This window comes from Miniopterus natalensis, chromosome 10, assembly GCF_054644295.1.
Source record: "Miniopterus natalensis isolate mMinNat1 chromosome 10, mMinNat1.hap1, whole genome shotgun sequence".
NCBI lineage: Eukaryota > Metazoa > Chordata > Mammalia > Chiroptera > Miniopteridae > Miniopterus > Miniopterus natalensis.
The window spans coordinates 18,181,129-18,253,217 of record NC_142090.1 but is presented as its reverse complement, the minus strand read 5'-3'; the positions used below and the strand labels follow the sequence as shown (position 1 = coordinate 18,253,217).

Genomic DNA, 72,089 nt, shown 5'->3' with positions numbered 1-72,089 from the left:
ATTAATCCCAATTTATAGATGGGGCAACTGAGGCATAGGCAGGTTAAATAAAGTCTGACAGCTGGTGAGTTTAGAGCCCATCTCTAAATCACACTAGTCTCATAGTTAAGCTGGTCTTTAATAAGATTTAAAACTCTTTAAAGTTTTAGGAATTGTCTTCTACTCCTACTACCTAGCACAATAGGCAGAGGGCAGGGAAGAAATAAAAGGTTATTGACTTGACTTTTAGAAATAATATGGGAATTATGCTGTCACCTGTCTTTGTGGGTCTAATACAAACCCTTCATTTTATAACTGGTTTTATAAAAGAAGTTCACTATTGGTCATCCCATTCTGATTTATGGTGGACTATGTCTTCAAGAAAAATTGGTCTAGATATTATGTCTGTGGTTAGAACCAAAGCTTTGATTTGATCTTTCTGAAACACACTGGTAATACATTTTGATTTATTGATAGGTTTGGGGGTCTTTTATATGATTTTTTTTAAAACCAAGACCTAAAGTCTGCTTGCAAAACTAGTATGTCCTGGGGATAATTTTTGCCGTATGTGATATACACTCATTACTGAAAAGCTGAATGTAAACCGTCTCAAACTTTAACTGCACTTGGGCAGTGTGTTTCTGAAAGATGCCCTATACTGAATCTTTTATAAATGAAAAAAATCTCATGTGTTCCTTTCGTAAATCTGTATATATTTCACCTGCGTCAAATTGATGTTTGCAATCGGACGCCCTAGCAATCTAGTAATGTAACCAGGTGGCCTTATTTTAGCTTTATAATGTCAGTAAGATCTTTACCCGACAAAAGAACACCTCCTCAGACTGACAGAGAAGCTCTACAGTGTCTTCTACGAGGCTTTTCTTAGGGTCCCTTTAGAAATACAGCCAACATCATATTTGAGTTCCTGGCCAAGCCATTACAAAATTTCTTTAAAAAGCAAAGAGGTGGCTGGAATGGACTCACCCCTGACTCACTCACTTTCCCTGCCGCCTGTCCCCACGGCTGGGTCACCGAGAGCCTCCAGCTGTAAGCTCAGGAAGTGTCCAGAGCTGTGCTAACATCAGCATTAGCTGCAGCCCTCCTCTCTCTCTGGGCCATGAGATTGTCTCACTCAGAATCCAGCAGCCTCGCTACGGCTGAAGGGCTCTCGGGTGTCATCTTTATCTCCACCCCATCCCCGGGCTTCCTTTTCTTTCCTCCCAACTATATCTACCGTGCTGGAGGAAACTTGGGGCCTGCATACCTCCCCAGTTGGAACACAGCCTACCTCCCGGCCAAGGAACTTCTGCGCCAGCCTGACAAGGCCTGGCTAAGGACGCAGGGGCTGGCTTGCTCAAAACTGGCATTTCTTTGCCTTGGTGGTGAGACCTGAGGCTTGGGAATGAGCTTAAGAGAAAGGCTTGCCTTCCAGCCTGCCTTGATACCCGATGCACAGCTGCTTCTTGTGGCACCCGTGGAATCCTGCACTGGAAGGTTTGGGCACCAAAGTCACAAGTGCTCACTGGCAGACGTCTGTCACCTGTGCCCACGTTTCCCACAAGTTTTTTGAAGAGATGGCAAATTGCATTATGACAAAAGTTATATATATCAGGTATTCTGATCAGATACTACTAATATCTTATTTTCATTCATGATTCTAGGTCCCTAGCATTCTGGAAATTTTATTATTATTTATGCTATAAATAGAATTCATCTTTTGGGTTGAAATTGTACTCTCTGGCTTCTAAAATTTCTAGTTAAATGTTTCTAGTTAGTATAGACTATTGGATAGCTAAAAGCAGTTCATGTCTTCTGCTAGATTTATTTTTTAATTGCATTTATCTACCTGGATTAGTATTCTCAGTTGTTGTTATTGTCATTTAAGAGTGAAAAGTAAAAGGCAGAGATCCTGAGAGCTGAGACTGATGAATACTTGCCTGTATTTCTGTGGATTGATTCCAAAGGGGACTGACATTCATCATCAACAGCCTGAGGAGATAGTCTAGTTTTTACCAAGAAACTAAAGTAAGAAAATATCTCCGATGGTTCCATTGATCTGCTCACGCCATCCTCAGACTACTCGTTACTTCTTAATAATAGTTCATTTTCTCCTTTCTTAGGAAGAATTGATTTTTCAGTGCAGTCCTTATGATTCACAGAAGGAAGAATATGAAGATTTTTGCCTTTAGAAAATGAAAGTCCATGAAGAGAATGTGGAATTAAAATGAATCCTTATTTTTAATATGATATTCTTTGTGAAAAATCAATATGGCTGAAATTATAAAGGAGAACCTCCAAAGTGTACTGCAAATACAGCTAGCAAATCTAAATCAGAGAAAAAAATATTTCCGTTTATAACAATAAAGTTCTCTCCAAGCGAGAACAAGAAACATGAAGACTGCGGAGGAGTTTGGGGCTAAAAGGGTTGGCGGTGGCTTTCTGGTCTACCCCAGTGGGGGAGGCAGAGCAGCGGGGAAGCGGTGACAATACTGGCACTCGCTGTAGCAGCTAGCACTGGGGTGCTTCCTGTGTGCCAGGGCCTGTGCAAGGTCTCTACATGCTTTATTTAACATAATCCTCGGGGAAATCTCTAAGAGGTGAATAATTATTGTTATTATTACTCCCATTTTGCAGATGAGAAAAGTAAGGCTTCTAAAAATAGAGGTAATTTGCCTAAGGTCACATAATGAATAAGAGGTTCGGCACGGTTTGAACCCAGACATTGACCTAAACAACTGGACTCAGAATTTTAGGACTGAAGCAGTCCGTACATGATCTCTAATCCAACCCCTCATTTAGGAGAGGAAGGGGCTCAGGCCGAGAGTGCGGATGGTTCCTCCACGGTTGTACGGTTAGAGTCAGTGGAAGGAAGAGCAGGGGAGGAAATCAGGCCCCCTCCCTTCCAGACTGGTGTCCTTTACACTGTACAAACCCAGTGTAACAGCCCCTATCCCTTGCGGGATAGATTTCATATTCTAATTCCTAGAGTAAGAAGACAGATGCCACCGTGTGTAACACACCGTCAAGGACACACATTCATTGAAAGTGGGATTGGAGAGGCCCAGCAAGCAGGGTAGGGGGTTCTTCCCTCCACCCGCCCTCTTAGGTGGGCTCTGGAGGCAGAACCAGCCACACAGGGCAGTGCTGGCAGAACTCAGGAAACACAGGCGACAGCGGGGACAGGAATTTGAGTGGCCCGAAGAAAACTTCCATCAGTAACAGCTGAGAAGCTAAAACGTCCAGAGCTTTCAAGGACTGTGGGGTGCATAGGAAATATCCAGAAAGCAAACCCTTGAAAGCTAAGAACTGGAGGTAGAACATTGTGGGAAGGAGGCAAACTGGCCTAAGCGAAGGAAGGAAGTGCTGACCTCCCATCTCCAAAAGGAGGAACGTGACCACTACACAAGCAGAAATATAACACATTGTCCTGTCATCTTATTACAAAACTTTTCAAAAACATAGGAAAGTTAAAGTAATTGTATACCGTGCGCCTGTATACTTCCACCTAAGTTTGCAATTAACATTTTTACTACATTTGCATTATAACATACTGATTCTTCTCTCCATCCCTCTACCCATCCATCCAGCTGTCTTATTTTTGATGCATTTCCAAGTAAGTTGCAGACTTTAGTGCATTTTTCTCCTAAACACACCAGCATGCATCCCATCAACTAGGGTTCGGTATTTGTTTATGGGTCTCACTTTTTGCTATAAAGTTTCCATGCAGTGAAATGCACATATTTTAATTCATTTGCTGTATGTTGACAAGTGCACACACCTGTCTAACCCAACCCTACCAAGGTACAGAACTCTGTCATCACCCCAGAAAGTCCCCTCAGGTCCCCTCCCCAGTCAGTACCCATCCCCCATACCAGAGGCAGCCACTGCCCTGACGCTTTTCCCCACAGACCAATCATGCCTGCTCCAAACATTTTTGAAAATGGAATTATACTGGCCATGTTCTTTTATCTAAGGCTCCTTTTACTCAGCACAGTGTGTTTGAGATTCATACCTGTTTTCTGAGTAACAGGCTCATTGCTCTCTATTGCTGAGTGGTTTCCATTGTATGTTAATAAGCTTTAGCCACTAGAAAGGGTAAAACTCTAAAAACTTGCAATACCCAAAGTTGGTGAGCATCTGGAACAGGCAGAGCTCTGTGCCACTGTGCTTGTCCACTCTCCTCTTGAAAAAGTCTCAGATGTTTCCTGTGCTTAGCTATTAAAAATAAAGCTCATATGAACATACTTATACAAGTATTTGGGCAGCCACTTTCATTTCCCTCAGGTAAACACCTAGGAGTGAAATTTCTGGGTCATCGGGTGATATATGTTTAATTTTATAAGAAATTGCCAGATTTTTTCCAAAGCTATTGTAGCGCTTTGCACTCTCAGCATTAATAATCAGAGTTCTGCCTGTTCCAGATGCTCCCCAACTTTGGGTATTGCGAGTTTTTAGAGTTTTACCCTTTCTAGTGGCTAAAGCTTATTCACATAATTTTCCATCCATTTCCCTTCCCTATAATTTAGAGGGGAAATCATTCTTTCCACCTTCACCTTAATGCTCCTAATAGCAGTCATTGGGCACTTATTATGCGCCAGACATTGTGCTAAGCACACTGTATAGACCCCAGTGAATAGAAATTCATTTTTTATTATCATTTCACAGATGAAGCTACTGAGACTTAATAATTCCATCAAGATATCACTACTTGCCTGACTCCAAAGCCCATGGTTTGAACCTCTCCGCTGTACCACGTCCCAAAGCGAGGGCTAGGACAGACAAAGATTTCCCATTTGGAATTACCACCTGTCCTTTCTTCTGCATAACTAAATCTCCCCCATGAGACGAACGAGTCAAAGCCCAATAGGAATTTATAGAGCCACAGGTAACCCACCCGAGTGCCCACGAGAAACGCATCCAGTTCCAGGAGTCACTGTGCTATTCATTCTTCCAGTGGGCCAATTATCTCTTAGTGGGCCCCCTGCTAGGGTCCCTGAAGCTGTGCTGGGCTCATCATTCCAGGAAAACTAACAAATTTCACGGACCCTAAGATGCCACTCTTTTATTTACTGCTAAGAAACAAAAAACACTCCTTTCTTATCATTTGCAATTTTTATTTTATACTTGTTAAAAGAATCATTTTTATATTTAAAGGTGTCAATAACCTGTGCTCACCTGATCTTGACCTTTCCTAGCACCTTCGCGTTGACAGTATAATTTCAAGGCACATCAAAGAACACCTGAGTTTTACTAGATTGCCACTTCCCCTGAACTCATACTTTAACCTTTCTTCCTGAACGAAATCACATTACTGGAAGTTAAGGAGTTTCTACTCAGAGGTAGCAGGAAGTTTCTGATGAATGATGCCTTACCAATAGACCTGTGTCAGGCATGACAGGCCCTCAAGCTTCTCTCATTGCTTTAAAATTCTGAGAGATGTGACAAGTTTTGCCTGCAGGGGACTGGCTTGGCCTGCAATAGGGAGTGCTTTTGCACATATCTCAGCAAGAAAAATACCATACCTTCATCTTCATGAGGGGACTTCTTGTCTTAGGTACCTTAGAACACACTCGGTTTTGCTGTACTAGAAAGTATAGAATTACAATTATTCCTCCAACAGCAAATATCTGATTCATTCATATTAAATGTATGCTATATTGTTGTTTCTTTGCTTTTATTTATACATCACAACTTTTCCATGCTGAATCATAGAGTAATATTTTCGAAGACTATTACTAATCAGTAAATGTATTGGCTTAACCAAAAAAGATCTTCATAGAGAACTGAGATCGTGTTGGTTAGTTTAAGCCTATTTCTGAGCTCTGAGGAAGTGGCCACATTCTGAGCAACCTGATCTTTCTTCCAGACAAGACAGATTTTAGGACACTTCTACCTTTTCTTTTAAACTCTAAAGGTCTTGCTATAGACTGAATTCTCTAATGTAGCAGCATAAGCTTTCTAACGCACCTCTTCCAACAGGCCCAGAGTTACGTTTTTCTTTAAGTATTAAAATAATTATTTCTTACAAGCATCCACCCATAATATGTTGACCACGTACTTCCACGTGGAATTTATTGCCTTCTGAATCGTAATCAGGGAATCCCTTGGTACCTGTGAGGGATGGAACACCGCGCATCCTGAGCTGCCTCAGAGTCCAGAAAACGTTGCTCGCAAAGGTGGTCTGGCAAGGCCCACGTCTGAACAGCACACGAAGGCAGCAGCTGACCACCGGGCCTTTGCACATTCCCTTCCTCTCTGGCCACCTGCACCTCGCTTGGCCTCACAGGACTTGTCCGCACCTGTGCCTTCTGCGGCAGCGCGGCCTAGAAACCAACCCGCACGTGCCGGGGGGGGGGGCCCTGAGCAGAAGCTGCACAGTCTGCAGCCCCTTTTTCTCAGGCAGCAGCAAGCCGGCCGAGCCAGCTCCTGCTAGAACCACAAACTGTCATCCTGCGTTTGGGTGACAAGCAAGCATGGGAACCGCTCTAAACGGCACATGGCATCTCCTGACAGCTTTCGCACACCTTTCCACAGCCGTGGCTTGATACAGACCTGCAGGCTTTACAATACTACAAAGGAAAAGGCTTTGAAGGCAGGTTTAAATGTCTTTTAGCATACAATACCAACAATGCACATCGCTTGATTGATGGCAGGGCTGTTTAAAAAGCAATGATCATGTTTGTGATGCAACACCGGTGACACTAACTACATCACCGCTGCCACCAATGTCAGGGTGTAAAAAAAGCCTCCTCTAGAAATGGATCAACTATGAGGGACAGCCCTGATCTTAGGAAGTACCAGGCCTTATCTCCTCCAAGTCTACAAACTCTCTGAAAAGAGTGCATTCCGCTGTCATTTCAGGGATTGCTTTTATACATAAGTGAAAATTATCTTTAAAGTTTTCTCTTTCCTTTTATACACCTAAGACAGGAATAAATTTAATGTATAGGGTGTCCCAAAAAATGTATACACACTTTGAATAATTATTAACTCCAATGGGTTAAGCCTGAAAAGAAAGAAACATCAATTGAGATATCAGAAAAAAAAGTGTGTGTACATTTTGGGGGGGCACCCTGTAGATTGACACTTAAAGACTAACACCAATGTTCATTGCTGGAAATAATAGTGGGGCTTGATTAGACTTTCTTCTTCTATTGAGAATGCATTTTTTAACTTAAGGGACTACCTGAAATATGATTTCTGGTGGCAGCCTGGAAAAGTACTGATGACTTGCATTTCTGCAATAAAAAGATGAGAAATTTGCATCTACTAGTAGATATTTAAATATATTATCAATTACTCCAGGTTCCCAAGTAATTAAAGGGAAAAATATTGCCTAAAACAAATAAAAGATCAGCCTTGAAAACAGAAGTATAAATTGTACCCTAACTGATGAATTCAAGGTTTCATTTTGTTTTCCCCAATTGTCAACATTAGCCTTCTTTCCATCTTTAAAAATAGCATGTAATGTAGTCGAACTTTCTATGCCTCATTATGTTGTAAGAGTCTTTCACTTTTATTAACATGTTTTCCAGGAACACTGAGTGAAATGAGTTCCACAGATTCCACTTTATTTATAAGCAAGAAGTCGCATCAAAAGACAAAAAATTAGTGTTTGTGGCTAAAACTACAAGATATCAGATCCATGTCTCAATCTTTTGCTTATTCTATGAAACTACACTTTCTGTCCATTTATACTAATTCAATTATCTTCACTCATTTCTATTAACTTATTCAACCAAAACCAACTGAGTTTCTTTGATGGGGAGGCCAGAATAGCGACAGCCCAAATGCAAGCCATTTCTCTTTTTTCAGTTCCTTTATCACCTTTCAACTTACATGAGAACCCAGAGACTAAAAGAAAAAAAATTAAAGAAAGCAGGACATTTTTTAAAGTTCTATTATTTCAAAGCAACTGCTTCAGCCAGAAAATCAGTCCTTTCATAATGGATTTTCTCAAGTTACATATCTCTAGTTCTTCATTCGGTTCCTTTGATTTTTATGTACATGATATAGGGCTGATGTGGGCAACTACTGGAAATAGTATATTCCAGAGGATGATCACCCTATTACTAAGAGATATTTCCTGGGCAATTAATCAAGAGAAATAAATTTCTGACATTTTACTGAATTTAATGTGCTGTCTTACATTTTAAATAGTCAGCAAGTATCTCCATTCTGAAGTATGAACAGAAATATTTCTGAGGGCTGTGAAGTTTGTCTTGCCCTTACCACTCTTTCTTTCTGAACCTCAGCCCACATTTATTAAATATAGAATTTTTACTGACTTAAAAACAGCTATATAATAGCCAAAGTGTTTCCAGAAAATTAGCATTAGGCCATTATGTTTGATTTCTTATGCACAACGATAAATAATCAGATATCACAGAATAGTGAGAGTCAGGTAAGTAAAACAATAGCAAACTGCTTTTTAAAAAAATATATATGTTTCTATTGGTTTCAGAGAGAGGAAAGGAGGAGAGAGAAATATCAATGAGAGTCATTGATCGGCTGCCTCCTGCATGCCCCCTGGTGGGGATGGAGCCCGCAACCCGGGCCTGTGCCCTGACCGGGAATTGAACCGCCACCTCCTGGTTCCTAGGTCGATGCTCAACCACTGGGCCACGCCGGCCAGGCAGCAAACTGCTTTTAAGTGTCATTTTATCCTAGGAAATTTGGGTTTGCATATATCATTTTCAGATTTCTGCTAATGCTAAAGCAAAAACCTACAAAGGAGGATTAATTATATTATTTGCATGAAATCTAATTTCTACAAGCACTTTATAGTATTTGGATGAGAGAAAGTGTCAGAGAAAATTATCAAAGCAATCAAATAAATTGCTGATTCCATATCCCTTTTACTTAGAAACAATGAATGCTGTTAAAGAATGACATAAAAGTAAAATTGCAAATTTGAAGTTTGTAATTTGGGGAATATTTTTCACTCCGCTCAAAATTGATAAACTGGTCATTAAGCACTGCCAGTTAAAATCAAGGCTTTAATTTTCCCCCTCACAAACAAGCAATGAAGCTGCTTGAAAAGGAGTTCCATCAAGCGTCCAAGCACCATGTTGTTTACGATAAAACTGAGCCCTGGCCAGGTGACTCAGTTGATTGGAGCGTCGTCTCATACACCAAAAGGTTGTGGGTTCAATTCCTGGTCAGAGCACATACCCAGGTTGCAGGTTGGATCCCCTGATTGGGTCATGTACAGAAGGCAATCTATCAGTATTTCTCTCTCTCCCTTCCTCTCTCTCTAAAATCAATAAAAACATGTCCTTAGGTGAGGATTACAAATAATAATAATAAATAAAACTGAAATCTCACTTATGACAGGTCAAAGTAAAGGACCTTTAAAGAGTTATTATGTGTGCCTATAAATTTGGGGCTACAGTGAGCTGGGGCCTGACTCTTACTTGCCTTAGTTTCCCATTGCTACTGCAACAAAACCACAAATTTTGTGGCTTAAAAAAAATGCAAGTTTATTATCTTACCGTTCTGGAGGTCAGAAGTCTCAGGAGGCTAAATTCTAGGTGCCAGCAGGGCTGTTCCTTCTGGAGGCCCTGGAGGGGAACGGGCCTCCCTTCCTTTGCCAGCCTCTGGGGGCTGTGCGCATTCCCTGGGACATCACTCCAACCTCTCCTGCCTCTGTGATTACATTGGGTCCGCCTGGAGAATCCAAGATCCTCTCCCCGTTTTAAGATTTCTTTTACACGGTCCTTTTTGCCACGTAAAGTAACACATTCGTAGGTTCTAGGGGTTAGGTGTGGACATCTTTCAGGGGCGAGGGCTCCCTATTGGTCCAAGCGTACCTGAGGAGTGCCTGCTGCCCGGCGCTGGGGGGAGAGCCAGAGGAGGCACCCCACTGGGCAATCAGTGCTCCAAACCATGTTTTCGATTGAGCAGATGATGTGGGCAACGGAGGGAGAGAGAGGGGGTAGTGCCAGGGGCAGACAGGCCTCAGAGGAGAGGGGCCGAATGTAGCAAATTCAGGCACTGGGGAAAGCGCAGGCAAGAGCCAGGTCAGTGCTCTTCAGACTGAGGACTGGTTCTGGTCCACAGGCTGTTTGTTATCCATCTACGATGTTAACTATATACAGCAACGGAAAGTAAGCGTTTAGAAAATTTTATAGCAGTTTGACAGAGTAATTTTATGTCTGTAGAATGTGATCATTATAAGGTGTTCATATTTTGTATGTCTTTTTAAATTTCATTTTACCAGAAATTCATTTTTATTGGATATTTTCAAAACTATCAATTGGTCCATGGCAGATTGGAAAAAACTGAAAATTACTGTTTCCTTTCTTTCTCTTGCTTGAACACACACCACACAAAAAACTGGTTCTTCACCACAAAGAAACCCTGAGCTAAGGGCAGAGTGCATCGCTCATAGAAGGGAACTCCAGGTGAAAGGTCCTCTAGGAATATTGAAGGAGCCAGAGTGAGCTGCAAACACCTTCCAGGCCAGTGACTTCCACAACAGTTCCAGGCACTATCAGTCCATTAAGAACTTTCCAGGTCTCCTTACCCTCCTCTTATCTCATGTTCCAACCCCAGAGACTGGGCAAGTTAGGAGATAGGTAGGAGCACTCAGCCAGGAAAGGGGGAAGAAGCCTGTCCACACCCCTACAAATAGCCATCCTTTGGCCACCCTTGGGGCCTAGGAGTGCTCAACTGATGGCATAATAAATGGACCTGAAGAGGCTCCAGAAAGCAAAGCTGTTTAGATTGAGAATTCTGGGTCCCAGGCACCCAGAATGTAGTCTACATAAGAGGGCCCAGGGCCCACGTGGGCACAGTCCCTTGGCTCTCCACATGCTTCACCCTGGCAGAGCATGAGTGACCAAAGGAGGGCCATAGCAAGGCCCGTATAGCACAGCACCCAAAGGAGGGTCCCCTCTTAACTGGGTCTGCGAATAATCCTGAGATCAGATCCTTGGGCCATGCTGGAACTAACTTCTCAGTACACAATAGGAGGAACCGAAAATTAATTTATTCTATATGTTAAATCAATTGAGTTATACTACCAATACCAATTCAATGACATAATACTGAAGTGTGGAAGCCAAGCAAAAGGGCCATCAGGATATTACTAAACCAATAAACAAAATCAGTGTTTCCTGAAGTTTTATAAAAGCATATTATCGGGTTCTATTAAAAGAAATTTTTCTATAATGAATATTTTAAATACATATTTTTAAGGCAAACTTTTTTCTTTAATAGGGAACTTCTCAGAGCCTTTAATATAAGAATGTGGTCTATGAACCTCCAAATAGGCAAATAAAATAGGTGATATTTCCCAAACATGTATGTGGGGCGGGGGGCGCTTGCACATACATGCATAGTATGTCTCTTGGCACAAGAATTCTGAAAATACTATCAAATCAAATCAAATAACTCTATCAGAGTTGAGTCCCAGTGACCAAAACTACTTAAGGAACAAAGGAATTAAATGGATGATTATCAGGGGGTCTTCAGGGACCAGAACTGAAAAGCAAACAGTCTGGGCATAGAAACCACAGCAGAAACAGCCCAATGCTAATGCTACGAATACTGAAATAAATCCACCCCAAACATCTCTCCTTCCTTATGTAATAGGGAAATGCTCTCAAAGAATCAGTGACAGAACAAAACCATGGTGCAAAAGAACATGAGCCCAATTCTATCAAAAAAGAAGAAAAATACAACAAAATGTTAGCACTGTGTGTTTTTCTGGGTGATAAAGTAACAAGTAATTTGTATTTTATTTATGTACATGAATTACATTTGTAATTATAAAATTAAATGTTTTTAAAACTACCTTTGTCAAGTCTAAAAGAAAAACTGTTCTAATTCCAACATTTTGCGACAAAGTCCATGCTCACAATTTTCAAATAATTCCTGAGTTCATAACTTTGATAATGAGTTTTTCTAATTATTAGATGATCACTTAATTCTATATTAACTGGGGGCTTTTGAGGCAATAAATATTTTTAAAGCTCTTTCTTGCCTTTTAATTAAGTAACTAGGACATTATATAGAAATCACAATTCCAGTAAGTTATTGGTATTAGGGGTATAGCAAATCCCTGTGGTCGGTAATTAGTATATCACCACTAGTTGGCACAATTGTTTAGCTCCTGTAACATAGAACTCTAGGTACTGCTTGCATATAACTTCTGATAAGACCACTTCACAGATAACTTCACTCTTTCCAAACCTAATTAGCTCTTTATTAAAATAGCAACATAAATATTAATAAATGTATTCTTTATTAAAAAGGAGACAGAATTAACAATAACAAAAACCTCACAGTGCTATCCTAAATAAAACCAATCAAAAATGAAATAAAAACAGTAATTATAATCCACTGTTTTAAAACAGCAATAAATCAAGAGACTACATACCAAAACTTTTCAGATGGCAAATTTGTGCTCAGGGGTAAATTTATAGCCTATATCCTATTATTAAATAAGAAATAAAAAATAAATAAACTAAGTTATCAATGACAAAGAAACATTTAGAAAACAAAATAAACTTAAGAAAAGAATAAAGAAGTAATTAATAAAGAGTAAAAGTTACATTAATGTTGAAAATAGAAAAAAATGTAATTTATAAAATAGGTAAGTGTTGGTTTCTTTAAAAGATTGGAAAGTCTAATAAAAAAAAGAAAAATGCAACTAAAAGATTAGAAATGAGAAATAATTTATAACTACAAATATAGACAAAATATTCTAATTACATATAGGAATCTACTAATAAACTTTGAAAGTCTATGAAAATGCATGATTTTCTTATAAAAATATTATTTTTTAAATTTATACTCAACAATTATTAAGTAACCTGTCTAGGCCAAAATCTCAGAAGAAAATTTTAATGTTTTCAGAGATTTATCTTCTACACACCTACCTATAAAAACCGCTTGGGCCCTAAACAGTGCTAGGGGTAAGTTCTTCCAAACCTTCAAAGAATAGGCAGTTCCTATTATACTCCACACTAATCTAGAGGACAGGACACTTTTGGAATCTGATAAAAATAGAATATAAAAATGTAAAAACTCTAGTCCAATCTTATTAATGAATATAAATGCAATTATCCTAGATAAAATGTAAAAAGCTGAATTCAATATTATTGTACTGAAAGAGAAAAAACAAAACAAAACCCACCATGATGAAACAGGATGCATCTCATGAAGAAATAATCCAATATTGAAAAATCTATTAAAGTAACTTATTGTAATTATAGGTCAAGGGGGTAAAACTATATGATAATTTCTAGTTCCCCAGAATATGTTTAATATAATTCAACTACAACTTTCAATAAAATGCTTAGTATACTGGAACCAGGAAGCCATGCCCTTCTCCTGATAAAGACCTCTCCTGTCCAATAGGTAACATTAGAAGCTGATGAAATATTAATCATCCCTAAAGAGTCAGGAACAAGAGGAAAATAATACCATCATTTATTTAATATATGAGGTATTGTAAAGGAAGAGAGAAAAATTATCATTAATTACACTTCAAACAATGGTCTACCTAAAAAAGAATCAATTAGCAGGATTAATGAGAGTTCAGAAAAGTTGCCAAATGCAAAAATCAATAAGTTGCCCGGCCAGGCATGGCTCAATGGTTGAGCACCGACCTATGATCCAGGAGATCCTGGTTCTATTCCCAGTCAGGACACATGCCCGGGATGCGGGCTTGATCCCCAGTCGGGGGCCTAAAGGAGGTAGCCGATCAGTGACTCTCTCATCATTGATGTTTCCATCTCTCTCTCTCCCTCTCCCTTCATCTCTCTGAAATTAATAAAGATATATATTTTTTTAATTTTTCAAATAAAAAAATCAGTAAGTTGACCCTACAAGGAGCAATTATAAAACATAAGGAGAAAATAATCCCAATAAATATATGAAATACCTAATAATATTATTAATAACAAATATGCAGGACCTACAAAATTACTGAAGAATATAGAAGGAGCCTTCAATAACCTTGACATGTGACAAGTTCCTGAATGGAAAAATTAATATTACAAAGATTGCAATTCCAGCCCAATTAATCTATAATGTTAAAGCAAATCTAAACAAATTGCCTGTACAATTTCTTTTGAAACTTGACCAAAATATAACTAAAGTTTATCTTAAAATATAAATGCACAAATATAGGTGAAAATATTTTGAAAAAGAAGAGTAATGTTTAACCCATTAAAAAGGTAATCATGCAATAAAGCAAATTATAAAATGACAATATAAAATGACAGCATGGTTCAGGAGTAGAGGATACCAAAAAAAAAAAATTAAATCCAGAAACACTCCAAGTATATGTAAGAATTTAATATTTGATAAACATGAAATTTTCAAAACAGTGGAAGAGTTTTCAATAAATGATGATGCAACAACTAAATAAATATTTAGAGCCTTAATCACATCTATATCAAAAATAAATTTCATTTGGAGTAAAGATTTAAATCAAAAAAAATTTTTAAAGAAAACCCAGACAAATATTTACATAACATTGAGATGGAGGAGACTTTTTAAAACATATCACCAAAAGCAGAAATCAAGGAAGATAAATTTATCTAAATGAAAGATGTAACATTTCTGTATATCAAAGACATCATGAATTAAATTGGTACATATATGACAGGGGGCAAAATGTCTGCAGCATGTAGAATAAACAAATGGTTAGTGATTTTAATATATAAAGAGCTCTAACAAATCAGTAAAAAGTGAACCACAAAGGAAAAATCAGCAAATGTGTTACTTCATTCCTTCAGCAGGTATTTATTATGCACCTAATATGTGCCAAGTGTTGTTCTAGGGGCTGGGAATACACTGTTGAAGAACCTAGACATCCAGACACAGTCTCTTTCCTCATTCATTCCAGTATGGCAAACAGCACGCATGCGTGCACCCACAAACACACACACACACACACAGTGAATTTAATAAAGTTACAAATTGAGATAAGGGATTCGAGTAAAGAGCCGAGATCGCAAATGGGAGGAGAGAGGTTACTTTCGATCGATGCTCTGGGCAGGCCATTCTTCAGATGTTGTATTTAACCTGTTAACTAAAAGCCCAGGTTGTGGTGGGGAAGAGGGGAGCCGAGGAGAGCCGCTTAAGCAGAGATACAGCATTTCCTAAGCCCCTGAGGTGCAGGAAAGATCTGGGCATGTTGGGGGAGCCAGTGTGGCTGCATCGTGGGCAATAAACAGAGGAGCATAGATGGGGTTCGAGGTATAGGGAAGGGTCAGATTGTGCAGGGCTCTGTGATCACATAGGAGTTTAGATTTTACCTTATGAACAGCATTTTACTCAATTCAATTTATAAGTAAGGTCATTGTTGGCACTCTATCAAGAAGTGGGTCTTGGGTGAAGAGAGGGAGCAGAGAGACCAGGAAGGACTGGCTGTCGGGTAAGAAAAAAATATTCATGAGGATCAAGTGATGGTATTGAAAACAGAAAGACGCAGACAGGTTAGACCTATTGTGAGGATAAATCTGATAGCTTATGCTGGTCTATTTGATGTAGGAGAGAGGCCATGGAAAGAACCAGAGATGATGGCAGTGCCACTTACTGTAAGAGGGAGACAAGTTTGGGGTAAGAAGGAGGAATTAGATTTTTGGACACGTTAAGTCTGAAAGATCTGTATCATCCAAGGGAAGATATTGAGCAAGCAATTAGACACTGAGTCCAGAACTTACAGGAAAGGTCAAGGTGGGAAACAGAAATTTAAAAGTTATTAGCATAAAGATGTGCTTAAATCCATGGAAACTGATGAGATCATCCTGGGAAAGATCATAGAAAGAAATGAGAGGCCCAAATGGATGTAAGAAACCTCAACCTTTCAACGTTAGTCAGGACATGTGGCACAATCCTGAGGAGTGATCAGTGACGCGAGGAGACCAGGAGATAACAGTGCCTTAGATATGAAGAGAGAACATTTAAAGAAGCAGGCTGATCAAGGTGAGGGCAGGAAAACGCCCCTTTGGAGAGGGTAACATGGAAGTGACTGGTGACCTTAACACTGACACCTTCAGTGCTGGGGATGGGGAAGTCACATTGTGGATTTTAAAGTGAATAGAAGAGCCCAGCAAGAGTGGCTCCCTACCCATGAGCCAAGAGGTCACCGGTTCGATTCCAGGTCAGGGCGCAGGCCTGGGGTGTGGGCTGGATCCACATGGGGCATGCAGGAGGCAGCCGATGTTTCTCTCTCATCAATGTTTCCATCTCTCTCTCTGTCTCCCTCTCTCTCTCTCTCTGTAAAAGCAATAAAAACATATATTTAAAAAAAATAAAACAGAATAAAATGAATCTTAGAAAATAAAAACAATATGTAAGGATAATTCCATAAAGAAATTTGGTTATGAAGGACAGCCGAGAAATGGCTCGTTGATGGAAAAGAGGTTTGAGAACAAGGGAAGGTTTGGTTCAGATGATGAACGTCTGCGATCTAATAAGCAGGGTTCATTGGAGTCTGCATTCGGATAGGAACAAGTCATTCGAGACGACACTGATGATGCAGAAGAGAGAAAGGGGACAACCTAGGGAGAAAAGCTCTTGAAAGGCCAGAGGGGATGGGACCCAGAGCTCAAGAGGAGGAAGGCACTGGCCTTGGAAACTTCCTCCAGGGCCACAGAAAGATGGTTAGCAAGGCAGATGGATTGGGGCGGGGGCTCGTGCGGAAAAGATGAAGAAGTTTGTACGTAATGCCTTCTATTTTCCAGGGGAAATTTGAAGTAAACCAGGAGGAGGGGCCCAGAAAACTTTGAGAAGAGACTAAAAGGTGTACAAGTAGCTTCAGAAGTGGGAAACTGACGCTGCGGTAGGAACAGTAGCACCGATTTGAAGTTAGAAATAACGGACTGAAGGTAAACCTGTTTGGCTGCGTTGCGTGCTTTTCTTGAAGAAAATGTTCGGCTGTCCCAGCCCGGTGCGTGGAAGGCCAACGGCAAGGTTCATCCAGACTTGGGCTTTTCCGGGAAAGTAAACGGGAGGGAATTCAGGTTGGACACGGCTGAAACCGGCTTCAGGGAGAATGACTGTGATGATGGGCCATGGGATCGGGGCTGGAAAGGAAGGAAGGGCATCCAAAAGGGGGCTTATAAAGGGGGGGGGGGGGGGCTTAAGGAACAGCTGCCAGGGGATCCAGGACAGGACAGTGGTGACCAGGGCGCAGTGTCCGGCAGCGTGCTAGCGCCGGTCCCAGAAGCAGACACAAGGCCGAGTGCAACTTGCAAGGTTTATTGAGGTAACTGAGTGAGGGGTGACGGAAGGACTCAGAGGCGGGGAGGGGCCCTCACAGCGTAGCGCGAGTCCGACACCTGCGAAGGGCGCGGGGCGCTTCAGGCGCCGGCAGCGCAGCCCAGGAGTGTCGGCCAGGCCGCGGGAGGCCCCAGGCACCTCGGGGTCTCCGACGAGGCGGCACCGCGAGCACGCAGCGCGCTCGGTCTCGGCGGGAACGGGCCGGAGCAGCGCCCTCAGCTCTAACCCCGCGCGCCCGCCTCCCAGGGGCGCAGCAGAGGTGCGGGAGGGGCGAGGACTGGTGCCCAAGCGGGAAATGGCCCCTAGGGACCAAGTTCCAAGGAGGGGCCTGGGTGTCGGAGTTCAGGTCTAGCCGCAGTGACGCAACTGCCCCGTGCGGGTCACCGTCCCCGGGGATGGCGCGGCGAGAACGATCTTCTGGCGGACGGCAGGTGGGAGGCGGCGGGGCTAAGGGGGCCGGTCTCTGGGGAGCTAAGAGTGAAAGCAGCTGACTAGGTGGCTGATAAATTAGGTGGCGGAAGGAAAGGGCGTGGTATCGTCCGCGGGCAAGGCTCCCGCCGGGCTGAGGCCGCAGCGCGGGACTCACGCTCCGCGAGCGGCGGCTGGCGGGACCCGCCGCCCGCCCCAAGGCGCGCGCCCCGCCGAGGGGCGGCGGGCTCCGGGCGAACCCGGGCCTTCCCGGCGGGGGCCGCGGCCGGCGGGGGCCGCGGGCGCGGGGAGCTCGCGAGGCGGGAGGGCCGCGGGGCGCGGCGGGCGGCGGGCGAGGCGCCCGGGCCGGGAGCGGAGCGCGGGGCTGGCGTCGTCCCGCCGGGGCCGGGCGGCGGCGCTCAGGGCGGCGCGGGCTTGCGGAGGCCGCGGGCGGCGAGCTGGCGCTCCCGGGCGGCGCCCCCGCGGAGCTTGGCGCGGCAGCTGGCGGCGGCCTGGCGCGTGGTGACGGCGGCCACCGTCGGGCAGCGGCTCCCCGGGGCGGCGGCGCTGCGGGGCGACGGCTTCCCGAGGCTTCGGCCGGCGGGCGGCAGCGGTCCCCAGGGAGAAAGACAAAGACACGCCGGTTAGAAACGGGGCAACGCGCCGGCGCCTCCCAGCCAACCGAGGCCGCGAACCCCAACTCTGCGCGGTGCCATCTCCGCCCAACAGGTGGTCCTGCCGTCACTCGGACCCAGGACTCAGCCTGTGCGCTCAGAGGGAAACGGCGTCCAGGCGAAGTCGCATTCAGCATGTTTCAGCAACTTAGAAACATGGATCAGAACCCTTAACGCTCATACTGACCTAGAAATTCTAATTTCAGAATTTTCCCTTAAGTAATAATTATGCACACCAAATTTTCACACAAAGCACTCAGTGCAGTATCTGTATTGTTGATAAATAATGCCTGATCATATGGGGAAGTGTACTAGATGGCCTTAAAAAGCAGTTTCCTCCCCGCCTGGAGCGGGCCTGGATCCTTAGGTGCGCGCACGTGTGCGCATGCAGAACACGCCACGCGTGTGAAATGACGGGGAGAGGGGCCAAAACGTTACTGCTCATCTCCAGGTGACGAGGCCGCAGGTAAGCTTTATTTCCCAAATTGTAAACAATACGCGTATTTTATTTTTATAATAAAAGTACAGGTTAATTTAATAAAAGGAGTTTTACTCCAGTCTTACGTACTCATTCTTTCTCCCAATTCGAATTTAAATTGTTTCATATTTTGTAGCAAAGAGGTTGATCAGAAATTTTAAGAAGTAATGGTCTGCAGAAGTAGTTTATCTACCTCAAAGGTTCTAAGTAAATCACAATATTATAGAACAGTTTATCCCTTAACCACTACAGTCTTTTTTGGCGTTACACCTCATTTTACTCTATTAAACATTTCTACTTCGGGGGGGAAATGCCTTCTGGGCTTCTAACACATTTAATTCCATTTGTTATCTCCACAGACCTGGGAACACAAAGTTTGCTAAGATCAGAAAAAATTACCATATTTTAGAACAAATATTTTAGGTTATACCAACGTTTTAACAATGTATTCAGTAATTTTCTCTTTAACTTGAAAGAACTGAGGAGAAAAACTAAAATATTATAATGAACTAGAGCCTAAATTTAACATCTTGGTCTTCCAATCATAACAGATTAAAATTGGGGGGCAGTTATTAATACCTAGGGAGTCTACTTTGCTAAACCGAATTCCAGGAAAATACATAAGGATGAAAATAAAATTATACTAATATGACACAGGGGCAGGGTTCCAGGGCTTTATTAAATTGACAGAAGATCCATCATAAGTTGCAGTGACATTTTAAGCCAAAGCGACCTCAGAGTTGTCCGGCAGATGTAACTTAATGAGCAAATCTAAGCTCAGATGTTGATTGGAATGTGACTTAGTCCCACTATCCTACAAGTTTTCTTTCTTCTGAAGGTACTGGATAAAAATTATGTCTAAATGCCTACATACCTTTAGTAAAAAAATTACCAGAAATAAAACTTACAAAGAGGACAAATGCTCCTGAACAAAGAAAAAGCTGAATGAGCTTTTTATGAAGCATTAACTCTCCAAAAACCTTATCACCAAATGAATTAACATAACAGGATTAAATACCAGATTAAGATGGACAAGTATTCATGTCTGGTGCTATAGTCCAGCTTTCTATCCATACGGTGATTTCAATTTGACATTTTTGAGTGCCCATTGTCTCAGACACTGCTCAGACGTTAAACACACACACATACATAAACCCCCAACATCAAAACATGAGGTTCCTACCTTTGAGAGGCTCTATCTAGAAAATTCCCTCCATATTATTAAAATAACTCAGACCCAGGGGCTAACCTGAACCCCTAACCCATCCCATCCCAGTCCTGCCAAAGCTTTCCTTCCCATGGTCGTCTTTAGATGAGCTAATTTCCTCTCATCCCTTTGCTCAAATTCATCCCGGGCACCCCAGTGTATTCACACTAGCTAACTATCAGTTCTGAACCTTTCAGGCGACTCAAAAACCAGTCTGAGATTCTGATTAAAGAGGTGAACTCTGTCCTCCAGGAACGTGCACAGAAGTGCATACACCATATACTTTATTTCACTGCACTGGAAACTGATTTCCTGAACATAAGAAATAAAAACATTATTTACAAAGGATTATGCCTCCCTCACGTTATTTTTCATGAAAGAAAATTAACTTCCTGAAAAAAATTAATTAAAAATAAATCTAACTGCTCAGTAGCAAATTCCAATGAATTTTGACTCATTGAATTGGATGGTCTTGGACAGAGCAACACATACATCATCTCTGATAATCAAGTGCAACTTTTTTCTCCATGGCAACAAGTGCTGAAATCCTAGACTCAAAGGTACATGGAACAAAATCAGAATTCTACAGCACGCTTTGTCAGGTTACGATGGCTTGTATCCCGGAACCCTAAATTCCTCCAAGACTTTCAAGTTAGTCATATTATTTCCTCTGCCTTCAAGTTCAATTAACTACAGAACAACCATCATTCAGAACCACCTGAAATCAGCATATCCATTGCCCTACAAGTCTTCGCAGGCCCTTTTATAATCTCTTCCTTCCACTCCTCCCCCAGTGTTCATATTTTTTGCTTCTGTCAGGGAGCAGGGTAAATTTGATTCCTGATACTCTATCATGGCTGAAAGTGAAAATTGTGTTGTGGTTGAAATTTGCATTTCCTTGATGGTTAATAAAATTGAATAGTTTTTTGATGTAAAAAGAAAAAAGAAAAAGACTTTTGGAAAGGCAGCAAATTTCTGTCTGGTAGAGAAAAACATATCCTGTTCCTACTTGTTGGCAATACCTCTTGGAAATGTGGTGGCAGCTACTGATATGGAAAATAAAAAGGTACAATGATATGTGGATATCCTTTCCTCGTCAAAGCAGGAACACCATGGTACGTGCTTAACATCACAGGTACACATCTGCCCTCAAAGTGCTATCATTTTTTTCCTTTCATTTGAATACTTATTAAAGAGAGAGAGACAGGAGAGAATTTTAGAGATGTTGATACTCTTTCCAGTTTCCAAAAAGTATGCTAAAATGGAATTCTTTGATAACAGAGAGCACATGAAAACATGAAGCTTGATGCACTGAGATGCACCTATACTAGTTTCATCCAGTCGCTGCTAGACAGAAATGGCATAGCACCTCCCATTTTTGTTCAATTCTGGACTGAATTCATTTGATAGAAGCACTGCCTCAATTCTCTTTCATGGACCCTATTTAAGAATCTTTGTACCAAACTACTTGACTCTCCACTCCCCCAACACACATCACTTCCCACCCAATGCTTTTGTCCTTGGCATTTCACCCATCAAAAAAATGTCTTCTCCCTCCTTTCATCTATTCAAACGATGTATCTATCCCTCAAGACCCAGACCAAAGCCATTCTGATAAGCTTTCCCTGATTACTGGAGTCTGAAATGATTTACCCATTTTTCTAACTCCCACAATGTTTGCTATCTATGACTGTTCTGAGTGTGGTTCAGAGACCACCAGCTTCAAAAAAGTACCATAATCTGTATTTCTACAAACACCAGAAAGAGCTGTGGCAATTTTCCCACTATTTTCACAAATCTATTTTGCCACTTAAAAGAATAAATCATCCCCACATGCATGGTGAGGGGAAGGCTGACAAGGTTTATTGTTGCTGGAGTGATCCACTGACTCATCTCAATTATTCTTTTCTGTACTCATTTTCACACAAAAAGTTTTGATTTGTCAATTGTGTATTTGTCAGATCTGTAATGTCATTGTTGACTGCTGAATTTATCATCATTAAAGTCCACCGTGTTTTTCAATCATCGCCTCCCAGTTCCATGGCCATCCTACAGTCCTAAGGCTTCAGATGCTGCTCTCAATTTCTAAATAACTTTACACTCTATGAGAAAGAATTTAAGCAGAGCCTGAAGTGAAGGTAAGCATGATTAGATGGAAAGGACTACAACTGACATCACTTACTCAAATAAGACATAAAGTAATATACAGTGGTACCTCGGTTTTCAAATGTCTCCATTGATGAGCATTTTGGGTTACGAATGCCGTAAACCCGGAGAAAATGCTTTGGTTTCTGAACACGCCTCGGAAGTTGAACATGCCACACGGCCTCCACTGAGGGCAAGATCCCGAGGCCTAGCTGTTGGCTGCGGATCCCTCGGTTTTCGAACGTTTTGGAACTCAAACGGTTTTTTGGAGCGGATTACATTTGAAAACCGAGTTACCACTGTATATTCTAGGGCTGAGCAGTAACCGGAAGGTCATCTCTTCCATTAAATTCACATTACAGATAGGGGAACTGTGGGGAATGGAGTATTTTAAAGCAAGAAACTAAAATTTTGAAAAAATCAAAATCTCAAAAACGAAATAGTAGCAAAGTCATGCAGAGCCGAAAGTGTTGGCCTAATTAGCTCATAGATTCAATATTAAGGATAAATGACATTAAGAAGGAGTTAAAAGAATTAAAGAATAAAAAAACATAAAAACTGAGATCAGTCATCTATAGAAATGGCACAAAACACTGTCTTTGACATTACAAGTATCAAGATGACCTGAATTCAACACCAGTTACACTTATTAATATTAGTTATCATTTATTTACTGATATGCCAGGCATTTGGTTAAGTGTTTTACATACATTAATGCAACTTTATTAAACTCTAATAGAGGAAAAATGCACTAAAGGAGTAACTCCATAAGAAAAGAAAAGAAAAAGCAAAAACTGGCCATGTGTCTGCACCCTGGTCTAGTAGAAAGGATCCTCTAAAAATTGAAAAAGATCTGGTCTGAGTGGCAAGTACAGCATGGGGCAAAAGTAGGTTTACAGTTGTTCATACAGAACATAATACAATAATAAGAATATAATAATAAAGTCTGTTTCATATACTCACAACTATAAACCTACTTTTGTCCCCCGTGTATTCCTATGGGATAGATGAATGTGTCACTACCAAAGCTTGCTGATATTGGTCAGAGAGCTGACTCAGTGCTCATCAAGCACCCTTATGATTATAATTCAGTTTTCCATGTAGATTTGCCTACTGGGAGAAAATACATTGAACCATAAACATGAGAAGTGAGTGTGCCTGATACTCCTCATTGAAAATTTTAAAAACTGGCACTGTGGTATTTTCACACCAGTAATTATGAGGCTAGAGTGACACAGTCCTCTCAAACCCAGTCACCTTGCTAGATGAACCAACATCAGGGCCAGCCTTAGAAAGTAGTGGCCATGTCAAAGTTGCCTGTGAGTCTAGCCTGCCCTCTCGGTCTTTCTGTTCACCGTTTTCAAACTACAATGCTATGTGATATCAAACATACACACACACTCACATGTGCTTACACACATTCACAAAAGAACCATTTCATTAGAAATGGAAATGATGGGAAAAAGAGGAACAAAGCACATAGTGTTGTTTCTCCATGCTCCAGAGCACCACCTTGTGAATTTATAACTTAGTTTTTACAGCAGAGAAGGCTGAAGATGTTTTTAATGGCACAAATAAACAAATAAGTATCTGTTTCACTTATCAAAAGAATTAGTCACCTAAACAAAAAAGAAAAAGTCCAAGTAGAACTTGGACATATACACTTTTACTAAAGAAAAAATATCAAAACATTTTCCATGTCCACAAATACATGCAATAAGCAGTTACTTAGGGTGTTTTGTTTTTTCCTGTTTGGAATGTTTTGCTTGTCATTGTTTGGTTTCTGATAATATCTCCATAGGAGGGAGACCTATAAATACAGCAAGGTCCTAGCATGACTTATCCCAATTCTTAACAAGACTTTAGGTCACAGTCTTACACCAAGAATTCCAAAGTCAGAATGCGTAAGAACCAAGAGGACCTCATGTCAAGGGCTGCGGATAACAAACCAAAGCTGCACTAATGCTACGAACCTCCAGGATACAAACTTACTTGTTCTACTAATGAAGTTTAACTATTGTGACAGTATTATTTTAAAAATACTTTTAATCTGATTAACTTTTTTCCAATTAATAACGGAGTTACAATTGATACTATTTTTTCTTTTTCAAAGAGAATTACTCTGTAAATTATACCTTGAGAAGTACCGCCATCGTTAGAGAAAATGCTGGATTACTAAATAATTAATTAGCCCAAATATAAGTACTTAACCTCTATTAATCCTATCATGGACGTTTGGCATGGGGACTCTTTTTTTTTTTTTTTTTAATAATTTGTCTTTTGTGATAGTTTGTTCCAAAAGATCTAAAATCAAGCAGCTCTAATAGGCACCAATAACCTCTGAAAAATAAAGTAATAATTGCATTGATAGATAAGTTGGCCAAAATAAACCCAGAATGATCAAAATTTAGGATATATTTTCACACAGATGATTTTTACCAAGAACATTAAAAGATAGTTAAAAACTGTTTCAAGAAACAAAAATTTATTTCTACGCTTTTTTTTTTATATGAAGGTGGAGATTTTAAGATTTAGGAAATGAACATTTGTGGTTTGATATTTATAAAATCATTGCTTTTCACAGGTACTGAGATATTAAACTGTTTTGTACACACCACACAGGTTTTTACACAAGTCTAAAGGTAAATGATTTCCCCGAAAACTTCACCTGACATATCTTTATCAAATGGAAAATACCCCAATCAGCTATTTTTGATAACTACTAGTAATTATTATGGACATTTCACTTATGATCTTTTTAACGTCGATATTTATCATAAAATAAATCAATGACCATGATCTCTTTCTGGAAAAAATGTGAAATACATTACATTGTACATGTGGTGCTCAATATGCCAGAAACAAAGAACAATTAACACTTTATTTCTATTAGCAGAAACTGGATGCCTGAATGATAGGCAATATAGTAAAAAATGGAAAGTGCATGGGCCAAGGAATAAAAATATCTGGTTTCTACAATTTTCAGATATATTGTTAATACCACATAAAGTGCAAGGTCTACAGAAAGGTGTTTACAATGTGCTAGCATTTGCGTGAAGGGGAATTACATTTATAACAGATATATACGGGTATGTATACATTAAACAGCTCTGGAAAGCCCCTTACTCTGGGTAAGAGAATGAGAGAACTGGGAGATGGGGTAGGACAAGACTTACCTTTCACAGTACAGCTCTCTGTACTGTTTTATTTTTTACATGTACATGTTATGACCTACTAAAATAACTTCTAAGAGATAGATGTCATCTATTCCTGACTCCTTCATTAACTACACGTGTGACCTTGTGCAATCACTTACCTCAATTTTCTCAGTTTTAAAATTAGGTTATACTAAATCTCTAGAGTTGCCATCTACAATTCAACAGCATTATGGCTCAAAAGACGACATATACAAAATGCCAGGTAGCTAAATAAAAAAAGCTTTACTTTGCAGTGACACACATAACATATTATAATTATTTACATTTCCACCTGCTCTGTTCCTATCAGGCTATAAAAGCAACATAGTAAGAGAGCCTGGGAAGAAAATATGTTTATGAACTTGATAATGTTTGTCTTCTTTTTATTTTGTATCAAAAGTAAAAGTCTGGTTAACCCTCGTTTTTTATATATCCAAACTATTGCTTCTAAAACATGGACTCGCAAAACATGTTTTGATAAATGAATAAATATTACTAAAAGCAATTATAGAGAGGCAGAATTTTTGTGGTAGAGTTTAAAAATGAATCCTGAGATAGAAAAAAAGCTTAAAAATCTCCCGTATTCCATTAGTCCAAGAATCCCCAAAAATCATCCATAATGTTCATAAACACAAGAACCACAGTAGCTAAAAGTAGAGCAATAGAAGGTATAGACCAATAAAGAGAGGACATGAAGAGGACACTGAAAAGAAACCAAAATGACTGACACCTTGAGAAGAGAATTGAGACAGATAGGCCAGGGACCCCCTCATTCAAAACCCTACATGCTACAGAATAAAACTGTCAGTCTAGGGTCTCAAAGGGCTTTGAGTCTAACCATGGAGACACTGTAATGGGGACGCAGTAATAACAAAAAATGAAAGTGAAAAATAATAAGTGTTGTAAGTTCATCAGAGGAAGAGGTCACCATCGGCTGGAGCTATCAAGTACAGATTCATAGAGGAAACAGAACTTTAAAATCTGTGATAAGCAAAATGGCAATGATAGCATGGACAAAACAAAGTCAGCAAGGGGAGTCAGTTCTGGCAGTAGGATGATAAATTTAGTTTTAGTCATAGTTTGATTTTAAATAGTAACTTGGCACAAACGTTAGAAATATTTTTTAAATATTGGGTTGCCAAATATTCTTCATAGACTACTACTACAGAGGAGTGATGGCATGCTAATAATATATCAAAAGTGACCAAACAGGCTCAAATACAAGATCAATATGTATCTAGATGTAACTTTTAATTCAAGAGGTGCCGGTTTTACTTTTCCATTGATTAAGTCTGAGAATTAGGTCTGGTTAATGAAATAGAGTGCTATGGGTTCCACTGCACTAAAAAAATGTAATGTCTAAACAGAACAAAAAAAACCCTATCCTCTCTCTCTCAGTGATCTAGTGATCTTGTATGTAATATAAATTAAAGGTATTATAAAAATGTGTGTGGGCCCATGCACAGTGTGTGTGTGTGTGTGTGTGTGTGTGTGTGTGTGTGTGTGTGTGTGTGTGTGTGTGTGTGTGTGTGATTGGTAACACACTGATAAATACTGAAAGAAATTTCTAATCAAAATTTATCTGTAAAATGTTGGCATAGAATGAGAAAGAATATCAACAAATACAAAGGTTATTAAGCAAATAAAGTCCTCAATGCAGAAAGTATATATCCTAAAATTATATTCCACTGTTCATTTATGTTGTAACCCTTCAAATGCCTAACTACATATACTACCTTTATTCAATAATTTCTTAGTGATTTACTGAGGTACAAATGGGTATATAGATGCTTGCCAGGAAAAAAAACAACAATGTTTAAAAACAAATTTATTTTAAAAGGAAGATTTGAAACAGGTATCAGTTAAAAGTTTTATGATTTAAAATGATTCTGTGCTGCAGAAATGCACCTTGTGTTATTCTGACATGGATATGAGGTTTATGTTAATGCCTATTATTAATTTAAAGTTCAAAAAACAAGGAAACCATTTTCAAAGTAGAACAGAAAATTTTGAAGGTTTCTCCTCATTTTACTAGAGATTATAAGACTGTGACAAATTGTTGTTTTATTATAGCTATCCTCTTCTAGTTCAAATCTGTCAGTACTGCCATTACTGACTTCAGTTTTCAAGCATCATAATTTATCCATATACTCTATAGAAATTTGACAGTCTCCTTGGATTATCTTCCCTTTAAAAGGCAGATTTTAAGTTAATCAAAGTTGGATAGCTCAAATGGTATACAGACCTATGCTTTCAGTATTAAATCACAGGTTTGTATCCCAAACAGGGCTGACTTCTTAAAAATCATTCTGCATACCCTCCTAAGTATCCCTTGGCCTGGGCAGGGTAAATAAGCTGCTTCATTTCAGTTCCAAGGCTGACGAAAATCTCCACTTGAACGCTAGTGGTTATCTAGATGGCAAGATCTAAAGTTTTGTTTTTAGGTTCTCCCTTCAAAAAGGAAGTGAAAAGAAAGCAATTTCACTTCTGGGAAGTTACCCCAAGAAACCTGAAACACTAATTCAAAAGAATATACGCACCCATACATTCATTGCAGCATTATTTTACTATAGCGAAGATTTGGAAGCCGCCCAAGTGTCCATCAGTAGATGAGTGGATAAAAAATCTGGGGTACATTTACACCATGGAATACTGCTTGGCTATTAAAAAAAAAAGGAGATCTTACCCTTTGCAACAGCATGGAAACACCTGGAGAGTATTATACTAAGAGAAAAAAGCCAGTCAGAGAAAGACAAGTACCATATGATCTTACTCATATGCGGAGTCTAGTGAACAAAATGGTCAAGAAAAACAGACAGACTCAGAGAGCAAGCTGACAGCTGTCAGGGGGTGTGTGGAAGGGGTTGTTGGGGGGGTTGGGCAAAAAAAGAGAAAAACTCATGGAAACAGACGACAGGGTGGTGACTACCAGGGTGAGTGGGGTGTAGGGGTAGGTCAAAGAGGGTATTGAGGGGATAAATGGTGATGAACACACAACATAGTGTATAAACAATGTGCTGTAGAATTGTGCACCTGTAACCTGTATAATTTTGTAAACCAGTGTCACCCCAATAAATTCAATAAAAAGAAATTGGGAGAAACCAGTGAGGGTCACAGAAACACATATGACAATGCAGGACCTAATTTTTATTAACTATTATTTTAAATATGCACTAGTCCAAAAAGTACAGCTTGGCAAAGTAAAATTAGTATGTTTCAATCAACTGTTCAATGTTTAATAGCATATTTTTTCCTGTAGAATCTGGCTATAGATACAAAATTACTTAAGCTTATATAGATTATGTCAGATTCTATTAATTTACCCAGATGGCTTCCTCCTACTTTTCAGAAATAAGTTTCTGCCTTGATCAGAGGCATAGGGATTAAATCACAAGCAATTCCTGGACAGATCAAAGCTATGAGACTCAACAAATCTTGTGCAGTTCAAGAATACCAATAGATTGTTTTATCTTTAAAAATTAGGTATTTCCTTTTTAAAGAAATAATCTTTTAAAATAGGTATTACAGGTTTTATAAAAGCCCTCTAAATGCAACACATAGATTAGTCCACATCACCTATTACTATTATAACTATCCAGTACTTCTCAGAGTAATATCAAATACATGGTATATTACAGATTTTATACATGGCAGTGGGGGCAGGAGGTAGGAGGTAGGGTGGGGAAGGAAACAGAAAACCAGTGCTAGCCAAACATCATTTTCCAAACGAAAAACTGAAATAGGACGACACTGAACTAAATTACATAATAAACTGAAAGAATGTGAGAAGTGCAATATTATGTTGTTTCTATTTATTCTTCCTGGTAATCTCTTTGAAACCTATGTTGCAACAACCACATGTACGACGACTCCTAAATCTCTAGCCCCTGCGCCTCTCTCCTGACCCCTAGTCTATATATCCTACTCCTAAGCATCTCCAATTAAATGTCCCACAAGCACCTCACACTCAACACATCTAAACTTTAATTCAACATTTCCCCCTAGAAAGTGTTCCTCCTCTCGTTCCCTACCTTAAAGAATGCTACCACTCACCTGTCCAAACAGAATGCCCAAACCTGAGAATCATACTAAATTCCTCCTTCATCTCCACCGTCTGGAAAATTCCACTTCTGAAATAATTATAGTACAGTATCTGAATCTGTCTCCATAGTCTCACTGGAATTACCTAATTTAGGCCGCTATCACTTCTTACATTTCTGAAACTGGCTTCTATTTTATTTCCCCACCACAAATATTACCCTCTACCTCCACTCTGCTCCAATCTCAATGGTATCAAACGTCCCTGCTTAAAACCCTTCAACAGTTACCCTTCATCTTGAAAATATAATTCAAACTACTACTTGGTACATAAGATCTTTCTTGATTTGGCCATTGCCTTGTCTCATACTCCTTCCCTTGGTCTACATGTGGTCTCATGTCTCTGTACCTACCTGGGAAGTTTTTCTGCCTAGCTAACTCAAAACTAGACTCAAGGATGAATTTAGGAATCATGAAAAGCCTTCCCTGGGTTTCAGGGAAGGCTTTTCATAGTAACATTCCACTGCTGAGTATCCATATAATGTATATTCTTCCACCCTACTTGAGAGTAGGAAATGAATTTCTTATCTCTGTAACCCTAGCTCCTAATTCTGTCCTGACAGACTAGAAGCTCAACATGTCTACTGAATGGATGAAGCAAGTCAACCTAAGACAGTGAAATTTGAAGAATGCTAATGCAATTCTTAGACTTTTGACACCAGAGCAGGCTTAATAGGAGGAAAAAAGTATAATGTGATTACTGCTAATATGTTCCTTTTAACAATTTACTTCACCTTCTATTCAATAAGTTGAACATGAATTCTTCAATCCTTAAAAGGCAAATACCTCTTTTCAAATACAACTCGTCCTACAAGTAATAAACACTTTAATTAGCATACAATATACTTGCTTACATCACTCAAGAGGCTAAAAAGGAATCTGGGTTAATGCAGCCTAGCAAATACCTGTTTGGCTGCATGCCTACGGCACCACCTATGCATCAATTTAACAGGTAAACAAATCTAGCTGCCACCACCAAGGGCCCCTAAATCAACTGCAGTTACATCAGCATTAGTATGTGTGTGGGGTAATATAGTTGTTGACTCCCACACTCACAGATATAAACGCAAAACACAGAAAGGAGAAGCCCATTACTATTTCAGAAAGGCTAGAACACAAACCAAGGACTCTGAGACTGTAGGCAGATTCCAGGACCCTGTAACTTCTCTGCCTTTGCTATCTCCTGCTTGCCTATACCGATAAGCTATCTATCATCTATCCACTCCTTCAACAAATGCTTTTTAAGCATTACCATGTCCCAAGCATTGTAGTATGCACAGGATCTACATAACTCTCCTTGGTCCCTTTTTTTCCCTCTCCAGTTTCTTACACAAATCTCTCCAGTGAGAAGAGACGTTAAACAAAGCAATGCACAGATATAAGCATAATTACAAACTATGTTGAATGACAATAAAGAAACATGAAATGAAGCTACAAAGGACACATACTTTAGTTCATCTTTATTTAGAAGTGACATTTAAGCTGAGACCTGAGAATGAGTAAGTTAGTCAAGTGATGAACAAAAGCAATGAACATACAGTAGCAAGAGATCTGTTTTAGGAAGATAGTTCTGACAGCAGCTTGGACAACAGATTAGAAAGGAGGTCAGTAAAGAGCCTATTGCAGTAGTGTAGGAAAGAGATAAGAGTTCAAACTAAACTGCTAAAAGTGGAGATGGCAAGGAGGAACTAAATGTAAAAACATTCAAAGGCAGGATGGACAGGCACTGATCGCTGACTAGGTAAAAGAGTGTAAGAGATGCCCTGCCAGGCGTAGCTCAGCAGCTGAGCATCGACCTATGATCCAGGAGGTCATGGTTCGATTCCCCGTCAGGGCACATGCCTGGGTTGTAGGCTTGATCCCCAGTAGGGAGCGTGCAGGAGACAGCTGATCAATGACTCTCTCATCACTGATGTTTCTATCTCTCTCCCTATCCCTTCCTGTCTCTGAAATCAATAAAGTCATATTTAAAAAAAAAAAAAAAAGTGTAAGAGAGAGAAAGAAGTCAAAGTATTTCCTAGGATTCTAGTTAGCCTTGGTAAGTGGGAGGGTAGAAATGTGAATAATTGAAACAAGATACACATAAAGGAGGAACAACTTTAAAGAGAAAATAGTAAGTTTGTTTTACCAAGTTTCTGTTGCATTTAGGATACTAGAGAAATATCCATGTGGAGATGTCTGGCATGCAACTTTAAAAACAAATGGTCTTATTTTTTTAAAAAGGTCTTATAATCAGAAGAATAGCAGACTAGAAAATAGTTCCAGAGTATCTTCACAGAAGTGTTAAGTGATGCTCTGGGAGTGGATGAATAAAATAAAAAAAGGAACTAAGAAAACTTTGGTTCTTATTTAAAACTCTAGTAACAAAATAAAAGCCAGTGGCAAGAGAGGAAGGAGCATCAGTTCAATAAACATTTATCAGCATCCACCACATTCCAGGTATGATGCTAGATACTAGGTATATAAGTAAAAGAGAAGAGCTATAACCTAGGGGAGGGACATAAATAGATCACTTCAATATAGTTATAGATGGGGCACTCTAGAAACACACTAGGGGGAAACCCAGCCAAATCCAGTAGTTCAGGAAATACACACTGGAGGAGACAGTGTCTCATATAAGGCTTTAAGACTGATTTAAATCATACAAAGAAAGTTGGTAAGGGCAAACCAGATGAATCAAGAGAATATTCCCGGACTTTTGGAATGCTGAGCAGGATAATGGGTTGAAAAAAAACCAACAAAAAAACCCTGCAAGAAGCCAAGAAGCTAAAATGATTTAAACTGGAAAGAGTTACTCTTAGAAGAAAATAACAGATTCAGAAGATGGGAAAAGTGGACAAGGGGTTTTTGGTAGAAAATTTACAGGTTTGGGGGAAAATGTTGCAGAAGAGAGACTGGAGGAAGCTGCCAAGCTGTATGAGGATTTGGGAAGATAGATGAATAAAGAGAACTTATATAAAGTTTGCTTAACTTTTATGTAGTTGTACCTTTCGACATCCTTAGACAATTCCTGTAAATAGTAAAGTGGTTCATTATTTTCCAGAGATTTTTGAGCCTGTCTGTTTCTTTTGGATGTAATACTATGCTGAACGACTGGCCCAAGGAGAGCCAGTTGTAAGTGACCATGAAAACCTGGGAAAGGTAAATTTGTAAGCATTAATGATTGTAGAAAGGTCAATCGCGATGAAAAGCAAGAAGCCATCAAATTGAGCATGTATGTGGTCATCGATGCCCTTCAAACAAACTTTCAATACAAACGTAGGGGCAGAAAACAACTGCAGATGGTTCACAAGTGAATGGCTAGACAAGGCTCTCTATTTTTTCATTCATTCAACAAATATTTACTGAGTGCCTCCTATGTACCGGAAACTATCCTAGACCCGGGGGAATCAATGGTGATCAAGACACACATTTCCTCGGAGTTTATTGTCTAATAGAGAAGGAAACAGACAATTACAGTTACAGTGAAATTAGTGCTAAAACAGAGTCGTACGAGAGCACATGGAAGTTTGACAGCAGCAGCTGGACTGAAGATAGCATGAAGGGGAAATTTACTTTTTTGGCTAAAAGGAATTTGAGCAGTTTATAGACTGAGGTGGAAAAGCTTGTGGAAAGGGAGACAGAAGATGGGAAGGGGGAAAGAAAGAAGGGTAGTTGGAGAAAGGTTCATGGAAGGAGACTGACAAGGGTAGAAGTGTTGGACTTGGGAAAGAAGAACACTTCTTCCTCCAAAGAACCAAAGGAGGAACAGAAGACCAAAAAAAATCTGTGATGCGAAAGGGACAAAGAAATGTCCTCTACCTTTTGCCATATCATAGGCAAGGTTGCCTCTTATCAAGGATGTAAAAACAGGGTTAGAGGCTTTGAGGACAGTGTAAAAGTTTTGAAGTTTGCAATGTGAGAATTGGATAAATGAAATAACTAACCAATTCCAATTTAAGATTACACAAATCTTAAAAAGATTATAAAAAAAAAAATCACTAAGTGTACATCCATACAGTGTGTAGTTGATTATGGATTACTTATCAGGGCATACAGTCAATACATTACTCCCATGAGTTTGAATCTGTCACCATTACTTAGTAGCAATGGCATAAATAAGGACACTCAGGCACAGAAGGCAGGTAACAGAAGCCATTAGTAACAGAAGCAAAAAGGAGCTTGCAGGTAGAGAAGCTATATATAGGGTGCCCCCAAAAATGTATACACACACTTTGAGTAATTATAAAGGTAGTGCTTATTAAAATACACTTCATTTTCAAAATTGAGCTATCAGCTGTTAAAGGGTGTATACATTTTTTTTTGGGACACCCTGTATATCAGATGGCGAGGTACTGGGAAAAGAAGCTGAAAAGCAAAGACATATTGTGAACTAATGATAAGCCCAAAGATAGCTGATGTTAATGTTCCTGCCTTCTTTTCTTCCAACATGCTCTTAGCACCTGTTCCATGCCAGGTACGCTGTGAGGCACTGGTGATACAATGATAAGATACAATTCTTGCTTGTAAACTGAGAATATGTTCATGTACCCATAGCCTACTGTTGTTGTTTTTCTAAAAAAAAAAAAGCCCAAACAGTACTCTGAGTTTCATTACCCAAAACTATACTTTGTTCTTTGTTCTATAAGACATTAATCACAAAGAAGCAAAATTATATCAAAAAGTTCAACAAATCCTTCAACAATTAGCCAAAGGTGCTGCAAAAAAAAATGTCAACATATTGAAAACCCATAAAATAATGTTTTAACTTAATAAGTTTGTGTATATCTTGGCTTTATCACAAATGTTACATTTGACTTTTCATTAAACGGTTGGATTAATGCCAACAAAAAGGCAACGAACATCAAATGGCAAAGCAAGATAACCTGAAACTAAGTGCTAGAAAGTATTTCAGCATCAAATTGATAACAATTTCAGTGATCACTACAACAGTAATACATATTTATTGAGCTCTTACTTGAGCCAGGCATTGTGATAAGTATATTATATACAATATATTAAACTTTAATAAATTCCCACAACAAACCTACCTATAAGGTAGTTTCTAATATCATTTTACAGACAAGAAAAGTAAATCTTAGAAAAATTAAGTTACTTGCCCAAACTACACAGATAGTAAGGAGCCAGAACTTGAACTAGGGTCTGTAGATTCTTAAAGAGCCACACTTTAACCACTGTATGATTCTGTTTCCCCAAAAGAATGGGATAGTGCCAAGTACCTGATGGTCACTCAGTAGTGTCTGTTGCTGAAGGAATAAATGAGAGGATATAAAGTAGCTATTGCAGAGTGAGCCTAAATATGGAAAATACAAGTAGAAAAGCAGAAGCAGTATTTTAAGGATTCACTAAATCACTAACTCAAACTGTGCATCATAATTATGGGTGTCTGGAAAATAGCAGCAACTGGCATAATGGCCTAAAATGCTGTTAGAGGAAAGGTAATGGCTCTTTCTCAGTGAAAACTTCAGGCTGTCCGTCAATCTGCAAAGCCAAAGATGGAAACTGCATCAGGCAGTTCAGGAAAGGAACTGCAGATGCTGATCAGAAAACTTCCTATTTTCTCAGCATGCAAAGGATTATTGGTGACACACTGACATAAAAGCCCAGCCCACAGGTTACCTTTAATTCTATCACCATTAAAATGGAAGAGCCATGTACTAGAAAGATTATTACATTCTAGGACTATCCAGATCCCTCTTGTAAAAGATTCCCATTGAAAGATTCCTTTTATTGGGTCCAGGGCCATGTTTTACTCCACTAACTCTGCCACCATGATCACCAATGGTAGGACCAACAGAGAGAACCTGTCCCAAGAGCAGCCAATCAATGAAGAACAGCCTATGACCAGCAGTCTGTGAAGAGGCCTGGCACAGAAGATTTGCCCAGCCTAACTGAACCAATCACACTTTCTCTTATAGGAGTCTGAACTCGAGTTATATGGAGAGGGAAAGTAGCTGAAAGACAGAGAAGGTATGCAGCAGAAGTAATGAGGCAGTAATAACCATACAGAGACGACACAAAATGGGGTAATTCTTTTTTTTAAGAAAAATAAAAGCAGAGTCTGAAAAAGGCTAACAGCAGCAGAGAAGCAATACTTTCCCTACTAAAAGGGCAACACCCAATCACTAGAATCACATTGATTTTTTTTTTCCAGTCTCTATGAAATCTACATGATGAAGCAAAATTGTACATATACTTCTAAATTCCTATAAGGGCTGGCCACTTCTATCTCCCTTATTTCCCCACAGAAGCCTTCCAATAAACCCTCCTTGCCCGGCTGTCGTGACTTAGCAGTTGACATCGACCTAGGATCCAGGAGATCAAGGTTCGACTCCTGACCAGGGAGCATGCCCACGTTGCAAGCTTGATCCCCAGTCGGGGGCGTGCAGGAGGCAGCTGATCAATGACTCTCTCATCATTGATGTTTCTCTCTCTCTCCCCCCCCCCTCCTCTCTCTGAAATCAATAAAGACATATTTAAAAAACAGAAAAACAAAAATACCCTCCTTACTAGCTATAGACCAAGCAAAACTCTGTGTTTGCAACAAAAAAAGAAAAAAATCATAGCCCAGTATTTGTATATATGGGTGCATATGCAGCCACACACCTACAATTAGAAGACATGGCAAATTGAGTGGTGGCTGGTGATCCAAGCACTGTGGGGTTTACTTCCATCTTGTAGCATCTGTAGTTTAAAGATACTAATAGTGCTACTTAGCTCTAGTTTACTGCTTGAAATTCAATAGACATGTAATAATCAAAAGGCACGAAAATGACATGACCACTCTCCTACAGAAGCTTATATAAAACAACCTTAACAAATTGTCTCTCAAAAATTCAAAGGAACTACATCAAAATCCTTTCCCTAAGTTAATTTTTTTCCATATAATTCAGTCACTTGAGCACACAATATTCCTAGTGCTTCCCTATTTTTTTCTTAAGAGAAAAGCATTCCTTGCTTTTTGTTCCCATCTAAAATAAAAGCTACCAGTCACAACTAGCAGGTACTTTGGGGTTCAGGTCTACCAAAGCACCCAAGAGTCTCAGCTTTTTTAAAAAATACTTTGCACAGCTTAGAATGAAAGTTTGACTACAGTCACAGTTCCACTTCTCAGAGCTAATTTACTTTCAGAATAATCCCAGATAAGGGGATTAAAAAGCCAATATTCAAAACCTGATTTGTAATAGATTCTGTGCTCTTAAGGTTCATTTAATGTAATAATTTCTCTGAATATCATCATTACACACTCTTGTATTGAACATGTTACCAGATTATATAGAGCAGGGCACTCAAATACATTGCAAGTTATTATTACTCAAGTATTCCAAGTGGGGGCATTTTGTTTATTTTGGTTTTGCTATTTTTTTAACCACATCATTCTTTTGCTTACACATTATATTTTGTGTGCAAGAAGTATGCTCCAGACATCTGACACAAGTAGTTGAGTATTAGAATTATTAAGAAGCCACACAACCCAGGTGTTGAAACCCCAGCACTTGATCTGAAGTTCAGGATATGAAGGTTCATCCAAACCTAGAGACAAGGTTCTCTGGTGTTGCAAATTATACCAGTCCCTAAACACTAAAATTTCTAAAATCATCTTATGTTAAAAAAGCAAGATCAGCCCTGCCCGGGTGGTTCAGTTTGTTGGAGTATTGTTTTGTGCACCAAAGGGCCATGGGTTCCATTCCCAGTCAGGGTACACATATCTAGGTTGCAGGTTCGATCCCCACTCAGGGTGCATACAGGAGGCAACTGATCGATGTTTCTCTCATCGATGTCTCTCTCTGTCTCTCTCTGTCCATTCCTCTCTCTAAAAAACATATCCTCAGGAGAGGGTTTTTAAAAAAAAAAGGAAGATCAACAACAGTCAGGTGTGTGGGTAAAACCCTTTCAGCAGATAATTTAACAGTACTTGGGCCTCAGCTGAAATTTGGAGTACTGCCACTAATGACTATCACTGGCAAGACTGTTAAAAAGTACCATTTCTTATCTTTTCATGACACACTCACCAAAGAAACTCCTGACTTAGCCTAAATCATGCTCTCCTGAAGAATCCACTCTTTCCATAATTGAAAAAATTTTCCCTCAAATAGTACTCCATACTTACTTTTGTTTTACAGAAATATTTCAGCTACATTAATATTTACTCCATGTCAATATTTTACACATGACCAAAAATAAAATATTTGTGTGATAGGACACATACTAAAAAGAATTTTAAGACAGATGGGTTACTCTGGGGAGTAACCATAAAAACAAAGCAAAACTTACAATGAATGTGCTTACAACTACCTAATACCCTCTGCAAGATAAATGAAAAACTTATGAGTAAGAATGATAAACTAGTACTATCTAATTAGAATAGAACTGATAGAAAATGATATAGTTGGTTATCTTCATTGTCTCAATTAAATACAAAAACAGCAGTTAAAATATATATAGCAATAGTTTTCTCTTCTAATGCATTTTTCTAAATTTAAGAGGTAATTTAAAAATTACACATTTTGATAACTTATAGTAATTGTAACATGCCAAACACTATTCTGAGTAATGTAAATGTTTTTCATTTTATCCTCAGAACTTACGAGGTTAAGAAATATTGGGATCCCCATTTTATAGGTGAGGTAACTAGGGCACAAAATATTTAATTAACTTGCACAATGTCACACAGGAAATAATTTGTGGATCCAGAAATTTCACCAGCTAATCTGGCTCCAAAGCATTCCACTAAGCTGCCAATAAGGTAATGTAGTGAATGTGCTTTGCGAGTGGTAAAATATGCAAATGTCAGGTGTACTGATCAAGGGCACATGCTTTGCAGTCAGACCTAGTGTCAGGTCTCAATTCTGTAATATACTACCTATGTGAACTTGAGTAAATCACTGAACTTCTCTAAGTTTCCATTTCCTGTTATATAAAATGGGGGAAATGAAGTAACAGTTCTTACTTCAGAGAGTTGTTGGTGCATTAGGGGCACCATGCAAAGGATTAGCAAAGTGCTTGGCATACAGTAAGCACTCCATGAACGTTCATTATTACTAGCTAATACTAAGAATTCTCTTTATTATCATAAACTCTCATTTTAGCACTGGTGGCATTTTCTAAAATAAGTGAAATCTATCAATATTGAGATAATAGAAGTTCATGAAATTAAGACTCAGAGTCTCAAAGTATATGACAGCAGTTTTGAGATGGAAAAAGCTACTACTTACTTTATTATCAAACATTTATTTAAAGTGCCTGGGTATACATTAAAATGTGCTAGGCACTAAATAAAATTATCAAGACATAGTCCCTGACTTCAAAAATACACAACCAAGCAAATTAATTCTGCTGAGGGGGCACAAACAGCAAAACCTCCAACTTTGGGCATTTTCCCAACCAGGTGCACCTAACCTATGTTCCCCCATTTGTGGTGCGGTAGTGAATAGTGAATATATGCAGAGGAAGAAGCCTAAAAATAAATAACAGAGCTGACAAATAGAATGTAGAACATTAAGATCCAGGAAGAAATGAGCTGACTTCTCACCCTCTCACCTTCTCAAAAAACATTTTAGCTATCTTCGTACTAAGATCTCTGTTAACCAGAAGAGAAAATAGGAAAGATAAGAGCTGGAAGCGCAGAACATGAGTCAAAGGAAAAGGCTACAGAAACAAATTATAAGAAAAGAAAAATAAATTTGGAAAGTTAGAAAAGCCAAAATAATTCTGAGTTTAAGTGAAACGTGTTTTATTCTGAATTCTATCATGTGCCTGATGACTTAGAAACCAAACAACTAATAGCAGTCCTTAGATTGCTATTCCTTACTCCTTTTCAATCCCGAGGTTTCTATCAGCTCTTAAAACCAGAGGAGAGGAAAAGAATAGCACAGAGTACAGAGGATACTGTCTCTCAGCATAGCCAACAGCATGCTGCACATATCTTAAAGTGTGGCTTCAGATCAACTATGAGAACCACAGTTATCATAATTCTCATAATCTACAGATTCCGTTAGAAAAGTAAAATTCCTAACTAAGGATCTGAAATACTTCCATAGGCCCTGCAGGAAACCTGGAAACCTCATTCCCAAAGTTTTAGAAGCATTTCTCTCTCATCTTCAGTGGTCATGCTACTTGAGAGTTTTTGCAGCTTCTAACAGGAAATGATTATCCACTTACTGCCTCTCCATCTCCATACCTAGTTGTCATAGCACCTACTGGGAAACCCCTCTTTCTATACCCACAGCCTCAAACCACAGCAAAGTAACCAAACCCCCTGCTACTCCATCCACAGGCTCTTTAAAGCAAACTGAGAACAGCCTATTGACCATAAAACAATATAACACATATTCCTAAAAAAATGTTAAGGTACTTTTAAACAGTACAAGCAAGCTGTGTCAACACAAAACTTAACTCATATATACAAAGCCAGGCTAAAAATTAAATATGGGTAATTTATATATTCTCCAAGAATATGTATATATTCTTCAAGAGAGTTTTCCTCTTGAAATAGGGAATAAAGAAAAAAATAAGAGCCATGTACCAACAGTCATTGTGCATTCAAAGTACATCTGCATGTTCTAATGAATACCTGCCCAGTGTCAGCCATACCTCATCCAGCTCTCACACTATCCAAACGTAGAAAAGTTAAAGCACAAGCCATATCTTTTATTGTTTCTACTTTTCCAACACACTTAGGAGAAGATGGTATCTTCAGCAAGAAAGATGAATTAAATTCTATAGAAAAATTCTTATTTGAGCAAATAGCAGCAAAGGTGGATATTATCTGTAGGCAGAGATAGGTCTTAATATATTATAAGCAGTTTCTGATGGTTCTTTTATCTCCCTACAACAATAACAAAAAGCACTATCAATATTTCTCTATATAGTCTACATGCAAAGAAGCTTCCAGCATAAATTTCCTAGGCTTCTTCTCAAGAGCATCAACCCTAAGCCCGTGAAATGACAGAGCTCAAGAACCAAAATAAAACCAAAAAATAAGAATGAAGACCAGAAAGGAAAAGGAAGAACAAAGAATTTCTAATCATTTCTACCCGTTCATTCTACCTTTCTACACTGGTCCCAGTTTAGCCTCTAACTTCTGTATCTGCCATGATCTGTCAGTTTGGCTATTATGATAAATATTCCTAATCTCTCTAGGCCCTCTAATGTAAACCAGTCCTGACAAAGTACTATTTTTTTCTCAGTGCTCCACATAATATTTTTGACAGTCCTTGAACCCTCAGTCCCTCCTTCTAAATTCCTGCTCTGGCCCTAGAGTTATGACAGAGAAGACATGTGGACACAGGTGAGTGAAGTAAGGAAATTCCAACAACTGGGCTCCCCTCCATCAACATCAGGCTATTTCTCTTTCTTCCATACAATACTTAACAAGTAAAGCAGAGAAGAAAAGTCTGGCATACAGATGAAAGGCTGTAGCAAAGAGCTAACCCAAGCTTTTTAGGAATTCTCTTATCTTTTCACTGGTTATAGGTACTTAAGTCTGTAAAACATCTTTGGAATATGTCTTGTGTGTAGGAATGCATAAAAGATAACACCTTGCAAAAGTCAAACATAGAGGTTTAATAATGTGCAACTAATGAAGATGGTTCATAAATGAAATACCACCTACACATTTAGTTCCCTAAATATATTACACTATTAATCATTAAAGTTAGACCTATAAGTACAAGTTTTCCATATGTGGAAAAGTAAATCTGTTTTTAAATTAAAGAGAAATTATAACTCTAATTCTTAAAAATAAAACTATCAAGATATAATTCAAGTGTAGCTGCTCATAGTCACTGAATAAATTTAAATTTGATAATAAAACATTTAAGTTTCAACCAATGCACCTTTGTTGAAGCACATTTAGCTGAAATAACTCCAAGTCTGGTTTATTTCCATCACATATAGTACATTTTTCCAACAAGAGCATGTACATTCAATATAGAACATTTCCAGCAACAGTTACAGTCTTTCTAGTTTCCTTTCACAGTATATTTTAGTGCAAAGCACTGGGAAGGGTAAATGTTTTTCTAGCTATAGAAGTATTTTATTATGACCTTGTGGATCTTCAACATTTTAAAATTTTATACAAAAAGTATATAGATGGACAGGGTCCCTCCTAAGTACAGGTGTGAACCTATATAAAAACATGGTATATTCTCTGCTGTATCTTTTAAAATTATAATTTGACAAAAATTACTAAAAAATAAAATATTCCCTAAAAAGTACAAAATATTGATACACAAAACCTGTCCAAAACTTCATAAAGATAGATGTACTTGCTTTTCCTAAAATCTTGATTATAAAAACGAACAAGAATTCATTATTTTCCAAATTTTACAGTAGGAATCAAATATTATCTAAAAGTGGTCATTTAAGATTTTACTTGGGAGAAAAAAAAAATCAGGGTTTACACCCCCACCTGCCTTTTTTAACAATATTTAAAGAAATATAAGCTAGTATCATAAGAAGTGGTTGTGCATGGATTGTCTGCATCCATAAAATATCAGTAAGCTATTTACTACCTTCATATTAACATTAGTAAATGTGTGGTCTTTTAAAAAAATAGAAACTGAAAAATTAAGTTGCATCTATCATTAAAGTGCTTTGTATAAAATTTAAAGAAAAATAGGGGAATGTTAAATTTTCATAAAAATCTCAGATGTTTACAAATGAAAAATGTAATGATCATGGGTGAAAATGGACTGGAACTTTGTTATGGTATATATTTTAGAATGAAACTTCCAAACATTTAAGTGCTGGAGAACAAGTTAGAAATAAATGAATGTAAAACTAATTACCAATAATTAGTAAGCTGAATATGTATAATGTGCTGATACTAATTTGTCTTTTGGTCCTAACATACACTCACTAGGAAACCATATGTCTGTACAATCCATATGAAAATTTTGCCAAATAAAGTGGAACAAAACTAAAATCATTAAGATATAAAGTCTTTGTCAATTAAAAATCACCAGTGGTGATATTTTCTTCAGGTTGTTGATCACTTTAATCAACAAATTATTTGAAAACAAAATTTGAAATATTTTTGTAGAAACTGTAGACCAAATGTGCAAGGTCAAAGGTGGTTAGCTGATGGACTGTGATAACAATGTAATGTCACAGCTACTTGAAAGTGCTGGAAAAGGCAGTGCCCTTGAACCAAGTGGTTAGATGATTATCATTTTAGTGAGAAAACAGCAGTTACAGTCAAATATTTATGAAAATGTTTTTCTTTTTTTTTCTCATAGTACCATTTGAAGACGTTTAGTGGTTCTAACACCAATTTAAAGTCTTTCCACAAATATGAACTCCAAACCTTTTCGTACATCACTTGAAGTTATCTGAGGAGAAATGGGAATAAATGAACACTTTTGAGTTTACCAATCAAAGCTTGTTTTAAAAATTATACAATAGTAAATGACTTCTAAAGAATGGTTTCATCTCAAGTTTTCCACAAAAATAAAAAAAATGTGATAATCAAACCACAACATTTAACCTATTCAGCACTCAAACTAAGTATAATGCTTTAGAACCTGAATCCAAAACTAATTTAATACTAATTAAATATATTAAATGCCTTAACACAGGGGACACAGGTACTGAAGGTAAACTTTAAAAATATAGAGACTTGAAAAAACAAGTATAGGGAGTCTACTCCTTATTTTATATTGCATTTTAAAAATCTACATTTGTTCCAAAACCTTCTAAAAAAGTAACATTTTTTCTTTCTTCTCAACAGGGATTTCTCTTTTCTTGCTACGCACAACCACACCAAAAAAAAATTTTTTTAATCCCTATTTAATAATATTAACTATGTTGAAATGATCACCAAAAAGTTTATTTAAACAAAAAGGAAAAAGTAAGAGCTTTGGGACCTAAGTAATCACTCTTTTCATAGATTAAACTTAAAAATGGTAACTGACATACACTCCCTAGGAGAAGGAAAAAAGAAATTCCAAACTTTTATTACATTTCCCCCTTCGCCTAGAAGCACTATGTTAAATGTAAATAATAAATGCTAATCATTCTAATTCAATATGGGGATTTTTTTTTTCTGAGAGCAGCACTTTATTTAGCTGTCACAGATTAATTTTTACAATAATTACAGTGCCTCAAGACTTTTTTCCTATAATTGTCACCTTCACAAATTCATTCTACTATATTTAACTTTCCTACAATGCATTAATTAGTAGACTAAGCCACTGAATCAAATTAAACCTGTGCAAAGTTAAACAGAAGACTTCTATTGTAAACATAAGCCAATATAAATGTATATTTTACAATATAGAGAGAAAAGCACTGCCCCTGTGCCATCTACCTATAACTATATTGCATTGTCCTATGGAAGATAAGTTCTGAAGTTAACTTTTGTTCCCAAGCCACTGGAATAAAGGTCACTGAAGAGGAAATGCAATATGCGCATTACTCTTGCAGTTCCCATTGCCATAAGATATATGAAAGCAAACGTGTTAAAATGGAACCAGCTATAAATTATGGTCAAATGATTTTTTTAGTTCGATGGGGAGAAAAAAGCAAAACTCTGTTAACTGTTCCTCACCAGACAAGAGCCTTAGATCTTGTACTTCGGCCTTTGGTTTTGTTTCCTTCAGGTGAATTGGAAGCATTTGCCTTATGAGTTTTCTTATGATGTTCAAGATAAGTCTTTTTGGCAAATGCCTTTCCACATTTATTGCATCTGTGAAGAGAGAAGTTTTTTGTGACTTTTACTTCAATACCCACGTCAGCTACTTCATACTTTTTACTAGGAGAGTTAGAAGTGCCATCATGTTTTGAATCACTATGTTTTGCTGCTTCATCCCTCGAAGGGCCTCTTTTTGCCACTTTATTTAGAACAAAATCAATAGGCTTTTTTATAGCTCTGATCTCCAAACTGGCTGTTATTTTCCCAAGATAACGGGATGACTTTTTATGAACCACAGTTATATGTCGTATCACATCGCGCTTCCGACGAGTTTCATAAGTGCAAAGAGGACACTTGTAGAATTTAACATAAATGTTATTCCCATCTGTGTGCAACTCAATGTGTTTAGTCAAGTTCTGTTTGGAAGTAAACTGACGTTTACAAAGTTTACAGTAAAGTTGCTTAAAGTCAAAGCCAGCTGAAAGTTTTGGTTTCCTGGTTTTTTGCTGGCCACCTGCAGCAGACGGACTGGTTGATTTAGGGCTTTCCGAGTCTTGTTTAACTTTATTTTTCTGTGCTGCCGGTGTGTTCTTTTTTTCATTTGAATGATTTGTTCCCTTTAATTCATTCTGTGGAGAATGGGTAATGGAAGGGGGTGAAGATTCTACAGAATCTGCTGGTTCAACTTTAACTTTTATTTCTGAACTGTTGGCAGTATTATTAGGGCCTTTCTCTCTTTTAGAGTTTGTCCCAGAAAGAGTTATCTTGTGGACAATTTGCATATGTCTTTTAAGCATTATTTGTGAACTATATTTCCTCTTGCAAAGGAGGCATTTGCATGCAGTTAAATTGTATTCAGCCTTTGAAGACGACTTTTGTTTTCGAGTCTTAAAAGATTTTTTAGGAGAAACAGAATCCAGGAACAAAGGTTGCCCAGGCTTTGTTGCTATATCAGGAGTAATTGAATCCCTTCTTAGTCCTCTATGAACTTCATCAAAATGCCTCCTTACATTCGCTTTTGTAGCAAAAGATTTACAACATACTGGACAACTCCTACTTAATGGAACTAGAACATTCTTACTGCGTCCTTTAGAGGATTGGTTTGGTTTCTTTCGTGTTTCAATGTACTTTTTTAGTTCTTCCATCTTTTTCTTGTGTACTTTTCGAATGTGACGACGAACACCTCGTCTGGAATTAAATTCTTTTCTACAAAGACAACATATCAACTGGTGACCAAAATCAGAATTGTCAGAAGTTTCCAAGTCAGCCTGTGATTCCTGAGGTTGTTCTTCAGATGTAGGTGCAACTTCATCTGCAACCATTTCAACAGGAGGGGGCTCTACAGTTTCCACCTCTGTAACTGTAACTGGTACTGTTTTAGAATGTTCAGTGTCACTTTCCTGTATTTGAACTTCGGTTTGTTCAGGAGTACTGCTTGACTCTGTGACTTCAGTAGGATTATCAGTCCTTGAAATATACTGAAACACTGCATTCTGATTAGTTTCTATGGGTTCTAGCTTAATAATATATTCTCGCTTGTCCACACTTGGATATATGGCTTCTAGGAGATCATTTATGGCTTGGCTTTGTTTATCATTTACATCAGGAAGGTCTGTTAAGAAAAAAACAACATTTTAACCTGAAATAGACTGCTAGAGCCTTCTAATATTTTTTAATGTATTATGAATGTTTATCTTAAAATTTATACTTCTGGTTCATGTTCATTTCCATAACAGCACTACCTCTCTTCAGTATTTGATGATGAAAACTAGCATTAAACTAAAATTTGCTTTAATTTAAAACCTCAACACAGTACACATATGTTAAGGAACAGATGGAACTGAAGAACTACTTCCACTTTTAAGTGCCCTTAATATAAAATACATAAGCAAATGGGTGTCTTACACAGTAAAATATTTCATACTTTTAGTGTAAAATTTTTAGGCAACCAAAGGCAAATCAAAGTTCTCATAACCCACGATAAATAAAACATCATGAAGAATGTTTTTATATATAAAAATATATTTTTAAGGAAACATAACAGCATTCCTATTAACCTTATCCATAATAAATTACCTACTCTAATTGTATGGAGACATACTTATGGCAATGAAAACGAAAATTTGTAGGAAAATATATAAACATGAATAACATGATATACAGCAGTATTTGCTAAACTCAGTCCTATTATGTGTCTCCTTAACATGACACAATTATATTAAAACAAATGATTAAAAACTACAGATTTATTCCAAAAACAGAGCTAGTTTTATTTACTTGTACAATAATTACACCCTCTATAGGCAAGTAAATATTCCTATTGGAATGGAGTTGTCTAACACTGGTTATGTTACCACATATCTCTCTAAATTCTAGCTATTATTTATTAAATACAGCATCGAATCTTCTACCTATTTAGAAATCAAGAAATGATTCATTATGGCTCTTCTCATCTACTTCTTTTTTAAAATGGATGAAGTATCTACAAGAATAACACTTTCACAAAAGTATCTCTAGGATGAGTATTGCCGAGAGCACAATAATCCAGCAAATCCATTTATCTATTTCCCTCTGTAAATCAACTCCATATTGAAAAATAACAAGGATTAACTATCAGAAAATTAACTTATTTTCTAATGGTACTTTAATTAAAAAGTTAGATTTAAAACTAATCTTTATAGACTTTTCATTTATATCTCAATGATATAATCTTTTCATTTATATCTCACTGGTAAAAATAGTACGTAGATCTAACAGAAGTACCCGAATATGAAATTTTCTTTTCACCTATGTCCTATAACATGCTTTAAATCAGCTTCATGCTGATATCTGAAGTTTGTATTTCAATCCCACCCAAAAAATTTTAAGTTGAAAAACACACAAAATCCACAATGCAATATAGTATCAAACTGGCAAAATAAGTTCTATATTTTATAAGTCCACAAAGAGTTGAATCCCTTAACAAAAAAATTATGAAAGCTATTACTAAAATATTTTAAGGAATTTACATTAGTTCTTTAAAGCAAGAAAATAACACCATTACATATACTGCAACTTAATTATACAGGGGCAATACACTTAATTCAACAAACATTTGATTCCACAAAGACTTTATTAGCCTACTTACTATCTGCCTTTATCACATTTAGCTATTTGAGATCTCAAGTTAGCCCATAATACAATCTAATTTCTCATAAAATGACTGATCTAAATAAATTTCACTGAGAACAAAACTGACCTTCATATCAAGATCCAGAAAACACTAAAAAGATTAATAAATACTTTTCAATGTTCTCTACCATTGCCAAGAAATCAACTATTTACTCATTCGTTCTTTGCTCTAGTCTCAACCTTCTCATTTACTTAAGAAGACTCTAAGTAAATGATCAGTCATATCTGGTACGAAGTTGTTAAAGAAGTAAAAGGAAAAATACCAATATCCCCTTCAAGAATTAGTATTTTAATTTACAAAAATCCTGAATAAAACTCTATGATCCATATGAACATTCAAAAACAATATTCAATATTTTAATACAAATAAATATACTCATAAATCTAACCTCATGTATCTTTAGGAAAATCCAAGTGAAAAGCACATATCTGAGGATCTGAATATAACACTGACTCTAGTATTTAATTTTATTCTCTATCATTAAATTATTCATAAATGGATATCCATAATTCAACACAAATATACAGCTGTAGTATAAGAATACTTAATGGTACAATGCAGTACTAAAACTTACTGTCATCCATCTGGAGACTTGGTGGGCAGTAGAACTTTTTGTGGGTAATTAAATTTGGTAATCCTCTGAAGAGACTTCGGCATAATTTACATTCAAAAATAGTGTCCACATCTTTTAATAAAATGTGTTTAAGTTGTTTAGTTCCTGAGGGGGGGAAAAAGAAGACTTAACACAAAAGGTAACGTTAATATGTGCTCCTAAACTAAACCACCATTGTTGAAAATCCAAAAGTACAATTTTACTTGTTAAAAACAAAATTATATAGGCATTTCCAATTACAACCACAGTGTATTATTCACAACTTAGTTATAAACTAAATTCTAAGCAAAAATCCTTCTATCATTTGGATATAAAAACAGCTAAAACTGATGCTTTTTTCTAATTCGGTAGCCAATCAATTCTTGGGATATCCCAACAGTGGTCCCAACATCTATTTGTTTGATCATCAAAATGACCTGGGAATAAAGATGTGTGTGATCCACCCTTAGAGGCTCTGATTGTATAGATCTGGAGTGGAACAGAAAAATTAAAATGTCTCCATACCCTCCCACTCCCTGCCAAAGTTTTTGCCTGGTTCTTCAAACTCGCTTCTGCATTAGGAAGTGAACATGGAGTTTTGTAACACATTTTCCCCTGATTCCTTAAAGAAAGTCAAAACTGTGTCACAGGACTGTTTGTGACTATTTTTGTTTAAAATTAGCTCATATTACTTCAGGTTCTGGGCCAACATAGGATTATGGCCATTTAGTGTGGCAGCAGACCTTGTCCATAATTTTGAATTTTGCTTAAGCCTCTTGATACCACTATAAATTTACTCAAAACCTTTTTCCCTCAAAAACTTACCCCAATTGCAATTAGTTAAATACTGACACACAGGTTTAAAGTCTCTCTCCTCCACTGAGATTATAAACTCCAAAGCAGCCCAGACCAAGTCTGTCTTACTTATAACTACAAAGTATTCAGTTCTGATAGTGCTCAATATATATTTGTTAAAGAAATGCCAGTGATCTAGGGATTCTAAGCATTGTGACAAATGATCAAAAGGCAGAGGAAAAAAATAAATGGCAACAAGCATCTATCTTTAAAATAAAAGCATCCACCAGAAATAAAACACAAATGGAAGATCTTCTACAGGTCATTGCCACAGGTAAACTGAAAAAATTGACCTGCAATGCTTTACTAATTTACAAGCCTTCAGTTTTCTCAAATAAAAGAAAATTATAACACTGATTTAAATTAAAAACAAAAGTGTCCTGAAAAATACCTTTAAGACTATCTAGGTGTAAAGAGTTCTGTCATTCAACAAGCACTTGACTATTTAAGCTCTGGAACTACCAAAGAGTAAACACAATCTTACTAATATAATTAATATTGGAGGGTCCATGAAAGTTAAATATTTCTGATTCAATCTTTTGCAATCTGTTTACATTTAATTTTTGTATTAATCATTGTTTTGTATTTATCATTTTGAAAATAGACCAACCTTCAAAATTCTACTGAAAAAAGATTGATTAGCAGGTTATCAGAACTTTAGTAAGTCTGATTCCAATTTTTATAATTGTGTGACCTTAAAGAGCTGTATAATCTTTGCACTGTGATTTCTCCATCTTGTAAAACAAACAAACCAAAACTATCTTGGAGAAATTACAAAAGAAGATATGAACCTAAATTCCCCCAAAATTATACATCTGGGTTTCTACTAAAAAAAATATATATTATATATATAATGAAATAATTTCCACCACTTCCCAAATCCAAAACACTAGACCATGCTAGCACAAAATCAGGAAACATAAAGTTAAAAAGATTCAGAAGACGGCTAGGGTATTATTCTTTATAGAAAAGTAAATTCACATACAAACATACATACATCCATACATACACACACACATATTTGCATAGTCCATTTTACATTACAAAATATATTGGCAATAAACTGTTACTCTATTTATAGTTCACAGATAAACTCCTAAGTGATTGACAAACTATAAGAGGTAGACTAATAAAAAATACTTTAAATAAACCTCTTTAACTGACCTACATAAAGTTCTCAGGAAGTGTAGTTAAGTTTAGTACCAGTAGGAAGAAAATATAAAAAATTTTTGCACAGTTTAATTCTAAATTAAAAGACCTGCAAGACGTACACTAAAGATTCAACTCTGCTTTTAAAGATAGTCCAAAAGAACTAAAGAGGAACACAGAAATAACCTTAACTAGGTTAAGAATTCAACTGAAGAGTTACATAAAAAGTACATGAGGTTATACATTAAGAAAAAAAAAAAAAAAAAAGCTACTTGTTTGTAAAAACATAAGACTGCATCCCTAAATCAGACATATCACTTTGTCTACCAGGCTCTCAATCAACTATAGAAAAAAACGAAACACCAATAACAATTTCTTATATATTCCTAGTTATAGAGTAATATTCATTATAGAGTGCCCAATAAGCATCCAAAAACCAAAAAGTATTTGGCTCTAACTAATCAATCTTAATTATTAATCACAAATGTTCCCCCCCCCACCCCATCTACACACATGTACACATACAAAAGAGCTGTGTTAATCCAGGCATACTAAATGTCTTTCATGTCCAAGGATTCACCAAATTCTCTCTATCTTACTTTTTCGCCCTTCACCTGTTTTTCTCTTTCTTATAACATTCTCCCATTTCCCTGGTCGGGCTCACTTGTAGTAATCCTTCAGATCTCAGGTTATATGTCGCATTCTTCAGGAAGCCTCTCTGACCCCTCCGGTTATTTAGTTAAGACTTCTTCATCTATACCCCTATAGCATCCTATATACCTATACTATATTACCCCACTATCTTGTAATTAACTACTTTTCTGTATCCCCATTAACCTAGAAGCTCTAAAAGGAGAGAGAAGGTATCTTTAATGCTCACTATTATATTCCCAGCCCTCAGGACCATGCCTGATTGACATTTTTAAAATGACATATCGAAGAGCTTTCTCTATGTTTAAGAAAACACTGCCTATAAATAAGATTTTTCTAGTCTGTGTAGAGTGGACTGGGAAATCAAAAGAGGGACCTGGAAGATTTTCTAATTCTACTCACACATTTTACCAATGAGAAAAATACTTTCCATTTTTAATTCCATAAATACAGACAAAAAAAGTTTTTCCCAAAGTTATTTTCAGCAGCCCTTAAGATTTTGTTGTTTTTCCCATGGGGACATAATAACTTTATTCTAATCAGTAACCGTTTTCTAATTGCTTCGCTAACAATCAGACACAGCCAGCCACTGTGCCTCTGTCAATAGCTAAAACTTTCTGTCACCCAAGACAACAGGCATGGTCATCTAGACAGCAACATAAAGTTTTTCCACAGCTCTTGATCCTGGGAAAGAGAAAGCCATGGTGCCTTACTTCTAATTATTCCTTTCCCTCTCTTTTTCTTACCTTAATTATCTTCGAAGTGACTATATACTACTTACACAGATCATCAATCAGCATTTTTCAAAAAACCAGCCCTCACAGGGTAAGGTTTGTGATGCCTAGAAATTAACTAATTAGTTGTGTAATAAAAAATAATTAAAATTCATCAAGAGTTTTTCTGGTGATGTTCCTGACTTCCAAATACACTGTATATCCTGACAAAAAAATGTTTAAAGGATTTTTTCAAAAGGAATCAGTACTCAATTTTACATTAGATAACCTTTCATTCGTTTTCTTAATATACTGATATGTTGGTCAATGATCATTTTAAATTGTGGCAGCAACCATTTAAATTGGTATAACTGCTGGCTTTACTGTCGACTCACACATGAACCCAGTCTTCACAATATCATCCCCACATTGCAAGCAAATCTGTAACTCCTGTCAAACCTTCTGAGTTCCCACACAAGTATGAAAGAAATTTCTAACTAATCATCCCTTAACATAAGTACTTAAAGGTAAAAAGTAGAAAAACTTAAGAAAATTAAAATTGTTATCTTAACACCACCACGTACAAGGGTTGGTTAAAAAAAAAATCACTAGGGTAATTATGAAACACTGTCATATACTGCAATAAATTTATAAGTAAAATAAAATTATTTTAGTGCCTACTTGGTGAATCTTTTAGTTTAGTTTAACAGATACTTATTGAACACCTATTAAATACAAGGTACAATGTTATTCACTGGAGACATGAAAGTGAAGGGTATGATCTATGCTCTTAAGAAATCCCGACTAATATAAATGGCCGCTCTCTCCTAGGAATATAGCCCCAAATAATGTGCTTTGAAGATGAATTGAAAAACAAATCAAACAAGTAAATCAAATTTTTTTCTTATTCATTCAAAAAAACATCTGGTCTTTAAAATATCTAGATTTCAAATTTCCTACAATTGTTAAGTAATGACTAAAAAAAATTAAATTAAATTAAATTAAAAGGCACTCCCCTTATGTATCTCTGATAAATCACAATTCCTTTGCTTACAGAGACAGGACTGAGGCATCATCATCCAGTCACAGCTTATACTAAACAGACATTAATGTTGCTTTAAGTAGTAAAAACAAACAAAAAACTTCTAAGAAGTTAAATGAACAAACCTAAATTTAGGAAAATAATGACAATAGCAAATATCACACAAAGTTAATTCTCTTTTTCGCTACAATTTATTCCTCCTTACAATTCAAAAAAGATGTTGTTGCTTGTATATAGTAGTAGTGTATTCTACAGGCACAATGTTTTTTTCTGTAATAACATATATTATCCCTCTTTACAATATCATATATTTCAAGAATTCAGAAAAGATGTCAACTTCATAGCAAACCAGTTTTAAATACCGGACAAGATTATTATCCTTCTCTTTCCTCCCATTTTTCTGTTTCTAACCTGAGGACAATCCATAGCTCCTCTGCCTCTACCAGAAGACTAAAGGACTAAGAAAAAATATTAAGCTCAATTAAATCCATTTTAGTAAATGTCTCATGAAAGTGTATATATTTTTTGTTATTTAAAATTTTATTTCAGCTTAGGGAGAAAGCGCAAGAAGGAAGCAAGCTAAAATAAAAGTGTTCATAGAAAGGAGGGAAACTTGAAGACAGCAAATCACAGAAGTGGTCCTAGAAGGATCACAACCAAGGCAGGGCTCCAGCAAAGGCAAGGGTGCAGTAAAGGTAGTATCAGAAGTCAGGGATTCAGCCCGGCCGGGCGTGGCTCAGCGGTTGAGCATCGACCTGGGATCCAGGTGATCGGGGTTCGATTCCCGGTCAGGGCACATGCCCGGGTTGCAGGCTTGATCAGTGACTTTCTCATCATTGATATTTCTGTCTCTCTCTCTCCCTCTCCTTTCCTCTCTCTGAAATCAATAAAGATATATTTAAAAAAAAAAAAAAAGTCAGGGATTCAGAGCAAACAATATGTCTTGAATCAACCATCACGAGATTTCAGAGTAGAAAATCTGTAGGTTAGGGCAAAACAGGCAGTTTTATAAATAAATAAATAAGAAAGACATTTATCTATGGGCAGATGTCAAACAACAGTGGATTGTACTATTAACAAAACAAAGATACATAACAGTATGCAGAGTCAGCTACTATTTGTATTATGAAGAAAATGAGGGATATATGCTTGTATATGTATAGAAGGTCTGTGGAAGAAGACACAAACCATGTAGCAGTGGTTGCCTGAGAAAAAAGGGGCTTATTTTTGCGTGTCTTTTTGTATGTCTTTACTTTTTAAAACTACAAGCACATATCACTTATCCCAAAAAAGAAAAATCTATTCAAGTTTACAAGTGATGCAGACTGAAATAAAGAGCTATCAGAGGTAAAGGAAGATTTGTAATTTAAAGCCAGAAAAACAGGCCAAAGCAAAAGCTGAACTGTGAGGCAAAGAGAATGGGTCAAAACTGGTCATGCAGTCAGTCAGTACAGCACACATGGGGATGGTGGACCTAAAAGATGAGTCAACTCCTTCCTCAGCCTTTTATGAACTTCCAGCTTGGGTAGGAATTACTACCAGATCACAGAGAGCCCAGTGTAGGCAGAAGAAGGTGAGTCACTTAAATGGAGATGATATCATCGCTGGAGACAATTATATGAGCTTGAAGATAAAGGTAGACATCATAGTATGACTACTGCCTAACCTGATTTAGCCTCTGTAGGGTTAACAGGAGCAAAAGCATGGACTTCAGAGATCTACCTTCAAGTATCCATCAGATATATAACACCACCATGATAGTTCTTTAAATGCAATGTGAGTGACCCAGCTGTATTAGAAAGAGCCTAGAAAGAGATGAGTTACTGAAGGCAGTCTTGGAAATAGAGGGACTGGGAGGAACTTGCAAAAGTCTCAGAGTGGGAAGGGATCTCAGTCCCTTCAAACCTCCATCTCATCCTCCCAAGGTTTTAGTTATCACAGCTTGAACACCTCAGAGCTACCTTGGTAGACTTTAGACTATCCAGATATGTAAGAGATTATTATCTTGAAGAAATTAAAATTGCTTAGCTATAAATACAGTAATAAAGTAAAAAATTCCTTTTTAAATCTAAAGTTAGTTTCTTCACACCAATCAGCATATTTCTAAATCACCTCTAATTTAAATTATTGGAGAACTAAAATTCTAATATTTTCACAATTTGCCTAAATAAAAAATAGCTCAGAAGGCAAATTTTCTGGGGACATTTTAAAAAGAACATACTACAAATTTCACAGTCCCTTTTCTTTAGCTTAGGTTGTAAAGAAATGGTAAACACAGAAAACAGATATGACCACAATACAACAAGGAAACAAATAATTTCATTTTTAAATATTCATCTTTCAAAGTTAAAAAATATATCCTTTTTGAGTATAAGATCTTGCTGAAAAGGTATTTTTTATAAGACAAAGCATTTATGAATGAGCCCATTCTAACTTCTTAAATAACACTATAATAAAGTGAAGCAGTAGAAACTAATCTTATTAATTCCATATTATGAATTTTTAAAAAGCAAAGAATATTACTAAATATGAAAAGCTATTAACTTTATTGCCATTATATAAGAAACAAAAAGAAATTTGATCTCTGTATTAAAAGTAGCTAACAGAAACTCTTACTACAAACAGAAACTAACCATTCTTCTGCTATGCCAGAAATATATTTAAATACAGTCCCTAGTAACTAAAATTTTAATTGTATTTACCATAGGAGAATTTAACCTATCAATTATTGCTATTAACCAAGGATAATTATCAAAAGTAAAAAACAAAACAAACAAAAAAAACCACCCTTAAATAGGTTCTACCACCAACCAACCTGAGCACAGGAATATGGTACAGACTTAATATTCACTGAATTAAATATACATAAAAGCAATGCCATGAGGATTATAGATGAAAAGTCTAAGAAATAGATCTTAAAGAGTCAAAAAAGAAAACTTTTTTATTTAGATTAAGAAACAATTTATTTCTTAGAATCCTAAAATAAACCAAATATATCCTTTTTCTCTTTATGTTTTAAAAACAAGCACATCAAAAAATTTCTCATCAATACAAAACATGTGGCTGCACATAAATTGTCTTTTCCTTTAAATCTCAGTCTTTTTTCATTAAGATAAATAATAATATAAGTTAATACTTATCTTAATAATTTCATTAAGATAAAATAACAAGAGATATTCTAATCCTTTAAGTGTCCATCAGTTAGGTATCCATCCATCATGCATATTTGCATGTTCACATTTGGCTCAACAGTTTGCAATGCCAGAGAAGCCAAATCCACTTGAGGTAGACAAGTGGATCATAAGAATCACAGCAACGTAAGATCTTACTGAACACAGAAGGAGTTCTAATAGTTCTCATTTGTATGCAGTAAGCAACATCTATTTAAAGCACTGAATTGCAACTGCAAAAATACACTTATATATCTAATTATTATAATAATCTAATGGCAAGAAAAACTAAACAAATGTATCTGAAAAAATCAGGGCTAAAATAAGCCTTTTCTTCTACCTTGTGCTCTATTACAGATATTCAACTCCATAAACTCCAGGGTTAGGCAGAAGAAGGTGAGTGGCAAAGATGATAATTAACCTAGGACAAGTGACATCCCAGACATTCTGAGTAGATAATCCACTCTTCCAAAAGACCATTTATAAAGAACAAAAAATAACAATGGCCCCGGCCAGCTCTGCACAGTGGTTAGAGCACCAGCCCACAGACTGAGGAGTATCGGGTTCAATTCCAGTCAAGGGAACATACCTTGGTTGCAGGATGATCCCCAGCCCTAGTCGGGGTGCATGTGGCAGGCAACCAATCGACGTGCTTCTCTCTCATTGATATCTCTCCCTCTCTCTCTCTCTCCCCCCACTCCCTCCCTTCTTTCCTCCCTCCTTTCCTTCCACTCCCTCTAAAAAGCAATGGAAAAAATACCCTCAGGTGAGGATTAAAAATAAAAAAAAGTAACAATGAATCTTTAAGAGAAAGAGGCACTTTATCAGCAGATATACTACATAATATATTTACTTAAACTATACTGTTTATTTTAAAATTGATATATAATACACAGTACTGAAAAAGAATCTCTAGATCATGTAATATTTATTCACCCACTTTTTAAAAACTGACATTAAAAATATTTTTTAAAACAAGTATATACATTTTAATTTTTAAAAATTATTTCTAAAGATTTCTAGGTATTTTTTAACTACTATGTGAAGATTGAAAAATACATCCTAAAACATTCATACCTGATCGAAAGCACTCAATTATTTGTTGAATACCAGATTTGGATGTCTGTAGTGGTTGCTGTAACAAAGGAGCATCTCCAGGTTCCAGGATATAAACTACATGGGAGAGAAACACCCACCCCAATCCCAACAAAAACCGGTTATTTAAATCATTTACTATTGAAGTAAAACAATGGTTTGCTACAATCACGTAAATGACAATTGCACTTGTATATATTTCACCATCATCTTTGTAAGGGAAAATGAAATACTGGAAAAAATATAACTAAAATTATTCTAATTCAAGGCTAAAATAAGACATGTTAAGGCTAGATAATAAGTTTAAATGCAAAGATAGTCCTATCCTGGTATTATTTAATACATATTCATCATGTTTGCTTTTTCATTCCCCTTGAAGAAGAACCACTATATTTAACCAAAATTCTAGAGCAATGATGGCCTAATCGCACCTCATAAACCACTCCAAAACCCTCTGGGCAATCCAGTACAGCTCTCTGGGCAACTGTGAGAGCAAAACTCAAAAACCACTGCCTAAAGAAAGAACTGGTCCAGTGCACAATAATAGATGTACAAGAATGTTCACTGCAGCACTCTGTAACACTGCAAATAACTGAGAAAAATGTCAACTTAAAAGAGTCTCAAAAGGAACCAGACTAAGTAAACTATGAAACATCCATACAGCGGAATCTGATGGCATTAGAAAGCATGAGCCAGATCAACATGTACTGACAACAAAGGATGTCAATAATAGATTATTAAGCAACAAAGACAGGTTATAGAATATGATCTCATTTATACTAATATATATTTCAATAGATAGACAAAGAAATAACTTTAACATATACACCTGTATATACAAAAAGTCTGGGGGGTTACCAACAAAACTTAACAAAGGTTCTGTTAAGGTGGGTTTATAAGGGCAATGTTCACTTTCTTCCTCACACTTCACTAGTACTTCAGAGTCTGGGCTTTTAAAGTGTGCACTTGAGAAAGTATACATTCCTTATAAGTAAAAATATTCCCATTTTAAAAATTAAAATCTTTATTTTCACATACAGAGGTTTAGATCATCCCCGCTTTCCAATATTCTCAGATTAGCTGTATAAATACGCAATAAGTTAGATTATGGTAATATGAAACAAGGTTAACTGAAAAGGAAAACTGAATTTTCTATCAGATATCAAATAAAGAGAGATGGTGATGTTGGAGGAAAAACAGCCATTTTAATTACCTCTTTTTTTTAAATGTTATAATGTTTTACTCAACTACTTCCATCTTTACCCAGGATCATCTGCTCAGCGTGGGGAGATCGGGGGGGGGGGGGTTACTTCAGTAATGTGTGCTGCTACTGCCTCAGGGCCTGGGCTTAGACGGCATTTAGCTTTCTGATGAGGAGCTAAAGCCTGCTGTGCTATGTGTATAGAGGCAGCCTTAGATTCTCTTTTAGGCTTGTGCTCTGTGTACAAAAATGGGAGGAGCTGTCTCAGGACCAAGCCATTTCATTAAGCAAAATTTTCCTAATTTTAAGAGACACTTTAGGGATATTTTAAATTCAGAATATACACAAGTCCAACTCTTGAGAACATCTGACATTGGAACTAACTGCGCTGATTAAGACTCCAGACCTAGACTGTGTTGAAATTCTCTTACTGCCATTTACTAGACACAATGAGGGCAAATTAAAATCTTCTGATCTCTCTTTTCTCATCTCTAAACTGAGAATAATAAAAGTACCTAAGTCATAGGATTGTGTGAAAATTAAATTAGCTAATAGAGGTAAACTGATTAAAACAGAGCCTGTAATATACTCAGTGCTCACCACCACCACCACCACCACCACCATGTGCAAAGACACCAAAAACCAAAATATTTTCCAAAATTTAGGAGAAGTATAATTCAACCCCTTACAGAACCAGTAACAGAAGTTTGTAAATAGATTGGCAATACCATTTATTTGGATTAGATAGATCTCTTTCCAGTATTTGTACTTTATAACTGATAACTGTTTACAAAAAATAGTAACAACTACAAAAGAAAGGGTGAAAATTGTACGACTGTAAAGAACTAAAAGCTTCAGGGTCTGGCTCTGTAAGTGGCAAGAATTCTAGAAAGGGAGAATGAAAAAACAGTAATGAATAAGGGAGGGATAAAGGAAATAATGGAAACTTCTCCTTAGAGTCCCCTTTCCTCATTTAGGTACATGCTCCAGAAAACTTTCTGTAATACATCAACTTCCACTTTCATGTGACATCTGACTTTAAAGCTAAAACTAAATTTTGTTACCCATCACCTTCAAACACTGCTACCACCAGAACACATATGCCTCCTGAGATACCATTCAAAATAATTCCATGATTAGCTTAGTTATGCAAGGACACATCCACTTGTATACACATCTGTGTAGTTCCCATTTAAGAAACCGGTCTTTCTTCATTAATACAAAAAACTTTATGTATTAATATTTCATAAAATTTCTTCTTACATATCCTATCATCCTTTCCCAAGATCAGATTATATAACCATTCAGGAAAAAAAGAAGGAAAAAAAAAAACAGCATCTCCCTCCAACCAAAAAACCAAACCCTCGGAAGTTGACATCTTTCTTTACATCCTTCCAAGAATATACTTCCAGAATAAAAACACCTACTTTTGCAGAGTGTCTCCTACCTTAGGACAAGCCCCTTAAAAGATCCTCCTACTTAAGTCTGGAAGTTACTTTCAATACAGGGTGGTGGCGCAGCTGGAGGATGAAGAAGGAAATCATGGGGAGGGGAGAATAGACATGAAAAAACTGTCCATGTATTGATAACTAATGGGAGTTGTGCAACAGATACATCAGGTTCCTTATACCATTCTCTCCACTTTTGAATGTTTAAACATTTCTAACTAAGGCCCTGACCAGTGAGGCTCAGTTTGTTAGAGTGTAGTCCTGTACACCAAAAGGTGGCAGTTCGAATCCTGGTCAAGGCACATACTCAGGATGTGGGTTTGATCCCTGGTCGAGTGCCTAAGGGAGGCAACCAATCAATGATTTACTCTCCCGCCTTCTCCCTTCCTCTCTCTCTAACATCAGTAAAACATATGTTCAGGTGAGAATTTAAAAACAATAAATCTTTTTAATAAACTAAGAAAATACATACACTGACAGGCTTATAACACCAACCTTCACTACAAATTGACCCATCCTATCAAGGCCTTCTCAGAAACAGCTCTCATCCAAGGAACTTACCCAGTATTCATAATCCAAAACAGGACAGACTTTTCAGGAGAGCCCATTAAAAGAATTTTTCAAACATTTCATCATAGTATATTCCTCAGTACTGGAAACATCCTCCCACTCAGCACCTACCTTCCTCTGAAATAATGACAATTAACTACTGTATAAGTTAACAAACTTCTAGCTTTCCACTGAACTAAATGTTCAGAAAGTCTTTAATTACTATAACTAAGAAAGCAAAAAACGCCAACTACTTCTGACCTGCTGGTCTGAAACAAAAACTGCGTGGAAAGCTTAGAGTAAAAGAAAGCTGAAATTCTTAAATGAATTCAACTTATCTGATTTCTTGTTAATGGGGGAGAAAAAAGAATCAAAAAAGTCCCAATACATATTTAAAAGTTCAACTCTGGAGCCCTGGACAGTGTGGTTCAGTGGTTAGAGTGTTGCCCACACACTGAAAGGTTTTGAGCTCAATTTCAGTCAAGGGCACATACCTGGGTTGCAGGTTCAATCCCCCGCCCAGGTTGGGGAACAAGCAGAAGGCAACCAATTGATGTGTCTCTCGAACATCAATGTTTCTCTCTCCCCCACCCCCCTTCCCTCCTTTCCACTCTCTCTAAAAAAGCAATGGGAAAAATATCCTTGGGTGAGGATTAACCAAAAAAGAAGAAAAATAAAAGTTCAACACTGGAAAGCATCTTTAAAATGCCATTAAAGTCTCTAGAAAACTTTAATTACCAGAATACACTAAATAATACATGGTCATCTTTTATTTGTTTATGTCTATCTCTTCCCACTCAAAAGTTCTATAAGGGAATGACCTATCTGTTTTGGTCACCACTTATATTCCCTTTGCCTGAACAGTGCCTAGCCACCCAAGAGGTGCTCAATAATAACCTGTCAGAGAAATGAATCAATAAACTTCTTCCTGAATAAGATGATTTAATTAGTTCAACCTAAATGACACTAAGTATTGTCAAAGAAAAAACCCAAAAACACCTGGAATAAAAAGTCAGTGGAATACAAGTACAAAAGGCATTCACAGCCTTCTACTTCAAAACCAGTAAACTTCACTCAACATTTGCTAAAACATAAGTGGTATATTTTCACTTCAAATACACAAAATATTCAGTGTGAAAGGGTGCTGAAAGTTTAGACAGGTAAGGGGACAGGTGAATAGAAACTGGATCCCATCATAGGATTACCCATTTTATTAGCAGAGGTGAGTTATTGCTGATTTTCAGCAAATCAGTGGGGATAGGGTCATTGTACAAGTTTTATTCTCATATGTACCAAAGTTTTCTGAAAATGGAAGTTCTTCCCCTTTACCATGGCCAATTTTCCCCACTGAGCGAGAGTACTCTAAACACTACTGTGGTAAAACTGAGTACATTCGTGCAGTTAAAATACTCCCAACAAAAAGCAAGCAAAAGTATAAAAAGTCCTAATAACTTTTAGGTCAAAAATAATGATAAATACCTGCCTTTAACTAGAGCATTTATTTGGCTTACAGGTAGTAAGCCAAATAATTCCCTTAGAATGATTCCCTTCTAAGCTGTACCTGTTTGTGACAAAGGACATCAAACTTCTAAGTAGAAAAATTACCAATAGTTTACATATCACATTTATCAAATTAAAGTTTTCTAAATATTCTTCATGAGACTACAAAAAGCAACGTTTTCATTTCATAAATTCAACTTTTAAAAGTTCCACTGAATAAAATATCCTAAAAATACTAACGCATCCTATCTAATCAGTTGGGGTTTTTTTCTTATTTTGCAATACAGTATGTTCTGTCCAAGAAATTTTTTAAAAGATTGCATTTGGCAAAACTTGATTCTCCCTACAAGTTGAATTCAACAAACTTTTAGCACAAGCTAAACTCATTTATAGGCTTTAAAGGGCTATTCTCTGATAAAAATGCATAAGAAACTTAGTTTTTTCAAGTTTAAATGAAACAACTTTCATGAAGATAAGTACTACTATTCTATTTTCTTCCTTTCTCTTCTGTTCTAAACTTTACAGAGCATTGGGGTACACTAACTGGAGCCTGCCTTGAAAGAGAAGGAAAGGGGACTGCGTAATTGATCCTGTGGAAAAGATCCACAGTGACGCTTGCAGTACTTTAAGGGATCAAGCAGGGGAGACCTCTTGTTTGTACAAGCATTTAGCTTCATAACTAGTTTTATGCTAGGGAAATTATAGCCTGCTTACTTAGGAATGACTTCTTGGACAGGAGGAACAGAAAACTAGAAGGAAACAGGAGGCAGAGTGGCTCTGACGGAGGGCACAGTAACAGAAGAAGGAAGGGGTATTACCTGGTTCACAGCATCCGTGATGATGGTGGTCAGTCTGACAGTATTTGTCCCTTAAAGGCATTTTCAGTGGGCGCGACCTACTTTCCTTTCACTGTAAGCAGCTCTTCATTGCGGCTCGGCTGTTGAAAGAAGCACAAACCAGTCACGCACCCTTAACTTCCTGGGGGGCATTTTCCAGATACGTCCCCTTCACCCGCCCTCCGCTGTCCCTCCACGAACCCACTCCTTCTCCTGGAACCGAAAGAAGAAAAACGCACGAAGGCTTCTCCAGCCCGAACTCCCGCACAGGTTCACCGCCCTACCCGGAAACGCAGCCTCCAGCGCGCAGCGCAGGACACAGGCCTGGCCGGCAGCGCGGGCGGCGGCGGCCTCACCGTCCCCGGCGGGCGGGCGCGCGCGCGGAGACGGAGACTCGGAGCGCGGTGGCACGGCGGGCGCCCGGGCCCGCGGGCGGCCGGGCGGGGGGCGCGGCGGCAGGGGCTGCCGGGGTGCTGCTCCCCCGCGGCCGGCCCACGGCCTCCCACCTCGCACGTGCCTTGGGGTCTCCTCGGCGGAGTCCCCGTCCCCACAACCAAGTGCGCCCAACTTACTTAACTCTGAGGGCGGGCCGGCTGGCAGGCGGAAGGAAGGAAGGAAGGCCGGGCGTCCGCGGGGACAGCCTGGCGTGGGAGGCGGCTTCGGGCCCCACCTGGCGCGGCCTCCGCGGACCACGCGAAGGGAACCGGGGTTCGGGCCCGACGCGCTTCCAAAGAGTCCCCGCCGGCGCCGACGCGGAAGCGCCGCAGCTCACCACGTCCCTCCGCGGCCCGAGGCGACGGCGGCGGCGGCTCACGGCGTCCCTCCGCGCAGTAGAGCTGGCTGGCGGGCGGCGCGCGGGCGCAGACAGTTGACAGCAGGAACCGCCCCGCAGCAGCCGCAGCCGCCGCCGAAGGAGCCGGAACCGGAGCGGGCAGGACCTGAGGAGCTCCTCACCCGGGCAACGGCTGCCGCCGAAGCCCGGCTCCCTCCGACGCCGCTCCACCTGCAACGGTCCCGCAGGCTTTTGGAGAGGGGCGGGGAAGAATGGGAGTCTCCCCCACCTTGGGCCTCTTTTGGTTGTTGCTGTTGTTTCAGGAAACTTTATTAAGTCAGTCTCTCTCTTTCTCTGTCTCCCCCTCCCTGAAGAGCCTGAGCTACCGCCGTGGAGCGGGTAAGAAGGGGGAAGCGGAGACGCTCCGGCAGCCACAGGGAGCGACTGACTGACCCCGGACGGAGATGGGGCGAGGGCAGGAAGTGACAAGCTCTCAGAGTGGGTGGGGGGGAGTGTGGCCCGCACGCCCGGGAGCGCCGCGCGCATGCGCCCGGCCCGGCGCCCCCGCCTGTGGGGTGGTGCGGCTCCGCGGCCCGGCCGGGAGCGACCCCGGGCGGGGGGCGCTGGGGCGGTGTCGCGGCCCGCGGCCCGGACTGGCCATTGGCCTGCGCGTCCTCCCGCGGGCCGACGGAGAGCCGAAGCCCTGCGCTGCGCGCGTGGAGAGCAGGGAGGCCTCGGCGCGGCTTTCGCGCCCCGGAGATGGGCTGCTCGGCAACCAAACTGTTGCTATCGCTTCTCTGCTTTGAGTGGAACTGAAACTGGTGGAGGGTGGGGCTGGGAAAGCTAGGGAAAGAACTTGGGAGAGGCTTGGCAAGTGTGCGCCGCGGGAGGTGCTGACTTCGGAAAGGCGGTCGGCGCATTTATAAATGGTAAACGTAACCCCCCCCCCCCCGTGATTTTCGTAGTGTGCCTCTCAGAACTTGGGGGGTTTTATCAGTCCTTGGGTGGAAAACAATCTAGTGGTGGAAGATAGGTATTTATTCCAGCAAGTGCTTCGCTTTGGAACCTGAAAGTGAAGTTGGGTCACGTGGGCAGTACGCACCCTTCCCTCCTCTAAGGCGCCCGCATCCTGCTTGGAAAATCCCTGATCCGAGATCGCGGTCGTCTCGTCAAATTCAGCAAACCTGTGTGCGCCGCTTCTTGGGGACAAGAGAGCCACCTCCTCCGCCTTCTGCCCAACTCCTGGAATGGAAATATTCAAGAAGCAAATAGGTGTCAGGAAATCCTGAAGGAGAAAAAGCCCATTCACTTTATTCCCCCCCTCCCCCCCCACACACACCCCGATATCCACTGCAGACCTTCCCAGTTGTCTAAGCTGTTTTCGGGATCCTGGAAAAGAAAAGTTGAACAGATGGGCTCCGTGTGCATTTTGGAAGAGTTAAACGAGCGACTCAAATCCATTGTCAAAATTCAAAGGAAAGTTTGTAGTAGGTACAGTAATTGATAAAGTTGTAAAAATATTGAATAAAGCATTTGAATACGTCTTGGGGGCTTGTAACAGCTTGATGGGGGGGGGTGACAGGAAAAGGATAGGAAAAATTAACTTTTTAAAAGGAATTTAATATACTGTACATTCTACACACACTAACCAGTCATAGCTAATATGTTTGACCGCTGTTTTTTTCTTTTTAGAAAATGTTTTTATTGATTTGAGAGAGAGAAACACCCATGTGAGAGAGAAGCATCATTGGCTGCCTCCTGCACGCCCCCTGTTGGGGATGAGCCCACAGCCTGGCGACGGCGCTTGCCCTGACCTCCCATGGAACCCATCCAACAGGTCACCCTTTGGTGCATGGGCTGACACTCAACCAACTGCGCCACACCAGCCAAGGTGATCATTTTTTTTCTGTTCCATTGTCAAGAAGCATCACACATCAAACTAAAATGTAAAGAGATGGCACAATTTATAAATCAATGTAAAATAAATTATGAAACGTCCATATGAAAATGTTACGCAGCCAGTAAAAATCACATTTTGTACAATATTGTATGCAATAAGCTTAAGCAAAAAAATGAAGTTTCATGTGATAATGAATTATAAGTGGTTTTTACTTAACATTTGAGATCTTTGGTAAAATTTGAAGTGAAATATTTTCTTTTTTGGAGGATTTTTCGTTTTATTTAATAAGCATATTTATCACAAGTTGAAATGTTAATGTACAATTTTAACTTTCCATAAACCTGAAAAGGCATTTCTTCAAATATATGAGTTATCAATGCCTGTTGACCAGATATGAGTCAAAATGTTTAATTTCCTGCCCTAGCTGGTTTGGTTTGTGGACTGAAGGGTCCTGGGTTGGATTCCAACCAGGGCATGTACTTCAGTTGCAGGCTAGGTGCAGGAGGCAACCAATTGATGTGTCTCTCTTTCCCTCCCCACCCCTACTCTCTCTGAAAAACAATGGAAAAAGTATCATTGGCTGAAGATTAAAAAAAAGAAAGTTTAGTTTCCTGAGTAAATGCAGTATTATTTTTACTTTCAAAGTGGTCCTGACTAGAGGGTCCTCAAAATTGCTTGCTAATAGAATAAGTTTTCAACAATCTTTGAAAATTTAGACAAGATTGGCATGTTCATGCGGGTAAAACATATTGACGTCTGAACCATAAAATTTTATTTTTTAGAGCAACTTATTTGGATACCATATTTAGAGAAAAAAATGTATAGCTGTTGGCTGGACACAGATAGCACTAAGTCAACCAAAGATAAAGACCACTTCCTGCCAGGCAGGGCGTGGCTCAGTGGTTGAACATTGACCTAGGATCCAGGAGATCACGGTTGGATTCCCTGTCAGAGCACATGCCCAGGTTGTGGGCTCGATCCCCAGCAGGGGGCGTGCAGGAGGCAGCCGATCAATGACTCTCATCATTGGTGTTTCTGTCTCCCTCTCCCTTTCTCTCTCTGAAATCAATAAAGCTATATTTAAAAAAAAAAAAAAAAGACCACTTCCATAGTAGTATAGCATAGCAGTTAGATGAGCAGGTTCTGGAAACAAATCTAGGCTATCTCGGCCGGGGGTGGCTCAGGGGTTGAGCATCCACCTAAGATCCAGGCGATTGGGGTTTGATTCCTGGTCAGGGCACATGCCCAGGTTTCCGGCTTGATCCCCAGTCAGGCGTGTGTAGGAGGCAGCCGATCAATGATTCTCATCATTGGCCTTTCCATCTCTCTCCCTCGCCCCTCCTCTCTCTGAAATCAATAAAGATGTATTTTTTAAAAAAAATAAATCTAGGCTTAAATACAGACTCTTCTCACAGGTGATGTGATATTGTTTCTGAACCATGGCTTCCTCATTTGGAAAATAGGGATAATATTAGTTTCTAGTTCCTGGAATTTAGTGATTTAGGATTAACAAAGACATTTGCAAAGAACTTTGTACAATGTGCAGCACATAATTGTACATAAATGTTGAATCGTAGAATTTTAAAGATGAAAAGAAACCTTGGAAATTATCTAGTAAGCCTTACTTTATAGATGAGAAAACTGAAAACCAAAGAGGTTAAGTGATTTGCCAAAGGTCACACAGAAACAAATCCAGATCTAGGATCTAGATTATTCTCTTCTTAACATACCAGTATTACTATCTGACATGTATTGAGTAATACATCATTCTCTTCTTAACATACCAATATTACTATCTGATGTGTATTAAGTAATATGTAGATCCTAGACCTGGATCTTGTTATCCTTCATTCTACAAATGGGGAAACAGACAAAGTAACTCATCAAGGTTACAGCTGATACACAGCTGAGTATGCATTTGAACTCAAGTATTATGGTTCTGGAACTCATGACTTTGGCAATATGCTATATTGCATGTACTGTGTTGTTTAACCTATGCCATAGCTGGTTTTGACCACATTGTATGGAAAGATGAGCCACTATATCCTGTTGGTGGTAAAAGGTATTAAAATGTTATGTACAGCCCTGGCCTGGTGGCTCAGTTAGTTGGAGAGTCATCCACTGTACCAAAAGGTGGTAGGTTCGCTTTTCAATCAGGACATGCACCTAAGCGATGTTTCTCTCACATAGATGTTTCTCTCTCTCCTCCTCTTTCATTAATTTTTTTAATATGCTTTTATTGATTTCAGAGGGAAGAAGGAACAGGGAGATAGAAACATTAATGTTGAGAGAGAGTCATTGATCAGTTGCCTTCTAAAATCCCCCACTGGGGATCGAGCCCACAACCCAGGCATGTCCCCTGACCAGGAATTGAACTGTGACCTCCTGATTCATAGGTGACACTCAACCACTGAGCCAAACCGGCCAGGCTCATCAATTTAAAAAAATATATTTTTTTAATGCTATGCATAAGTTCATGATGTGAAAATGTAGTTGCTAAAATCACAAGAATTTTATTGGAATTTCACAGGGCTTTAGAGTTTAGAGAGTCTTGGGCCATCATCTATGCTCTGAAAATATTGAGCATAAACCATCCCAGAAAAATCATCTGTCTTCCCTTTTCATTGTGAACTGCAGCAACTATTGTGACACATTACAGTTTGAGGAACTTTTTGGTCCTTAATAGTCTGGAAATATATCCCAATGATTAACCTAAGACCCTTTTACAGTTTAAAATTGTTCTCTCATCTTCAAGGAAAGAGAATTCTAACACAACACACACACACACACACACACACACACTATTGCTGCATAGCAAATCACCATAGAATTAGTGCCTTAAAGCCATTTTATGTGCTCTCAATTCTATAGATCAGTGATTTGGACTGGCAGTTACATGAATGACATCACTTCCACCACATTTTATTAGTAAAAGTAAGTCAAAAGGCCAGCACAGATTCAAGAATTGGGGAGAGAGATTCCCCTTCTTGATAGGAAGAGCAGCAAAAGTCATATTTCAAAGGGATATAGGCATATAAGAATGGGAAGAATTGTAATTATCTTTGCATATAGCTTATTACAATATACAATTATTTCAGGAACAATACTAGCTAATTAAAGCTGATTTTTTTTTTTTTTTTTAATGCTTGACGGTGCCTTTAAGAACATCAAAACAAGGAAACACTAGTCAAACTTATTTTTTAAGCTGACTAAGCTCAATTTGGTGGCCTTGTGTAGATAAACTTTTGTGATTCCTTGACTAGATTTTTCTTCTCATTTTGTTGCTTTTTTTAGCTTTTCCTACTTGTTCTAAACAGACTCCACTAAAACAGCATAAAAAAACATCAAGTTGAAGAAATTATTATTCCTATAAGACCTATATACTCTAGTCCAGATTTTGCTACCTTTGATTATAATGTGGCATTTTACAACACAAATAATTCATAATTATGTACAAATTAAATTATGGGCCACAATAGAGGCCAAGAGTTTAGAAAAGGTCATAGAAAAATTGATTTAGAAGGACAAATATTAAACCGTTGATCGATTATCAACTATAAAACACCTAATATTGTGCAGGTAACATAATATTTAAAAAATCATATTTTCGCTAAAGTGCTTATTTTTAGGAGGTTAAGGAGTGGTTGCTACCTGGAGATAAGTTGCCTACTGGTAACCCCCTGACAGGAACTTGTGTCTCCCATTCCTGGTGCTAAATGCACACAGGTCTTGCTAGCCAGGTGGCAGAATGCATGCACCAGGCTGCCACGTGCGCACCAAACCATACCTTACAGATCTTGCATTTAGATGCGTTTCTGATAGCACTGAAGTGAATTCCATTAAAAAATGCTTTTCAGGCAGACAGCTCTGGGGGTGATGGGAGTGGGGTGGTGGTGGTGGTGAAGGGATTGAGCAAAATAGAAAAAAACAACTCATGAACAAGGGCAACAGCGTGGTGACTGCAGGTGGGTGAGGGGGTAAGGTAGAAGAGGATATATGAGGATAAATAGTGATGGGGAAAAATAAAGGGAAGATGCTCTTTATTATAGTGGAATTGATAAGTAAATCTGTATTGTAATCCGATACAATGAATGATAATTTTATTGAAATTGTTGAACTCAGACAATGTGCTAAGTGCTTTCTAGTTTTCCACCAAATCCTTACAAAGATTCTGGGTCAGATATTATCCTATTTTACAAATAGGGAAACAGATCATTAATGTCTGAGCTAAGATTTAAATGCAGGTCTATCTGAATGCAGGTCTTGTGCCTTAAATTACATATATTCTGATTATTTCTAAAATTTTGTCTCCAGCTCAGACGTGTCCCTGGTGCCTCAGGCATCTTATGATTAGCTGGACCCCAAATGAACTTATCTTCTCACCAAACCTGTTCTTCCTCTTCCAAAATTTCATCAACAGTGTTGCCATCTATTCAGACTATTAAGATAGAAGCTTTGGAGTCACAGAGGAGCATAAGCAAAGATGCAAAGTAATGCAATTTACTCGTGTACGAGGTATCTCATCTCACTTATCTCAGCCCAGCCTATCACCATAAACAATTGGTTGTCTTCAGAAAGGTCTAGGAAATACAATTTCCTCTCTCCATATGTATCATCAATCTTCTAGCCCAAAACCTCATCTCTGAACCATGCAATAACTACTTCTACCATCTCCCTAACACCAGTCTCTCCCTCACTCCACTATTCCGCACTATCAGCAGAATTATAATCCAAACAAATTGAATAATATCACTCCCCAATTTAAAATCCATCTTAACCACCAATTTTCTACACAAAGAAGTCAAACCTTAAGAAGCATTAATAAAAAGAGTGTGTGTTTTGGAGTCCAAAGAATTTGGGTGTTAGTCATGAGTTTTGTGTCTCTAAGCAAGTGAGGAACTCCTGAGCCTCAGTTGCTTAAGCTGCAGTGTTGTGAGAAATCTGTTAATGAGTAAAGTACCCAGAGAACCTAGAACACAGTACAGGGAATACTGATAATAAATACTTAGGATATCTGGCCCTTCCACGACTTCACAACTTTATACTCCAAACACACTGGATTTCTCATCCTTTGCAGAAATCCACAAAGCAAAGTTATATTGGGCGTAGAGGGAGCGTGGAATACAAGGGAATTTTAGAGAGAGATGATAGAGGTGTTGGTTATGCGGGTGTGTCCATTTGTTAAAGCAACTCTTAAAATAATAGAATAGTGGTTACCTTTGAAGGAAGGATAGGGTTGGGAAGTGTACTGGAAGGGGCGTGCTAAGTTTGGGGTTATTGGCCATTTTATAGATCTTAACCTCAATGATCATTGCATATTTATTTGCTTTGTAATAATTCAATAAACTGATAGTTATGTTTTATGCACTTTTATGAATGTGTAATATTTTGCAATAAAAATATTTTTAAAGTAGCTTACCCTAGGCTCTTTTTAAAATATATTTTTATTGATTGCAGAGAGAGGAAGGGAGATAGAGAAACATCAATGATGAAAGAGAATCATTGATCGGCTGCCTCCTGCACGCCCCCTGCTGGGTGAGGATCTAGTCCAGAACCCAGGCATGTGCCCTGACCAGGAATCGAACCCCGATCTCCTGGATCTTAGGTCAATACTCAATGCTGAGCCACACCAGTAGGGCTAACCTAGGCTTTTAATGCCTCTGATCTAAATCTAGCATAAAATTAAGAAAGGCTATTGAACTGTTCAAGGCTTGGTGCCTTTGCACATGCTACTCCTTATGTCTGGCAATATCCTTCCCCTCCACCTGGAAAACTCTTACTCATCCTTCAAGACCCATTTCAGATGTCACTTCTGTGAAACTAGTTTCCACAGACAAATAATTGCTCCACCTTTCTGCTCCTGTAGTGTGTCATTCTGATTAAATGTCTGACTTTCCCATTAGTTTGAATTTTTGAAGAAAAAGCATAATTTATTCCTCTTTGGTCTGTCATCATCTAGCACACTACTTGACACATAATAGGCATCCATTAAAAGTTACTAGATGGACTTAAATGAATAAATTTTCATTTTAATTGGGCTAGAAGAAATATTGACAACATTCATTCTTTGCAATGGACATAGTTAAGAAAACGTTTGGTAGAGAAAATGAATTCTAGTGGTTTGGTTTACATGGGCCCTTGGCCTAACAAACGCTCGTTTTCCATGTAGAGAACCACCACAGAAGGACAAGGAAAGGAACCACTACTGTACAGAATTAGTAGTGCTGCACAGTATATGCTATACCTGGACAGTTAAAACTACTAATCGCTCATCATGGAAAACCAGTCATCATAATTTTGTTTTGTTTTTTGTTTTTATGAGGATGTTTTTTTGTTTGGTTGGTTTTCTTTAACTTTCAATTCTGAAATAATTTCAAATTTAACAACAAATTGCAAGAATACAAATAATTCCCATACTCTTTACCCAGATTCACTAATTTTTTTTATATTTTGACACATGTGCATACCTGTTCATTCTCTCTGTGTCCATATACATATATGATATTTTGAACCATCTGAGGGTGGGTTGATATATCATGCCCCTTTAATCCCTAATTACTTCAGTGTCTATTTTCTGAAAGCAATGACATTATTCTTACATAAAAATAGTACAGTTATCAAATTCAAGAAATTTAACATTGATAGAATATTTTTGTTTAATCTACAGTCTATATTATAATTTTGTCAGTTATCCTGATAATTCCTGTTATGGATTTTTTCCCCTCATATATAAGACCCAGTCCAGTACCACATATTACATTTAGTTGTCGCATCTCTTTACTTTTGTTCTTCAGCCTTTCTTTGTCTTTCATGACAATGACATTTTGATTAATACAGGCCAGTTGTCTTATAGAATGAGTCAGTTTGGATTTGCCTAATGTTTCCTCATGATTAGATTGATGTTTTATATGTTTTTAATGGAATGCAACATAAGTAATGAGATGTCTTTCTCAGGGTTTAACATCCAGAAACATGTAATGTTTGTTTGATATTAATATTTTTATTGAGGTATAATTGACATATAGCACTATATTAGTTTCAGATGTAAAACATAATGATTCAATATTTGTTTATATTGCAAAATGGTCACCACAATAAGTGTAGTTAACATCCATCACCATACATAGTTACAACATTTGTGTGTATGTGATGAGAACTTTTAAGATCTACTCTTTTTTTTTTTTAATTTTCATTTTTGTTTAAAGTATTACAAATGTCCCTTTTTCTCCCCAATGACCCATTCCCCTCCGTTCCTTCCCCCTCCCCAGTCACTCTCCCCACCACTTTCAAAAATACGATACAATATTATTAACTATAGTCACCATGCTGTATATTACATCCCAGGATTTATTTATTTTATAGCTAGAGCTTTGTATCTC

At 38.1% G+C, this 72,089-nt stretch overlaps 1 protein-coding gene across 3 annotated transcripts; it reads right to left on the bottom strand.

Moving 5' to 3' along the window:
- Positions 1-18,050: 18,050 nt before the first annotated feature.
- Positions 18,051-63,222, bottom strand: ZNF800 (zinc finger protein 800). Of its 3 annotated transcripts, none has more exons than XM_087821036.1 (6): positions 62,611-63,208; positions 62,021-62,139; positions 56,487-56,582; positions 47,812-47,955; positions 43,982-45,677; positions 18,051-18,222 (listed from the first exon to the last, which is right to left on the bottom strand). In XM_087821036.1, exons 2-6 carry the CDS (start codon positions 62,079-62,081, stop codon positions 18,051-18,053), a joined length of 2,169 nt encoding a protein of 722 aa, XP_087677162.1. In that variant the 5' UTR covers positions 62,082-62,139; positions 62,611-63,208. The 3 variants fall into 3 exon arrangements, with proteins under 3 accessions (XP_087677162.1, XP_087677163.1, XP_087677165.1); XM_087821039.1 differs by lacking the exon at positions 18,051-18,222 and adding an exon at positions 33,980-42,764 and having other exon boundaries at positions 62,611-63,204; XM_087821037.1 differs by lacking the exon at positions 56,487-56,582 and having other exon boundaries at positions 62,611-63,222.
- Positions 63,223-72,089: the final 8,867 nt, after the last annotated feature.

What these genes read in the sequence shown, in the direction of transcription:
- ZNF800 (XM_087821036.1), bottom strand. Translation starts at nt 62,081, where the DNA reads ATGCCTTTAAGGGACAAATACTGTCAGACTGACCACCATCATCACGGA. An exon ending in AAGTCTCCAGATGGATGACA is followed by an intron (nt 45,678 to 47,811) that starts GTAAGTTTTAGT and finishes TTTTCTTAACAG; the next exon opens with ACCTTCCTGATGTAAATGAT. An exon ending in AGATCTAAGGCTCTTGTCTG is followed by an intron (nt 18,223 to 43,981) that starts GTGAGGAACAGT and finishes CGCCGGCCGAAG; the next exon opens with CCTCGGGAAGCCGTCGCCCC.